A 59,726-nucleotide genomic window follows, 5' to 3' on the forward strand; every position below is an offset into this window, starting at 1 on the left:
AATCCCATCATACCCCCAACACTGTGCTTTAAAGTCCAAAACCCTGAGTCCCTTACTCCAGCCCAGGCACAGCTGAAAAATTCAAGACTGTAATAACTTCCCACTTAACTTATCTACATTCACATCTATCCAGACCTCTTTCCTATTAGTTCAGAGGATGTTCTCCCTCTGCTTGCCTTTTCCACCATCCCTACGCAATTTCTCTAGAACGTTGCTCCATCACTTATCACACTTCTATTGCACTCTGAACCTCCACTGGCTCCTTCTCAATGAAAACATATCCAAGTCACTCCCATTTAAAAATACCTGCCTTGACTTATATCTCCCTCTAGGTGGCATCTAATGTCCTTCCTCTTCCCTCCAGCTCTGGCAAATCGACAGTCCTTGCTGTCTCCACCCCCTCACTTCCCATAAAGCCTCACCCACTGCAATCTGGCTTCTATCCCTACTATTTCTGAAACAGCTCTTGCTAAGGTCACCAATGACGTCCAGACCGCCAAATCCAATGGGTACTTCTCAGACCTTATCTAAGTGAAAGACGCTTAAGCAACTGCAAGTGTTAAGTGGCCACCCACTCCTCACAGCCTTGGCTCCCATGACCCAGCACTCTCTCCGTCTCTGCTCAGTGTTCCCAAGGGTTCCCAACTCGTCCCTCTGCTCTCCTCACTCCTTATATTTTCCCTGGATAATCCTGCTCACTCTTGAGCTTTAAACCATCTTTTTTATGCTGACAGATTCCTAAATCTACATCTTCAACCCAGACATCTTCTCCAGGCTTCAGATTGTAAAATACCTCCACTTGGACATCCCATAGAAACTTGTAAGTTACCCGATTGCTCTTACTTTCTCACCTCATTTCTCTCCCTGGAGCTTCAAACTCACAGTATTTTTCATCAAATCTAAGAGACCATCAATTTAAGAGGCACCAGTGAGGGGGAGGAAATACACACATGTATATATTTATCATGGAATTAAAGAAATATATAAATATCTACTGGATACCTCCACCTAGATGTTCTCAAGAACGTCAAACTTTTTACATCCTAAACTATATTCACTTATTTCCCCCCTAAACCAGTTCTTCCCGTAGTCTTCCAATTAGTGACATCAATATCCACCTAGTCACCCATGTCAAAAACTGACTGTTATTTTGACTTCTTCCTTTCCCTCTGGCATCCCATCAAAATGAAGCTCACCTGATTATACCTGCTAACTACTTATCAAATCTGTTCCCCTATCCTTACTTCTACTTTTACTGCTTTCACCATTTTTATCTGGACTCTGGCAGTAGTCCCCAAACTGATCTCACATACTGTTCCTCTAAACCCATCTTCCCACAGCTGCAAGAGTGAACCACCTAACACAGAAATCTGAGAGTCACGCCCATGCATAAGACCCTTACAGCTTTTTTTTTTAATATTTTTTATTGATTTTAGAGGAAGGAGGAAGGGAGAGGGAGAGATAGAAACATCAATGATGAGAGAGAATCATTGATTGGCTGCATCTTGCACGCCCCCTACTGGGGATCAAGCCTGCAACCCAGGCATGTGCCCTTGGCCAGAATCGAACCTGGGACCCTCCAGTCCACAGACCGACGCTCTATCCATTGAGCCAAACCAGCTAGGGCCCTTACAGAACTCTTAATGAGACGTAATCCTCTCCATGATCTGGCTCTTGCTTATCTACCCAGCCTCCATCTGCTAACAGTCCCAACTCCACGATTTTACTCCAGTAAATTCTCAACTTTTTACAGTCCCACATATACCTGCTAGTTACCTCTCCATACTTCTGGCTGAAGGAATGCCCTCTCTCACCACCTCATCACATTTTTTTATTTTTATTTTTTCAGGAAGCCTTTCCTCTTCTTCTCCCAGAGTAGGCGAGTCCTTAACTTGAGTGTTCTCACAGATTCCCAAATAATACAATAGCTCTTTTTCCTGACTATGCATCTGTGTTGGTGAGCTCAATGAAGGCACAGACTCTATCTTACATATAGTACGCCCATAATACCTTGAATGCAGTAGTTATCAACAAGCACCAATGGAATGAATGAGCTACATAATTCCAGTTATCTAACTCTTAGAGGGAATAACCAACCTAAAGGACAACTTATTTCCTAGCACTATTCTCCAAAAAAAAAAAATGTATCAGGAGGAATTTTAGGTAAGGAATATTAAGATAAAATGTATCCTCAAAAGAAGCATCACTAAAAAATTTAAAGCATTCTTTATGTGTGCTGCATATTTAGAGAGATAGGAAGGTCAGAATAAAAGAAAATTGCTACAGCTAACAGTTATTATTCTGAGGGAAATCAGAACGAAGTGCCTTTTTAAAAATCCATTGAGATACTTTAGTTCTATGAATGTATTATATTCCTAAAAAAGGAATCCCAGGATTTTCTATCTTTTGTTTTTTTTAAGATTTCTGATTTTGAGACAGAGAGGAGGGAGGGAGAGAAAGAGAGAAACATAGTAACATAGTTGTGGGAGTGAAACATAGATTGGCTGCCTCCTGCACACCCACTGATGGATCAAGCCTAAAACCCGGACATATGCCCTGCCCTGACCGGGAGTCGAACCGGCAACCTTTCAGTGCATGGGACAACGCCCAACCAAATGAGCCACACCTGCCAGGACATCCTTTGTGTTTTTTGTGTTGCTTCTTTGTAGATCATGATGCCAGCTGAAGTTGTCAGTACAATGAAACCAAACTGACAGGGTGGATGCAGATTATTTTGGCATTTTTAGATCTCTGAGTTGCACATCAAATCTGGGGCTGACCACACCGCACCTGTTTCATCTGCCTGTGCAGTTCATAATTTTCCCAACTGTGATCATCAGGGCTCTCAAATTCACCAGTGTAACCTTGCCTCATCAACACAGTTAGAAACTGGGCAATGACTTTGGAGCACAACCTAACTAAGAACCTGGTGTTTCCCTCTTTTTGGCATTATTGATGCTCTTGAGAGCATCAGCCAGGACATTCATGTACACCATTACAATGGCGAGGAAAGACAGTGGAAAGGGCAAGGTGACTTGTTAAACCCTGCAAAAACTTGTATACACAGTCTACAAGTCCAGCTGCCTTCAGAAGCAACTGAAGGGGAAAACAGACACTAAGATAGCTAATTATGTTTGCTTTTCAATATGCACACTATATTAATGTTTAAAGGATGAGTTATATGAGTTGGATCACTAGCCCTTGGAAAAATGCAAAAACAGTGATTTTTGTTAAAATTTAAAAATCCAATTTCAACTCTTGCCTTAATTTAGAGCTATCACAACTACAGAGAAGTAGACTGCAGAATTCCTGCAGGGAATTCTCAGAAAATAACTAACTTGATTTGACACTCTAATCTGCTATCTATGCCATAAAGCACGGAGACAGTACAGTGGGCAATACTGGGAAGAAAGGAGAGCAAACCAGGGGAAGAGGTGAAAGGGAAGTGAGATGGACAGAGGACACACCGCAAGTGGGGCTGTCTGAGATACCTTGGTGAAAGTGGTGGAGCCAGAGGCCATCAGAATTTGACGCACACGATTGTGGAAGCGCTGCATTGACTCATCATCCACACGCAGGAAACACTGGGCTGTCCTCTCCTTAGTAACCTAAACCACAAGGTCAGGGTTAATTGTCTCTGGTACTGCCACAGGAGCAAGGACCAACTCTGACCACCACCATGCCCTGCCACCCAACGAGGCTCAGCTGACGGATAATGAAGTTGTGTGGGTATTCCTCACCCCATTTCCCCCGGAGGTACAGGGGTGGCAATGCTCTGTCTAGCCCCCTTCCCAGGCTGTACCTCATTCTGTAGGTTCCAGACCCCATCCTTGTGGGTGAACTCCTCATAGCTGGTGCGGCACTTAGGCAGAATGCGGCACTCAAAGCCACACATGTTGAACAGCAGGTTGGGGTTGTCCTTACTGTACACGGACACGAAGCTGTTCTCCCACTGAACTGTAGTCACTGACCGTGGCAGACGGTTCTTGATGTCCCAGAACACTGCCCGGCCCCTGTCCACAGAAAACATACGGTCACATCAGTCTCCTGGGAAGAAACTTCCCTTCAAAGGCCAGACTGACGGTATCCCAACAGAATACACTCCTCCCACCCAGACCACAACCTCATGCATCCCGTCTAATTGTCTCTGAATCCCTCAGGCTGATGTTCTTCCAGCTCCCACAGCCCCACTTAGACTCACAAGTTGACATCATGCTTCATGAGGCGCATGCGGGCATCTCGGGGCCAGCACTTCTTGTTATTATAGCCAACGATGTTTTCATTGTTGGGGTCAGGGTGCTCTGTCAGGTAACGCTGGATCAGGTCTCGAGCCTCATCTGCTGTAAACCTACACCAGGCAGAGTGCATTGCTGAGGCCCCAATACACTAGGACCACAGGAGACCTACAGCTGGACAAATGGAGTCCACCCCAAACCCCTACCCTACCCACAGGACTTCATTCCTTTTGAAGCCCCAACTCAGCAGAAAGGCAACTAAGGTACAAGAGCCACTTCCAGAGGCTAGGCATATGCCTCAATGCCCTACAAGGATAAGAATCCAGGTAAGCGCTCACCTGAAGAAAATATGGATGCGGTCAATGTATCTGCAGAAGAGACGGATTGGGTGGGCAGCCTCCGTGGCTATGTCCTGGAAACTGAGAAAGTCATTTGGCATCTGAGGGGGCCCAGCCATCTCACTGGCCCGGTGTAATCCCAACACAAGCAAATCCATCACCAGTCCATAGTACTGCACAATGAATGAGGCGAACTGCAGGCCTCGGATGATCCCATATGAATTCGTGTGGTTCATGTCCTAGAAAGAAAGACTTACAACTCTTTAACAACTCTCAACCCATGGCCATGCCCCAGGCTTCTCTAGGGCCCACCCTCTTTTGCCCTCCCCTTAACAGAACCTAACTCAGTGGGCCAGACCCTCACCCCTAAAAATTCATTGTTACCCTGCCCCTAAGACATACCTTATAGTTGATGACGACGTTGTTCTTGGCTGTCATGTAGTCAGCTATATTGTGGTCTACAATGAGTCGCAGCAGCCTATTAAGTAGGGTCAAGTCAATCTTCTCATACATCTTCTCAAAGCGTGACTCCAGCATGACATTGCACTCACCCTCACTTGTCTCCCACACATCCTGCAGGTTATTGATGCCTGAGGAGGAAACAGGTCTCCAGGTTAGAAATTCCCTTTCAAGACTAGTGCCTCCAGTAGCTACCATATTCGCACTAACACTGCTCATTCATCCGGATTGCTAGGACTGCTTTGTTCAGTTTAACATAAGCACTTATTTCCTTGGTACCATGCAGCAAGAGAGTAGATGAATTATGCTGCCCGAATGAGAACTTTTTTCTTTTTCTTTTTTTCCCCAAAAATGTTTTTATTGATTTTAGGCAGAGAAGAGGGAGAGAAACATTAATGTGAGAGAGAAACATCAATCGGTTGCCCCGTACCAGGGACTGAACCCGCAACCTGGGTAATGTACCCGGACCAGGAGTCAAACGGGTGACCATTCAGTGCACGGGACTACGCTCAACCAACTGAGGCACATTGGCCAGGGCCCGAATAAGAATTTTGATGTAAAACTCAATTCACCTCCCTTCCTCAGGGGTGATCCCAGAAAAGTTTACCTTGGCACCACTTATAAACAAGCAGAGGAGGTGGTTCTGTGTCAGCAGGCTTGATCCAGGGTGGGAAGAGGCGGCGCTTGTCAGCTTCATACCACAGGTACTGGTCCAGGTAAGCATCAGTTATCTTCTCCAGTGGTTCCACATCATACACTGGCACCAGGTGGCTATAGAGATCCATGAACTCAATGCCCACCTGTGGGACAGGGAAGCTGGCTCACACCAATCCACCAATCACCTGAGGCATTCTGCCACCCTGAGTGACAGGAATGAATAGCAGAGCCGAAATAAAATTGGGGAGGGGGGATCTCACTCACTTCTTTAAAGGCTCTCTGTGTGAGGAGGTGACGCTTGATGCGGGACAATGCCTCATGGGGGTTGTCGTAGGCTTGTTCGATCAGCCCTAGCTCCTCCCTCTGAGACTGGTTTAACCGAGACTTCACACTGACAAGGCAAAACAACAGGAAAGTAAATGAGAAAACCAAGAGGAAACCAAACCCAGAGAAGACTGAGGCTAAACCTTTCTTTGGACTAAGATAATGCCATTCTCCCTGTCACCTTCCCACAGGAACCTGTCTACTCCACTCCTCACCTGTAGGCTTCCTTGAGCCGCTCTAAGGCCAAGATGAGCAACTTGGTGTCATGTTTATAGGAGAGTGGAGGGAATGGGATGGGTGAGAATCTACGGCTTTCCAACCAATGCACAGTGGTGGTATACACTGCCACCGCCTCCTCTGCTGTGATGTAAGGCCCATCCTGCAAGGTACACATAATGATTAGTCTCCCACTGTAGCCAATCCCTCCTGCCCAAGGCATGGGCCCAACTCTGCCATCCACTCCCTGCCCACCCCCACACCCAGCCCAGCCCACTCTGCCCAACCTTCAGGTAGTTGTGCTGCCGCTCCTGTTCTGCCTTCAAGTAGAGCCGGGTGAGACGGCCCAGGTTCTTTTTGCAAACAGTCTTGTCCACAGTGGCCCCACGACGAATCCGTTCTCGGTTGTAGTGGGCAGTGTTGGTCCACCAGTCAGCCTTGGCCTTCACATATCGAAGGATCATATTCTCTATGGGCGTTGGCAGTCCAGGGACCTGAAAGTGCAAAAGGCACAATGAGAAAGTGATGGGAGCCACACAGCCCCGAGTGCGTCCAGGAGTGGTACTCCCAACCCCAGGAAAGATGTCCATGTCTGCTCACAGTTGTGGAGATACCCACCTTCCAGGGAATGTTGGCCTTCCAGCAGCGCCAGGCCTCACTGAGGTGCTGCAGAATTGTCCGGGCCTTGTTCTGTTTAATCCCCTCAGGCATCATGTCTAGAATGTCATGCATCACAGCTGCCCGAAGCTCAAGGTCAAAATGTGACTCCACTCGCTGCTTTGTTACAGTCTTTGCTACCCCCTTTGAGTGTCGGCCTAGAAGAAGTGATTAAGAGTCACTGTTTTTAATAGGAGTCTCTATCTTCATGCCCCCCTCACTAACCATGGTTACAACAAAATAAACAGAATACTAGGTCAGACTCATTAGAGAATGGGACTTAAGAGGCAATCCAGGAGGGAGTCTCCGTCTCAAACAAGGGCAGGGGACAGAACAGGAACACATATGACCTACCCTTGAAGAGATCATGGGAGAAGTTGGACAAAGAGAAAACCACTCACCTTCAAACTGCCGGGCCAGGAGGTTGCCCAGCCATCGCTCCAGCAGAGGGGTGATGCCACGCATGAAAAACAGCCAGACCCGCCAGCCAGCAGCCCAGAAGCCACAGCCAGGGCCCTTCCCTACAGGGCCCTATGATCACAAGCAGAAGAGTAGAAGTTAGCAATTAATTTAATGACAATAGAAAATTGGGCAGAGATGGGTCAGAAGGAACACATGTATGACAGTGAAGGGGGAAAAAGAAAAGGAAAAACTCTGGGACCTCAACAGCTAAAATGAGGTAAATGAGAAAACTTTAAGGCAGAAACCAGTAACTGGAATTTCCTATTTAGACCTAAAGGTGGACTTGAGGAGGGTATGGTAAGGGGTGGGGGACTGTTGAGATTCACAAGGTGAGGGCAGTAATGACACAGAGCTTTTCTCCAAATAGGTCCCTGGAAAACACCCTGACTAGATACAAAAATTAAAATGGATCTGAGAGTGAGTGTATGGGCAGGGTCCCACCGTGTTGAAGCGGTAATAAATGAGATGCTTCAGGTCCTTGCACATGCGAATCTGCCGCATCAGCTTGTATTTGTACCGGTACATGCCCGTCAGCTGCCCCACATGGGCAAAGATATACTGCAATCCATCTGCCAGCTGCAACACAAATGCCCCATCAGGCTTTAAGCTACAGCCAGCCCACAACCAGCCCAGGCTTCACCCCGCTTCTCACCTGGGGTAGGGGTTGGAGATACTTAGCCTTACCTGGAAGGCATCCACATTGCCCAATCGATACTGCACATGACTGTCTACCACCAACTTAGTTAAACGCAGAACTTCTCGACACAGATGGAAAGCATTCCCAAAACGAGATTTTTTTCTTTCCTGGAGAAGATGCCAAGAACAGAAAAAACATTAATCAGCAAATGGTCCCGACTGGATGTATGCCTCCTATGGGGGCCAGAGCAAACCAGTCCATCCCTCAAGCTCAGGAGACCCTTAAGGTCCAATGCAGACACCTTGGTGGTGAGCGTCTTGACAGGCTTGAGGTTGAAGTTGTAATCCAGGTGCAGATAGTTAAGGTTTTTACGATGAATGAGAAGGTTGAGCATGTTGTAGCCCTGGCGGCAAACCTGTAGCCCCACCTCCACCCAGTCCAGCTTTGTGGACTGAAAGAATTTGGTGGCTTTGAAGGAGCGGAACAGATACCTGGAGTGGGAATAATGAAGAGAGTGTTAGCTTGCTGATTATCTTTGGAACAAAAGAAGTCTGAGCAGGACTCTCAGGCACCTTACCTCTTCTTCTGGGCTTTTGGGGGCCGGTGCTTCAGGGCATTAAGTACATAGTACTTAAGCAGCTTCTGATAAGAGACCCTCACTTTCACAGGCTGCCCAGCAGGACAATGCTCCCGATACCTAGGATAACACCCATCAGGTAAGACTGGCCCAACTCTCTTTCCAGCCACTCTGATAAAGGCTGCATGCCCACCCAGTTGGGAGTTTTCCTCCTATACATCCACCATCATCCTCCCAGGTAGAAGCCTTACCAGTTCTTGACAAGGGGGATGTCCAAGGCCCGGCGGGTGCGACCAGAGCGTAGGTTGAAGGGCCGTGGGGCCCAGAGCAGGGCAATGCCATTGGCTGTATTGTCCGTGTAGAGAGGGGTGTCCTTCAGGAAGGGCTCCACAAAGTCTGGGAGCTCAAACTCCTCATCATCATCTGGTAATGGTTCCTGGCTCTGAAAGAATAACGCCCAAGGGTTCAGTTCTTACTGAACTGAGCAGAGACCTGGGATGGAAGGGAAACTCTCTGGGGCCAAGCAGAGCGGCTACATCTGCCATGGAAACTGGGCTGCCTGACAAGAGAAACCCTAAAGGGCCAGGGCAAAGGAGGCCAAGAGAGCAGAGAACAAGCCAGGGCCAACCAGGAAAGCAACTGTCACTAGTCACAACCCAACTGGCTCACCGACAAAGGCCTCTCAAAGGAGCCTGATACCGTAGAGTAAACACTGCTATCAACTCCTGCTCAAGCTCCAAAAACTGGGCTTGAAGAAGCAGATCTGTTCATGTTAAGAACATGATGGAACACAGATAAACATAAAAAACACTGTATATATAAGAGCCAGTCACAGAAGACTACATAGTTAAAAGAAAATTAAACTTATTGTATAATTCTATTTATATTAAACTAGAGGCCCGTTGCACAAAGATTTGTGCAATAGGCCTTCCTTCCCCTGGCTGCCGGCAGGCACCCGGGACCCAGGCCTTTGCTCTGGCCACTCCCTTCCATCTTCGCTCCAGCCAGAGCCTTCAGTCTTCTCTCCGGCTGGAGTCTTCAGGCTTTGCTCCAGCCAGAGCGCCGCTCCTATAGCTCCCTCTGCCCCCTGCCCTCCCCCTCATAGCAGGCGTCCCACCCCACCTGGCTGCTCCGCACCTGCATGCATGCTGCCCAGAGGCCCAGAGTGGCTGGGGGGCGGGGCCACCACCATCTTTGTTGGGTTAATTTGCATACTCACTCATGATTGGCTGGTGGGCGTTGCAAAGTGATGGTCAATTTGCATGTTTCTCTTTTATTAGTGTAGATATCCAGAGTAGGCAAATATCTATAATAATCCTACCTAATAAAATAGTAATATGCAAATTGACCGCATCTTTGATATGCCCAAGCCACGCCCACCAGCCAATCAGAACGAGTATGCAAATTACCCAACAAAGATGGCGGCTAATTTGCATACGTGGAGGGAGGGAGGAGTGAAGACTGAAGACAACTTAGAAGGAAGAGGGAGGAAAAGCGGAAAGCAAGGTGGCTGCCAGAGGGAAAGCCCGGGTTAGGAGGGGCGGAGCGGGGGGGGGGGGGGGGAGGAGCAGCAGCATGTGGGTGCAGGCGCGGCCTCGGCAGCTTGCAGGATTCTTCCTGCAAATGGGCTACTAGTCTATAATAATAAAGTATAATATGCTAATTAGACTGGACGTCCGTCCTTCCGGACGAAGCCAGGGCTGCGAGGGAAGCCCAGGTCCCAGGTGCCTGCTGGCAGCCAGAGGGAAGCCCAGGTCCTGGGTGCCAGAGGGAAGCCAGTGCTGGCAGCCAGGGGAAGGAAGGCCTACTCTTGCACGAATTTCGTGCATCAGGCCTCTAGTAGAGACATAAAGTAGATTAATAGTAGCCTAGGCACGGAACATTCACTGGAATGGAAAGTGACTGCTGATGGATGGGTACAAGGTTTCTTTTGGGGGTAATGAAAATGTTATAAAAAATCTGCCTGAGTCGATAGTGGTGCAACTGTGAATAAACTAAAAACCACTTAATTGTACACTTAAATGGGTGAATATTGTACACCTTAAATAAGTGAACTGTAGACTTTAAATGGGTGAATTGCATAGTATATGAATTAAATCTCAATAAAAGGACTTAAGGGGGGGAAAAAAGTGGAAACAGACCAGAATGAACTACAGAGTCCCAGAGGATGATAAAGCCCAGATGGATAATCAGAGACCAAAATTATACCAATAACTTAGAGCCAAATACCGAACTCTCAAATTTGCTTATAGCTCAAGACAAACCACTTAACAGGATGGAAAACACATCTCCCGCTGATGAATTTTTATCTAGTAACACCTCAGCCACAGTCAGAAAATTTTACTTGGAAGAGCTGAAGTCAAATGTCCCCTCCTCTCACCTTGACTGAGTGCCTATGAGAAATTGGGTTGATCAAAGGATCAAAGTAGAAAGCTGGCAAATCAGGATCCTCAGTTTTGATGAACACAACATTAGGAGTGTGGTACCTAAAATGAAAAAAGAGTGAGCCAAGGTTTTCCTGCCCTGGCCCAACCTAAATGCCAGCCTACTCCTTTCCTCCACCTGTGTTCCAACTCTCTTACCAGGTGAGGTGGACATGGTGTGGAAGGTTGTTGTACAAGTAAGGGAAAGCAATCTTGTATTCTGTGCGGATAGGCTGCCGGATGATGATCTTATTAATATCATTGAATTCATTCCAGTCTTCATCCCTAAGGTACAAAATCAATGATCAAACTAGCTGGACAGTTTGGAAGCTATAAGACTCGTAAGGATCGAGATTAGAGTTTATTCAACCCAAGATGCCTAAAATTCCTACTCCAACTTACTGTAGGTTGATATCTCGAACAAGAGGTTCAAATTTGGGGCCTCCAGGAATGGCCATATTGAGTGCCTTGGAGGTAAAGAAGGCCTTCAGATCAAACAGATAGAAGTAGTTGTCATCTACCAAGTCTGTCAGGAGCTGATTGGCCAGGCGGTAGAGAGTGGACATCATGGGCAGTGTGAACTGCCAGCGCTGATAAGTAGAGCCATTCACATACCTAGGAAAAAAAGAGACTCATGTCCGGTGGGTATACCAGCTAGCCAAGCCGCACTACCAACTGCTCTCCCAGGACTCTTGGATTTCCAAAATTCTAACAGGAGTGGTAACTCCAACCACACTTACTTCCTGCTGTCCCTCAATGGCTGGTGGTCATAGAACCAGTCCAACACAGGGGCATCCTCCTCAGGGTCCAGTTCTAGCTGAATGGCCTCCAGTGGCTCAACATCTAGAATGTTGTCAGCATAGTCCAAAGGCGGCTCCTCATCATCAAAAGGGGGGAAACGCATCCTCTTGAAATGCCTCCTGTCTCTTTTTTCTCGCCGCATCATAATCCACATTGACCTGAAAGCCAACAATGTCACATGATGGTTTCCACCCACTGCCTCCCGACCACCACCACCAACAACCACATTCCAGCCCTTCTCACCCCCACTGGGAGATGTAGACAGGCTCAATGACCCAGGGAATCTCATTGACAAAGGAAATAGCTCCAGTGATGTGGTACAGCACAGGCACATCTCGAATCTGCTCCCAAGGCATAGGCATGTTCTCCAGGAGTTTGAGGACTGCATGGGGCATGTACTTCAGGGCACTGCAACATTAGGAAGATAGATGATTAGAAGTCAGAAGGTATCACATTCTACAGAAAATCCTACCTTACAGTCCAAACTTCCAATTGCACACAGCCCTCCATGACCAGGAACTCTGCTTTCCCCTCTCCAACTGTGCTCCTCCTCTTCTTAACCTTCAGTCCCACAACACTGGGTTTCAGTCCCTCTAAATCAACAGCTGTCCCTCTAAAGACAGGCTTTAAACTATCTCACATTCTATTCTCTCTGAACTTACCCATAAGTAATATTAAAATACTCACCATACTTTATTGTAACCATTTGTCTCATATCTGTCACACCACTAGACTATAAGCTCCAGAAAGGCCATTACTTCCTGTTCACTACTCTTATTCCTAGCACCTAGAACAGTTCTCAAGAAATAGTTTTGGAGAAGAAAAAAAAAAAAAGTTTTGAAACAAACAAATCTTGTCTTAGTGGTTAATGAATTGGTATTCATAATGAACTGGTTAACATTTTTGTGTCCAAATGGGAAAGGGTTTTGCTAAGGTATTTGTACCTGCACTCTCCCAGCTTGGGGCCATAGAAAAACAAGTGTAAATATCTCAGGAGTTAACTACTCCTGAACCTGAGAATTCTGTTCACTGAGGAGTTACAAACACAGAAGAATGCACAGTGTCCTGCTCTGGGCTTCAACCCTTTCAAAGATAGGGACATGTTATCATAGCACCAACAGGGCAAATTCAAGCTCCAGTCCCAGCCCTGGCCAGGTAGTCAGATGTTTAGGGCATGGTCCCCACATGCCAGCCAAGGTTACGGGTTCAATCCCGGATCAGGGCACATACAAGAATCAACCAATGACTACTTAAGTGCAACAACAAATCGATGTTTCTGTGTGTCTGTCTGTCTGTCTCTCTCTCTCTCTCCCCCTCTCTCTTGCTCAAATCAATCAATAAAAACTTTTTTAAAAGCTCTAGTTCCAGATCAGGAAGTAAAATCAAGGCAATAAAGAGCATACCGGGCCCTAACCGGGTAGCTCGGTTGATCAGAGTCATCCTGACAAGCCAAGGTTTCGGGTTCAATCCCCGCTCACGGCACGTATAAGAAGCAACCAATGACTGCATAAATAAGTGGAGCAACAAATTGGCCTTTCTCTTTCTCTAAAGTCAATAAATAAATTGTAAAATCCTTAAAAGAAAAAAAAAAAAGGAGCATACTGGAAGATCTGGAATCATCACAGGACCCTAATGGTTTTCTCCTTTCTCTTATAACCACCAACATGGGCTGTCCTAAGAAGACTAACGTCCCAAATGATAGAGCAGCTTTCCAGGACTCCTCCTTATGGGGGAGGGACAAAGGAAAGGGGCCAAACTCCAATGAAGTAATTCCAGGATGTTCTTTACCCCAAGTAGACCCTTTTGTCATGGCGAAACTTCCTGTTGGTCATGTCTCCATGGTCTCGAATGATCTTCCTGACGTGCTCTGGGGGCATGTCTTCCTTCTGAGCATCCACAAATCCAAACTTCCGCTTTTCGGCATAGCGCTTGGCCTGTAATTGCTGCCATTTTCGGGCTACAAAGACACCTCAGTTTAAAGGACTGGACACTCTTAGTCTAATCATCCCCATCTCCTGCCCTAGGGTGAGGACCGGTCAGGACGTATAAAAGAGGGGCCAGCATCCAGCAGGTGCCCTCCCTGCTAATTCTCTTGTCATCCTGCTCTTCTTTATTTTGTCCTTCCTCACATTTGCCACTGCCTGACATTTATGTTACAGATTTTTTTAAAAGGGTTTTGTTGTCTATCTCCTCCATCGCAATTTAAACCCTTATAAGGACGGGAGTTCTGCCTGCATCGCTATTGTATCCCCCTTGTTAGTGATCAGTGTCCGAAAATAAAAGACGCTTTTAAAGACCTTGATTAGGTGGGAAAATCGGGGGAGAGGGGGCAGTAAGTGCGCTAACACCTAACGTTTTGACACTTGCAACAACAGAAAAAGGGCTCAAAGCCGCTGCAGGCGCGCACGCGCACACCCACCCCCACGTCTCCGGGCCCCGACACCGCTCCCGCACGCATTCACCTTTCTCCTGCAGCTTTTCCTCCGACATGTAGTCCGGCAGCGGGGCCAGAGGGCCGGGCACCGGGTTACCCGGCCCTCGGTAAGGAAATACCCCGGCCATCCCCGGAGAATCTGGGGGCGCAGAAAGAAAAATAAATAAATAACGAGCAACAGGGCCCGGGCCCACAGAGGCGCAGCAGGAACGCGTCAAGATCCCCGCCTGCAGTCCCTCCTCGCTCGGAGTGGGCGCAGCCCGGCCCAACCCCTCCGGCCGCTCAGCCGACCCCACCACGCCTCCCGCGGCCCCTGAAAGCCCGCCAGACACCCCCCGCCGCAGCCCCTCACACAGACCTCCGCTGGGGGGAAACGCAATGGCGGCCAGCCTACGTCCGCGCCGCGCTCCCAGCGCCGGGAAGTGCGCAACGCAGCTTCGGCAATGGACCCAATCGGCGCCGAAGTGCTCAGACAGATTAGAGAGCACACCAATTAGAGTGGCATGTCTGGCTGGTGGGGGCGGGTCTATGGGCGGGATTATTTGAACGCAAGGGGGTGTGGTCGGAGTAGCCCAAGTCCCGCCTCCCGCTTTTCTGGGTCAGCTTTGGGGACCTCTAGCAGCCCCCGTCGTCTCCTCTGCCACTGGCGTGGGACAGCGAGAGTCCCAGGCTTACAGCATTTTAATAAATTTGTCAAAATCTGCACATTATTCTGTGTCTAGTCTCATAACGTAGACTTGAGGTGCAGTACTAGCCCCCAGTCAGCCAACCCTTTGTTCATGCATGTTTTCATTCATTCAACCATCATTTGTTGAGTACCCACTATGTGTTATTAGGAATATAGCAGGGGGGAAAAATAACCTCACTGAACTCACAGGGTAGCGAGAAGGCAGACCAGGTTCTTAGACGCCGTGTGATGGGAGTTTTGGGGCAGGGCATTTAACCCCGCTTGCGAAGTCAAGGAGGAGTTTCGTCAATAAACCTAGAAAAATCATTGGACATGGGGAGCAACATTGCTGAGTGCCTTCCCCCCCCCCCTCTCTCCGTTCCTCTTTTCTCTCTCTACAATGACTACACTATGGAGTGTATAGTGGACCCCCTATAAATGCTTCTTGAATCCCTCAGGCTCTTTCTGCCTGAATTGCTCTCCACCTCCTGCAATCCTTGTTTCACTTTTCATTCTTGCTACATCCTTTGGTAACAACTTTCAATCTGACCTAACAGATACATTTGTTTGAACTCACACCAAGTTTATTGTGGAGGATGCAAAGGAATTGTAACCAATACAGCCTGTCAATCTAGTTGCGAATTTAGAACTCAAAAGTGAAATAATTAGAGGAAAATGCAAAAGAGGGTCCAGGCAAGTGCTGGCTGGTGTGGACGTTCATATAGTTCAAATAAGGGAGAGGAACACTATCGAAGATTTGATAGAGATGGGTAGATGTGAAAGGTTTGATGTGGTAAAGAAAGAGGAGGGAGCCGTAGAGGTTTGGCTCAGTGGATAGAGCATCGGCCTGCAGTCTGAAGGGTCCTGGGTTTGATTTTAGTCAAGGGCACATGCCTGGGTTGTGGGCTCCATCTCCAGTAGGGGAGTGCAGGAGGCAGTCAATGATTCTCTCTCATCACTGATGTTTCTATCTCTCTCTCCCTCTCCCTTCCTCTCTGGAATCAAACTGTGACCTCCTGGTTCATAGGTCAATGCTCAACCACTGAGCCATACTCGCCGTGCAAAAACTTTTCTTAAGGTTTCTTTACGAATCACAAAGAGTCTGTCTAAGTTAATCTGATGAAGCTCAATTGAGCAGAGAAGTGACCAAACCAAGAACAGTTCTGAACAGGAAATACTAGCTGCCTTTATTATGGACCATTCATTGCAGTCAAACCAATCTGCTCATTGTTTTGTTTTGAATCATTCACTTTTTTAAAAGTTATTTATTTTAGAGAGAGAGAAACATTGATTTGTTGTCCCATTTATTTGTGCATTCATTGGTTGGTTCTTGTATGTGCATTGACTGGGGATCGAACCCACAACCTTGGTATACTGGGACGAGATGCTCTAACCAACTGAGCTACCCAGCCAGGGCTCATGCCCCTTATATAAAATGATGTAGTATTTGCATATAACATATGCATATCCCTCCATTTATTTAAAATCATCTCTAGATTACTTATAATACCTAATACAATGTAAATGCTATGTAAATAGTTGCTATACTGTATTGTTCAGGGAATGACAATAAAAAAATCTGTACATCCCTAACCGGTTTGGCCTAGTGGATAGAGCATCAACCTTCGGACTGAAAGGTCCCAGGTTCGATTCCAGTCAAGGGCATGTACCTTGGTTGCGGGCACATCCCCAGTGGGGAGTGTGCAGGAGGCAGCTGAATTGATGTTTCTCTCTCATCGATGTTTCTAACTCTCTATTCCTCTCCCTCTCCCTTCCTCTCTGTAAAAAATCAATAAAATATATATTTTTAAAAATCTGTACATATTAGTAGAGACGCAACCATCATAGGCCTAGCTTCATAGTATATGTCAGCTACAACATAACACTTTTTTTCCCTAATATTTTTTTATCTGAGGTTGATTGAATCAGTTACAACTGTAATGTTCTTAGTTTTGGTTTTTACAAAGTTATACAGTCTTGTAGAATTTGTTACAAAGATTTGTTACAGGCCTGGCAGGTGTTTCTCAGTGGTTAGAGCGTTGGCCCACATACCGAAGGGTCTCAGGTTCAATTCCTGGTCAAGGGCATGCGGGAGGCAACCAATCGATGTCTCTCTCATATCAATGTTTCTCTCTCTCTCCCGCTCCCTTTTTCCACAATGGAAAAAATATCCTTGGGTGAAGATACACACACACACACACACACACACACATTTGTTACAAAGGCCTGGCCCAGTGTGGCTCAGTGGTTGATTGTCGACCTATGAACCAGGAGCAGGAGGTCAGGGTTCGATTCCTGGTCAGGGAACCTGCCTGGGTTGTGGGCTCGATCCCTAGTAGGGGGTGTGCAGGAGGCAGCCAATCAGTAATTCTCTATCATTTTTGATGTTTCTATCTCATCTCTCCCTTTTCTCTGAAATCAATAAAAATATATTTTAGCCGGAACCGGTTTGGCTCAGTGGATAGAGCGTCAGACTGCGGACTGAAAGGTCCCAGGTTCGATTCTGGTCAAGGGCATGTGCCTTGGTTGCGGGTACGTCCCCAGTAGGGGGTGTGCAGGAGGCAGCTGATCGATGTTTCTCTCTCATCGATGTTTCTAACTCTCTATCCCTCTCCCTTGCTCTCTGTAAAAAATCAATAAAATATATTAAAATATATATGTATTTTTTAAAACAACAAAAAACAAAGAACAGCTGCCTGTGCTCCCTCTGACCATTTCTCTCTTAACCCGCCCCCCCCCCGCACCCAAACAAAAAACAAAAAGCACTTTCACCAATTTTAACAGATTATTTTGGCATTTATTGCCATATCTTCAAGTAATAAGCTTAAATTAGTATTTCTTGACTTTTTACTTTTAGGCATTATCTACTCACTCCCCACAACAGAGAATGGAAATCCAATTTTCCCTCCAGCCTCCCACTACATATATGAACATGAATTTTTAAAATTCATTATATATGTCAAGGAAATGCTACTGCAGCTGCCCTAGGATGTGCCCCCTGTCACCCTCCCCCCCCCCCCCCCCCCCCCCCCGTCTTCTCCATCTCCCCAGACCCCACAGGGTGGAAATACATGGATTCCATGGAGAGCTGGGGTTAGGGAAGGAAGAGCAGGAGCTTGGAGACAATGATGTTTGCGGGAGCTGCTGAGGGGAGCAAGCAGCAGTGTCTTCTCAACCAGAGAAACCGCAGGAATTTGTGGCACCCCAGGTCTTCAGGCTCCACTGTCCTTCTCTAACGTGCCCTGACCTGGGGTTTGGAGCAGAGAGAGCCGCTGTGCCAGTCCCTTAGCCCCCGGGTTTAACAATGCCAACCAGAGCAGTTCAAGGAGGGGGAGTCCTCTCAAGGGCACGAGCAGGCAGGCCAGAGTGAGGGGGCAACGCGTAACCCAAAGAAGTCGTTTATTATCCCTGGAATGTCAGCTACTACCCAAGTCTGTTATTGGGGAGGGTTGGGTGGAGGTGGGCAGAGAGCCCTTTGCAGGGAGCGTCCTATCGCACTAGGATCGAACTCACATTCTTCTACTCCTAAAGCCCGCATGGCTTGCATCCTTAGCTCGGTCTGAGTCGCTTCTGTGTTCAGTTCCTACAGAAGATGTGGCAAGCGAAGGTTGCCTCCCACCAGGCTAAAGGCAGGGGAAGAATGTGCTCTCCACGCTGAGCTAAGTGGTGCGCATGATTGCGGGGAAAGCTGAGGTGGGCCTCTGTCCTAAACAGTGGCTGCATTCCTGAAAAGTGCAGGGATCAATACTCGGTGAATAGAAGTCTGGCTTTCAACCTGAAGCATCCTGGCGTATAAATACCACGTCAGAGGCAATCTGTCTGACTTGATTGATCTTCAGTTGTCAGCTAGCTCCTATCTTCCTACCTCAAGGTTTCTCCACTCCTCAACCTTTCTATAAAGAGGTAAAATTGTGTATAAGAAGGAGCCTGAACCAAATCAAAGACTGAGATTCGAATTCTGGCCGTGCCATAAACTCGCTGGGTGTGCTTGGATAAACCACAATTGTTGTAGGCTTCAGTTTTCTGCAAACTGAACTGTAAGACTGGATAATCTTGGAGGTGGCATATTAATAAAGACTCATTGATAAAAGTGAAAAAACTGCCCTAGCTGGTTTGGCTCAGTGGATAGAGCATTGGCCTGTGGACTCAAGGATTCCAGGTTCGATTCTGATCAAGGGCACATGCCTGGGTTGCAGGCTCAATCCCCGGTAGGGGGCGTGCAGGAGGCAGCCAATCAATGATTCTCATCATTGATGTTTCTCTCTCTCTCTCTCTCTCTCTCTCTCTCTCTCTCTCTCGCTTCCTCTTTGAAATCAATGAAAACATATATATATATATATATATATATGAAAAGAACCTTAAAAAAAAAGTGAAAAAAAAACTCAACTCATATTCACTTGAGCAAATCCAGGAGTTTTTTGGTTTGTGCAATTGAATGGTCCAGGGCAAGTTCTGGCTTCAGGCCGAGCCTGAGCAGAGACTCATATGATGCTAGATAGCTCTGTCTTTTTGAGTCCTTTGTGTGTGTGATGGTGTTGGCTTCGTGTTCAGAGAAGATCTCTTACAGCCTACTGGCTTAGCAATGTTAGCACACGTAGTGCATCTTAGCCAAAGGTTCTGGAAGTCATGGTGCCCAGGCTCCTAGGCTCTGCTTATGTCATAAACTCATTTCAGGAAAAGAGGATATGGTGTTTTGATTGGCTAGGCCTGGGTCACGTGCCCATTGAGGGGCTTGAGGGATGAGTGGTTTTCAAAAGAAAATCTCTACGCTGCTGGGCAGGCAATGTAGCAGATGTTGGTACAGATGGTATAACAGAAAAATATACTGGTGTCTAAAAAAATGTATACATGCCCGGCCAGCGTTGCTCAGTGGTTGAGCATTGACCCATGAACCAGGAGATCACGGTTCAATTCTCAGTCAGGGCACATGCCTGGGTTTTGGGCTCGATTCCCAGTAGGGGGAGTGCAGGAGGCAGCTGATCAATGATTCTCTCTCATCATTGATGTTTTTATCTCTCTTTCTCCCTCTCCCTTCATCTCTGAAATCAATAAAAATATTTTAAAAAATGTATACACACTTTGAATAATTATTAATCCCAATGGGTTAAATCTGAAAAGAAGCATCAATTGAGCTATCAAAAATGTATGACACCGTGTGTGTGTGTGTGTGTGTGTGTGTGTGTGTGTGTGTGTTGAATTCAGGCTATGTCACTAACTGGCTAGGTAACCCTGAATAAGTTACCTTAGTTTACTCATTTAAAAACTGGGATGAGTGAGGGTAAGGGGAAGAGATCAACCAAAGGACTTATATGCATGCATATAAGCCTAATCAATGGACACAGACAACAGTGGATTGGGGGCATGAATGGGAGGTGGGGGGTAATGGGGGAATAAAGACACATATGTAATACCTTAATCAATAAAGAAATTAAAAAAAAACAAAGAGAACGTCCCACTTCAGTCCTTCATAATCAAGACTGGAAAAAATAAATAAATAAATAAATAAATAAATAAAATAAAAACTGGGATGAGCCCTGGCCAGTGTAGCTCAGTTGATTGAGCAGGTTTGCTTTTTTTTTTTTTTTTAGGATTTCTTTTATATAGATATTGGTTTCAGAGAGAAAAGGAGAGGAGATAGAAACATCAATGATGAGAATCATTTATCGGCAGCCTCCTGCACACCCCCTACCGGGGATTGAGCCCGAAACCTGGGCATGTGCCCTTGACCAGAATGGAACCTGGGACCCTTCAGTCCGCAGGCCAATGTTCTATCCACTGAACCAAACCAGCTAGGGCAGGCAGGTTTGCTTTTTGATAGTAGATGATCTTAGAACACTTTAGAGCTTTGTAGGTCATAAAGTTAGTGCCAAGAAATCATCCCACAGTGAAGTTTCCACAATCCAGCATTGCATTATATATCAGGATATCAATGGAGCCAAAAAAAAAAAAAAAGTGACTCAGTGTAACCACACTCACAAAAGACTGATGCAATTATTTGCCTAACAACTTATTTATTTATGATCAGGATAATGTCCCATAAAATATCAATGTTCCCCCATCCAGGAAAGCCCCCTCCCCTTTGCTAGAAAATAAATAATTCATCAGCAAGTAGCTTGGTAGGCATGGAGTCCGTCTTGAGGACCACCTTACTGAGCCATGGTGAGGTCTGACAGAGCACTGTCATGGTGACCCAACTCATTGCACCAAATGCAGCATCTATCAACCTCTGCATTTTCTAGCTTCTCTTTTCCAGGGTCCTAATTGGCCAGGCCTCTCTGATTCCCATCGTCTATATCTGGTCCACACGATCTATAACTGCTCTAGTTGATGAGATGTCACTTAGTCAATTATAATCACAATCCAGTTCTGCCTAAAGTTTCACTGGGTTATGTGTGTGTGATCCCAAATTCTTCAGGTATCCACTGATGTCTAGCCCCACCAGTAGCTAATCTCACCCTTCCTGTATGGGTTTTACTAGTTAACCACAGAAACAGCCGGATTTCCCTGACAGTCTAGTTCTTGGGCACCCTTTAAAGATACTATCAAGTCTTACCAAAGAGGGTGCTCACTTGGAGCATGAATTTATGACATGCTCCTAAAGTTTGTCATATTTCGTGGTTTTCTGTTTTTAAACTGAAGGGCAATGTTTTTGTTAATCAAGGCGCTCCGTTTAGAGTTTTGAAGATACTACTACAGAATTTTACTTTGTTTTTCTACCTCAGCTTCCATACCTGTGCCTCTCCAGTTTTAGTCTGATTACATTGAAACCCTCTGCTCTCCTTTTCTGCTTGTGTCTGCTCCTCAGCCTGTTATTTTTTTCTCCTTTGAGCTTCAGTGTTAACGACTTTCTGATAGGGATCTCTCACAACCCCTCTCTCATATTTCCCCCTTAATCTCTATTATGTATTTTTCTGTCTCCATGTGCGTCCCCTCCTTTCCCTTGCTCCTCCCTGTGGATGTTGATTTAATCCTGCCCCCTACCCGATGTTCTCTCTGTGATTCCCCATCTCTTCGCCTATTCTTTTATCTCAGTGTACATCCCTGATTCTGACTTTTCCCATCTTCCTCCCGGGCTCTGCCTATCAGTCCCTGTCAGTCTGTCTTTGTTCTGCACTGTCGCTGCTTGTCCTTTGTCTTTCTGCCTGTCTCCCAACACCACATATTTCCTGCTTTCTTTTTCTGTCAATAAATCTTTTCATTGACTGCCTCCTCTACCTCCCGCTCTTCTGTGTCTCAGCTCCCCGGGCAAATCCCCCTCATCTCTTTCCCCCTCTCTCTGCTCTCACTCCGCTCATCTCTCAGCCTGCCAGATTACCTCCGTCTCTCCTGAGCCTGGTTGTCCCTCCTTGTCACTCACTCTCACTAAATCACTGCCTAGACTATCTGTGCCTTCCACCCTTGGGGTCCCTTCCTGTCAGCCTTTCTTTATTTTTATTTTTCTCTTTGTTTAGGAGCATTTTACCAAGTCTACGGTTTGGGTTTATCTCAAGCGTCTGTAACAGTCTTTCTCGATATTTCTGCCAAGGATCCTCTGTCCTGCACTCCATTTCCCTTTGCCTCTGTCTCTTCTGTGCAGCGAATCCTCTTTCTTCCTGTCTTTCCCTCAATCTATGTACGTCTTTCTCTACATCCGCTTCGTCTTTCTTTAGCTCAGCTTTTTGGCAGGAATTTTTTTTTTAAATCTCCCTGTGTCTTGCTTTTGCTTATGCATCTTTTCTGGGGGTGATTACAGGTTATCTCTTGTCCATTGTTTAGTAGACTAGCAACCTTAATCTGCTATACACTCCCCGGAACCTGGATATTCTGCCTGAAGAAGGGAGGGGTCTTATGCAATAGAAAAAAAAATGCAGCCATGGAACCCTGGCCAGTTGGTTAAAGTGTCGTCCTGATATGCCAAAGTTTTAGGTTCGATCCCTGGTCAGGGCACATACAAGAAGCAACCACTGAATGCATAGATAAGTGGAACAACAAATTGATCTCTCTCTCTCTCTCTCCATCGAAAAAAAAAATCCATAAATCAAGACAAAAGAAAAAATGCAGCAGAAGTGGCAGGGGAGAAAGGAGAGCTTGCAAATGACTTCATCGCCCTGCAGCCAAAAGGAAGCCTTTCCTAGGCTTCTTCTTCCATGAAGCCCTGGGCCTAGGAAGACCCTACACTGTGCACCCAGAATGGGTGTTCGAGTCCCTACTGCAGCTCTGTCCTAAGGCGAGAGACCTATTGTCACGTGTATTCCCAGCTCTTGACCCAGTGACACGCCACACAGTGTTCTTGAGCTTGATAAATATGTTTTTCTCATTAAAGGTTCAAAACCAAATAAAATAAAATAAAAAGAAGAGAGACCTAGCCCCATGTTCATTCCTCTAAAAATATGTCTTTTTTTTTTTTAAAAGGTCAAGATATTCTAAAAATAAATTTCAAAAAGGCAGATGCTGGACACAGTAGGACTCAGGCTAAGTACAAACACAACAGTGGGGTTTTGAGAACCAGGAATATCAGCAGCAATCTCTATGCCCCAGGTCTTTGGTCTCTTAGCAGCTGGCATGTCTACATAACCACTGGCTGCAGAGAGCACCTGTTGTGTTCTCCTCCCACTGCCAGAATTTGGTCATAGGTGAGATCTCTTCCCTCTGGCCTTACCCCCTCCCTACCAGGTCTCTACTCCCCGTGAGACTTCACCCTCCCTCATCCGTCCCTGTGCTAAAGCAAAGGGATTCTGTTTCCTTTGGCTGTTACGTTCAGTTTCATGGGTCCTGCCACCCTTTATTGGTAGCACTGGCTGTACCTCTTGAGTTAGTTTTCTGGAGAGGACGGTTATCTGATGAGGAAATGCAATGAACAATAGCCCAGATTCCCAACCATTTCTTTTCAGATCCTAGGAGTGGGGGAGGGGTATGAATTTGCTGGAAGAGGAACTGAGATACTGAAAATCCAGTCCAGTCCTCACCCCAATGGGGGGTCTGTGCCTTGAAGACCATCATCTCCTTGTCCCGCAAGACTGGCAGAAGAAGAACCCGAGGCTTCGCCCTAGTCTTTCAGGCCGAGAGGGGAATCATCCTTGGTGGCAGGCTCACCGTCACATGTCCTGGTGACCCTCGCTTCCCTGCGCCCCAGGTTGGATGAATGAGGCCGAGACCGCAGGACATCACTGATCAAAATGCGAACACCCTGTGAGATGCTCAAGGCTCCCACAGTGGCCAGCCCGGTGCCACCAAGGACAACCAGAGCAGGAGGCACCTGGTGGTGGTGCTGGATCAACCACAGACTCATCCACCCCAGTGGTGCCAGGCGGAAGAGGACCAGGGTGGCCAGGGTGGCCCAGCTGGCCACACTGAAGGCCACGGACGGGGCCTGGTGAGAAAGCAGCAGCAACTTTCTCAGGTGCAGGCAGACGGAGTTCAGCTCTAGGAGCAGAGACACCACGGAGAAGCCCACGTAGTGGCCGGACAGAATGGCAGTGCCGAGACAGCTCACTACCTGGGGAGCAAGGGCCAAAGGTTAGAAGACCTCCCACGACCTACCACCCATCATGTCCTAATATCCCAGTCCTCCCAGGCATTTCCTGGCATTCTTTCCCTGAAAACACCCAACTTTATGCTGACCCTATGCCAGGAGCCTGAATGGCTTTGAAACCATCTTTCCCTAGGATGGAAGCAGCCTGGGCCAGAGGCTGCCTTCTCTGGGGCTGCAGCATCTGCATAGTAACACCCCCCCCCCCAACTTCCATCCTGGTCTTTCATGCCCCATCCCCACTCCCAATACGGGGGCTCCCTCCTTCTCAGAAAAGCTCCATGTTTAACGTTTCTGCAATCCACAGGACACCTGTGGGAATGCGAGCCCCTGAGGCAGAGCTCAGACTCCCAGCTGTGCCAGCAGTCAATCCCCGCCCCTCAATTCAGCCCAGGGTTGGGAGGATCAAGCCCAGGGGAGAGAGGGGTGGGTGTCAGACTCTCTGGGGAGTCGTAGGACATAAAGCGGATGAGAGATTGGGGTCTGCAGTTGGTACACCTCCCTTCCTGCCTCGCCTCTCCCTGAGTCTCACCACCAAATGGTGACAGAGAAGCTCCCAGGCCTGGCCCAAAGTCTGGTTCTGCAGCATGTCAACTCCATCGGCCAGGAAGTAACCTATGGGGAAGGGTGGCAGCTGGGGTACAGCCCGGAGAGAACTCTCCAGCCCCTACCTCGTCCAGTTCTTTCGTTCCCCTCAGGAAGGCTGACAGAAGAGCGCCTGCAATCGCCGTCGGCAGCCTGTTCCCCGCCCCGCAGCTGGCCAGCCTTCCCTGCAGACTCACCCACAGATACAGCCACCAGCACCAAGGCCCAGGGCGGGTGGCCGTGAATGGGGTCGGCGGCCATCTGAGGGTACAGCAACAGCCTAGAGGAGATGGGGTGAGCTTGGTGCAGACCGGATTCTCCCGTGGGGCACGCCCGTCCGTCCACCCATCCCAGCCTCAGACGCTCAAGGGTTAGCATCATCCCTTGTAAAGGTGCCGCCAGGTCTTCCACCGTTAGCTTTCCATCCCTCGCCCTCACCCAGGGACCTCCCGAACCTCTAAGCCCCGCACCCGAGCAGCGCCCCGGACCCGGTGAGCAGGCTGTGCACCAGGGAGACACAGATGTTCCGCCACTTCCAACGGTCCGGAGCCGCAGATCCCGGCGCGGGCAGCAGCTGCAGCCCCCAGTGCATCCCCCGGAAGGCTGCGAAGGAGGCGCCGGTCACGAGGAGCCCCGAGGGCGCCATGGCCTGGCGCGCGGGCTAGGTCCGGACCGGTTCCTGGGGCCCCTGCGCCCTCGCCCCCGACGCATCCGACGCCCGCTCCAGCGACGGCGACCCGCGGCCCGGCAGGGCCGGGTTCCTGGGCTCCCGGGCGCGCCCGGCCTCGGGAGTCTGCGGGAACTTTTCCAGGGCTGGTCCACGACCTCTCGGCCGGAGCGTGATTGGAGCAGCCGCGCGGCCACCGCCCCCGGAGCCAAGGCAACCGACCGCGTCCGGCCCCAGCCACCGACTGCGCGTTGGGGGCTCCCGGGATCGGCCGTGCCACGGAGCTCAGGGGACTGACTTCTGGGAAGTCGACCGAGGTCTTCCCCGACTCCCCGAGTCCGGAACTTTTTAGGGCTCCAGAAATAGGTCACTAATCTCACCTGACACTCCCGGGGGCCCCGCCCCACTAACTTTCCCCTACTCTAAACTCTTACCATCTGGTTAGGCCTCCCACCCCGCCCACACGGCCCTGGGGTGAGGGGCCGGGGCAAACCGGCTGCCACTCGCTCAAACCTCGACGCCGCACTGCTCCCACCCCCTCCCCCGTCTCAACTGTGGGGGAGAGGGCACTTCCCTGCCCTGGAGCCAGCCACCCCTTCCACCTCCGGAGGTTTCCAGGTCCACAGCGCATCCCAGCAACCCCACAGTTCCAGGAGCCCTGCCCCTTCCAGAGCGCCTCTCAATAGAACACTTGCAGCTTCCATTTGGGAGGGGGCGGGGCCCACTGGAAACTCCTCCCTCGACCTTTTTAGGGTGCCCTGCAGAGGAGCCTCGTTGTGAGGAAGGGGAGGCCGAGGGAACCACTCGGCACTCTGGTCTTGAGAAGCACCCCTCCCCCGAGGCGGTCCCTGGTGGGTGGATAGAGTATCTCCCAATCCGAGGAGGCCAGGGGAGGTCAGAGTCACCACAAGGTGTGGGCAGAATCAGAGAGAAAACAGAGACGCGTCGTGCTTTCCGCAGCAAGACTGTTAGGATTCCAGAAGCTTTCAGCCTGTAAAGGAAAATCTCCCTCCCAACCCCTATTTCCTGAAGAGTTTGTACTGTTTTCCATCTTACTCCACACCTTGAGCTGGTTGCCAGCCAGAAATTCAGAGCCATTTCCTGTACGTGGAACTGGCCGATTCCAGCTACTGCCAGAGAATGAATTTCTTAAGCTGATTAGGAGGCAGCCGATTGATGATTCTGCTCCCCCATCCCTCTCACAGCCCTCTTTTCCCACCAAACCCCCACTAAACCCAAGGGGCTAGGGACAGCCCTTCATTCTTCCACACCCATCTCTCCAAAAAAAATTTTTTTTTCAAGTTACACTGATTCTTTTAAATTTTGTTATATGAAAGCCGTACACAATTAATGTAGCAAATTTGTAAGTTACAGAAAACAACAACATGAAAATTACAATTACTTTATTCCACCATCCAAATATTAACACTTTGGAGTATAGTGTAGCCTCAATCTCTGTTTCATGTATTGTATCCAAGTATATACTTATATTTTAAAAAACAAAATTGAGATCACATGATATACACTATTTTTATAACCTTTTAATTTTTTGTTGTTAATCCTCACCCGAGAGTCTTTTCTCCATTGATTTTTAGAGAGTGGGAGAGAGGAAGGGAGGGAGAGGAGAGGGATATGGATTGGTTGCCTCCTGCAACCCAGGTATGTGCTCTTGACCAGGAATAGAAGCAGAGACCCATTGGTGCACCGGCTGATGCTCGAACTACTGAGCCACTGACCAGGGCTATAACCTTTTTTAATATTTAAAGAACATTTTTCTTTTCAGCCAAATATTCTTCATGACTCTCAAAAATATATGTTTATTGATTTCATGGCATGTGCCTTTGACTGGAATTGAACCTGGGACCCTTCAGTCCAGAGGCCAACGCCCAATCCACTTAGCCAAACGGGCTAGGGCTCTTTTACATGACTTTTAATGGCTGTGTAGTACTCCACCATCTGGATAGATATTGCAAATTTTCTTTGCAGCAGAAATGAATTCCCAGACAATTGCTTCTCTATTGCAATGCTGGAATGAACATCTTATAACTAATTTTTTTCCCCTTAGGCTAGATTCCCAAATGTAGGATTACTAGGTCAAAGGCCATAGTAATATGTTTGATACATATTACCAAACTTAAATCCAGGAAGGCTGTACCAATTTGTACCCCTTTATGCAATGTATGTGATTATTATTTTAGTACTCCTTTGCCAACAACTGGGTCTTATTTTTTCTGTTATAGCTTGCTATGAGAAAAATGCTTTGGGGGATGGGGTGAAGGAGGTCAATGGGGGGGAAAAAAGGACATCTGTAATACTTTCAACAACAAAAAAGGAAGAAGAAAAATGGTTATAGCTATATTTGCCTCTCTTTAATTAATAATGAAGTACACATTTGTATTCATGGTTTTATCCATTTGCTTTTATTTTATGAATTTCCTGTGTATGTCCTTTCACAGCTGGCTCTTGTTCCTTGAAGCTGCTTATATGTAAATTACAAGGTGGGAGAGAGGTGGAAGTAGGAGGATGAAGCCACAGGACACTTTAATGTGGTCCCACATCTCTGAAGGAGGTGGAAAGATTGAAGATGCCGGGAAGCTTGTCCTTCCTGGAGGCTGGGTGTCCTCCCTCTTCCTGGGGTGCTCCTGGCCTTTATGCCCCCCCTCTGCAGGGTGCCCAGACAGGTCCTGTGCTCTCCAGGCTTTGTCCTTCACTGATCTTCCGCCTGCCTGTGTTCCCAGGATGCTCCTCCTCATCTCTGCTCCATGATAGGTGAGGATGGCAGAGCCACACACCCAGGGCTGGAAGGAAACACTGTGGCCAGTGAAGCGAGGAGGGGAAGAAAGGATGGAAGCAATGTCCAGGGACAGAGTGATCTTTGTTGAGTGGACTCAGTCTACCTACCCCCTTCTACCACAGTCCCACACACATCCGGCTTAAGCTGTGGAAGAGCTGGGTTTAATGGTCTACTCTCCCCTAAATCTTTGAGTTTCTCATAATTGGGTAATAGGACCCAGCTCCTCTTCCCCCAAAATAGAACAAACAGCTTCCTGCAGCCCCTGAAGGCAGCCACCTTCAGGCAGGGATTCTAGGCCAAGGCTGAACCACACCAGAGCCTGAGCCAGAGAGTGAGATTGGATCAGGAACTGGGGATGGCAGGTGTACACTGCCTGATGCCCCAAAGCGGGTTGAGTCCCAGAACTCAGCTCTCCTGGTTGCTGGAGGGGAGAATTTTCTGCCTGCACAGGCCTGAGTTGAGTTTCACACACCATCCTGGAAAGTAAAGTGAGGAGGAAGAGCAGTGGTAGCCATCAGGGGCCGCAGTCCTATTATGGGTGGCAGAGGATGCCTGGGGCCACCCTTGCACGATGAGAAGTCAGTGTAGAGACTGAGCCCCTTCAACCCTCCGAACCCCTATCTCTGGGGTTACCGTCAGGGAGGGGGGAGGGGCAATAGCTTAAGGGAAAAGCTGTTTTATTCCCACCCCAAGCTGAGTCTGCACAGATGGGCTTCTGATTTCCTCAAGCACACTCAACTGGGTGATTTCTCCATCTCACAGGTAGGTGGAGAAGCTGAGACCGGACGTCTAAGGGTGCCACATATAGGTAAGTATCCCTGAATTAGAGTCTGGGCCAGTCTAAGGAAATGCAGGGGAAGGTAAGAGCAGGGGTATGACTACTGAGATGGCAGTTTCAGTATGACCTTCTGGACCGCACCTGGAAAGGCCAGTGGAAAGAATGAGGGATCAGGAAGGAGGGTCAAGAAAGACATCTGGATAAAGAGATAGACAGGGTTTTCTTTGCTCCACTTCCTCCCACTGTCACACAAAGACTAACTTTGGGTGGTCAGAGACATCTACTCCCTAATTCAGTCAGGGTCTCTAAAATTGTTCTCTCCTGCTGCGCCAATCAGGGTGAAGGCTCTCCAACTGAACAAGGTTCCCTTTCCTGAAACATATCATCATCACTCCTGCCGTCCAGACCTTCCCCGCCCCAGTTCTGTCACCTTCCAGATGAGGGGGAAAGCAGCTCCTTCTCCTTCTCCTCCTCGAAGCCAGCGGCAGAGGGCAACAGTTCTTCAACTGGCAGCTTTAGCTGGGTCAGGACATAAAGCTTGCCACTGAAGAACTACTGCGGCTCAGCCAGGTGAGGGTGTGGGAGGTACCGGCTCCTAAAGGCAAAGGGAAGAAAAATGGGAAAGACCTGAGCAAGGGCCATGTCACAGGGACACTGTCCATCCAAGTCCAGTTCCAGCAGACACTCAACCTCCTAAGGAAGGGTTCTTAGCCTGGGCCTGCGGGAGCTCAGTGAGAAGCAAGAGGCAGCTCTACACATATTTCCCTTGCTCCTCTTTCCAGAACTGCAGAAACCCAGGCTCTCACCCCCTTTACCCCAGCCACACATGGGGTGGGGGTGGGGGGCAGCCTACTCAGCACTCGGATAAGTCAGGACCTGGGACCCCGGACACACCCTTCCCTTTTCCAAGGTACTAGGTGAGAAATTGTATCTCAGGTCCAGAAATGAGTTGTGATCAGCCCAACTGACTTCTTCCCAGAGAGCCCAGCTGGAAAAAGTTTTGGGGGCCTGGATCCGGGAAGAGTGAGGAAGGGAGGAGGTCTAGCGTTGGGAAGGTCAGCAGAGGCTCCTGGGACTGTGAGGAGAGGACCAGGGACCAAAGGCTGGAGGGGAGGGAGGTTAGGCAGGGAGGTTGGGCAGCCTCCCCTGGACTCTCAAATGCCAAGCATTCCGCTTGCGCATTCCGGGTACATCTGGTATGAATTCCAGGCTGTCTGCCGGCCCCTCCAAGTCTGAACTTTGTTCCAAGTTCCAAGCCCCGCCCCCACAGTTCCAACGCATGAATCAGCAGGAAAAGCCGGGCCCTGCAGCATGGCCCGGGGAGGGGGTTGGGGGCGTGGCAGGCCTGGGGGCAGTGAGCTGGGGAGGGCGGGTCTGTGCTGACACACTCAGCCCAAGGGCATGCCCATGCCAATGGGAGTGGCCTAGGTGGTCTTGCCTTGAGATTTCTATGCTTAGAGGGTAAAAAAGACTAGGGTAAGGTTGGGAGGTTTTCAAATTACAAAACCCTCTTGGAAAGCATGAATTTTGAGGTATCTTCCTTCTCCCAAGTGACCAGTCCCCAACTCCTTCCCATTCCCGTCTGTCGGAGCCAGCTCTGGTCAGCCCAAAGGACTTAGCGGCTACTGAGAGTTTGTGCCAAGCAGGTGCCCTTGGCTGCAGAGCGGGGTGGGTCCAGGGCACTGACCCTCTGACCAGCTGCTCCATCAACCTTCTGGCACCCTGACAGCTTCCAGCCCAGTCTGACAGCCAGGATGACAGGCCAAAAGAGTTGGAGGCTGGAACTAGGGCCAAGGGAGGTGGGGGCGATAGCCTAGCCCGAGGCCACGGGGAGGGGCCAAGAGTTGGCCGAGAGGTGGGGAGAGAGGGAGCCCAGTGATGACTAACCCAGGCGCCCCACCCAGCCAGCCGGTTTCCCAGGCGGTCGGGGCCAGGCCTGGGCTAGGGCCCCCACAACCGGACAGGCTTGGGGGAGGTGCAGAGGTGACCTTCTCTCGGCCCAAGACGGCTAGTGAGGCTGGGGCGGGGGGGGGGGGGGTAGAGTTTCCAGGCCTTCCTCGTGCCCGCTCCCCCCACCAACCGCGGTGAAACCCTAAACCTTTGGGTTGCATAAGGCCCCGGCACCGCCGCCCCCTACTCCTCTCCCCTCCCCCCTTACATAACATCCCCTGGAGGGAATGAGAGGAGGGGCCGGCCCGCCCAGAGACCCCTTCCCTGCCAGGGTACTTAGCTGGCCCCGACTCAGTGAGTGCGGGTAGGAGCAAAGCACTTCCACCGCCTCCCGCCCGGTCCAAATCCTCTCCGGGCTGAGTGGTCGGTCCCGTATCCTCGGACCAGAGGGCGCGAGGTTAGCCGCCCCCAGCCCTCCCGCCCCTCACCGCCCTCCCGCCCCTCACCTTACTCCCAGCTACTCCGCAAGACCTTCCGCCACGACTCCTGTCTCGGCCTCTTTTTTAAAAAACCTCCAGACACACTACTCCAGCCAGTCCAGGACCCTCTCCCCCGGAGCGCCCCTGCCTCCGCCGCCCCCTCTCCCCTCCCCCGGAAGGGCAGGGTGTGGCCGCCAGAACCGTACTTGCCCCCATTACCCCGTTAGCACGGTTCCCTCCAGTGCGGCCAGGACCCCAGCTCACACCCACCTGGTGCTGGGTGTGTGTGGGGGTGCTGAAGGTTGGGGAGCAAATCAGTGCGTCCGTGCCCCACGGCCGGCGGCGCTCTCTTCCCAGCGCCCAGCACACACCGGCTCCAGTCTCCGATCAGCTGGCGGCGTAGTGACGCACGAGTTGCGATTGCACCGCCCAGGGCCAATCACCGCCTACTGGTGTGCAGCGTGACCACACCCACTCGGGGGCGCCAGCCCTTCGCCCTGATCCCGCCTCTCGGGCTGTCTTAGCTCTGATTGTCAAGGAGGCCACCCCTTTGCCTAAGTAGAGTTGCACTAAGCCACACCCACCAACTCAAGAGCTGGCCAATCGGTGAAAGGTGTGGCTCGGCCCTCCGCTAGGCTACTTGCTTTGAAGAGCCCTACGTCAAACCGGGGTCCGAAAGAGCAGCAGGAAGTAAAGGCGTGTGTGTTTGCTGTGCATTCTGGTCAGTGTAGTTCTCAAGCGGACACCCCCCATTCCCAGAATTCAGAGCGCTCTGTGAGTTGGCATTTTTAAATCATCTCTGAATCCATCCCCGGCGAAATCCTTAAAGGGCTACAGCCCCTCCTTTTTGGAGCCGTGAGTGCTTCTTTTAGACAACCCCAAAATGGATTCGCTGACCTCTGCAGGAGGCTCTCTAAGGAAAAGTGGAGCCGGCGAAGCAGCAGGAGTGGGCAGAACTGAAGGTGGAAATCAGTCCCCAGGGCAGCAGACTCTTCCGCGGATGGGAACTCCTGAGGGCTTTTGGGGTAGGGACGACTGCCCACCTCTCCAAGCCCCAGCTTTCACTGGAGAGATCTAGTCCACCCCTCCTGGGGGTGCGGGTGTGGGGAAGGCTTCCTGATCAGGAGACTTTCCTTGGCGATGTCTGGTCCCAGTCGCAGGGATAGAGCCGCTTCCTAACAAAAGATTCATTCTTTTTCGCGGCTGTGAAGCTGGGGAAGTCCCAGCCGGGCCGAGGACATCGCTCTCATGATCCTCCCAGCCCTCGACCCTCCCCCAAAGGCCCTTAATAAAATGGTTTGCTTACCCCATCCCTTCCCCGTCCCTCCCCACCCCCCAAATAAAAAAGATTCATAGTACAGTCTTCACCTGAGGGTAGATGGAAGACTTCTGGTCAGAAACTAGGGGATGGCCGTGTCAAAGTACAACTGGCCGGCAACCCCATCCTCTGCCTTAATACCCCCATTCAGTACCGCCCTTCAGAAGCTTTGCACTGACTCAGACCTACTTAGGGAAGAGATTTCAGGTAGAGACCAATGAGGAGGCTGTTCCTTCCCTCAGGAGCCAATCAGGGTTTAGAGGGGCGGGGGATGGGCAAAAACTGAAAGGAACCCAGTGACTTGGCAAAAGCTGCTGAACTGCTTATTAAAAGGGGCGAGTCTGGGACCCACCCCATAGCATCACTCCCTCGCCCTTCCCCCTTCCCAACTGAACCCAAAGGCGTAGACAAGGATCCATGACTTTTCCATGGGCTCCAAATTGGGGGTGAGGTTAACTGAGCTGAAAGGATTTGGCTGGAGTGTGAGATAGTTCCTTCTGTATTAAATACGGGCTCTGCCACGTGATTGCTATGGTTTCTAGGAGCACCACAATTCTGAACTTGTGTTCAGAACATTGTGCCTTTAAGGAAACTTTCTGCCTTCCACCCCAGTAACAGCTGACTGTTGGAAAGTGTGACCTCAGGGGACAAATCAGCTGTTACCACATCCTCCTCTTGGCCTGCCCTACTCCATCTGATTATTCTCTCCTCCCCCCACCACGGGTGGGGAGGGAATGAAGGAGACAGAACCCCAAATATGGGGTACCTGCTTGTATGTTCTTCCCTCTTCCCTCTTTCTCACTGTCACCATCTGCCTCCCTCCTTTCTCCCTTCCCCCCTGCTGGTTAGTTCTTCAGAGGTTCTGAGCTGGGAACCAGAGGTATTTCCTGTCGGCACAGTCAGCTCAGACCCACCCTCCCTGGTCTAGTAAGGGAGGCCAGTATTGGGGAGGCCCAGAATGGAGGCTGGATGGGTGTGGAGGGGGAGGGGGGGGTCCAGGAATGGGTACTGGGGAAAGTCCAGTGAAGCTTCGGACTTAGCCTAGAGGAGGAGAACGGTTGTGGAAAGCAAGCCTCGTGGGTGTCAGAACCCTGCTCCCCGGGCCGGCCGGCCGGCTGCCCTGTGCTCCCTGCTCCAGTTGCCCTATTCCTCCCCAGACCGGGACCTGCTAAGTGAACCGCCCTGGCCTTGCTTCTAACTCCACTTCTGTTTTTAGATGCCGCCTGGGCTGCTTCAGTTTTTACCCTCTTACCCTCTACAGCCAGGGAGCTAATGTGGCGCTTCCCCGGGGCTGCAGGTGGAACAGTACTGGCCCCAGGAACCAGCGGCTTTGGCTGGGAAGCCCCGCAGGAAGACCTAAGTAAATATTTTGCCCCAGCTCTGAGCTGGGAATCAGGGTCACTCCAGGACAAGCTTAGTGTGAAGTCCCAGGAATGACTTGGCAAGGTTGGGAGAAACTGATCAGGGCCTTGGCCAAGCTTGGAAGGAAGAGAAAGCTCACCAGCTGACCCATTCCCATTATCCTTAGCATAGAAGTCGAATCCCCTTTCCACCCAAAGGCCCTGTGGTAGGCTAGTCTCTCTTTTGTTCTGCTAAGTCTCCATCCCCTCACCCTCCCACCCTAGGGCAAAAGCACAGGCTTTCAGTCCAGGGTTTCTCAATCTCAGCACTATTGACATTTTGAATTGAATAATTTCTTGCTGTGGGGCTGTACTGTGGGGGCCAGCATCCCTGCCCCACTAGATGCCATTAGCAACACAACTTGACCCTTCCCCATGACAACCAACAGTCTCTTTAGACATTACCAAGTAGTCCCTGGGATTCCGAATTGCCCCCAGTTGAGAACCATTGATTTAGACAAACTTGGATTCAAATTCTAGCTCTTACCAGCCCTGAGCTTGATGAATATACTTAACATATCTGAGCCTCAATGTCCTCATCTACAAAATTGAATGAATAATAAATTCATATTGTAGGGATTAAAGAAGGAAATACCTAGCACAGTACCAGGCTCACTGGCCCACAGTTGGTGCGTTAAACATTAGCTTCCTTCACTTTTCTCCCTGCCGGATCAGCAAAGGCTAACCTCACCGGGCATGGGCTGACTGCCGGGGCAGCTGCAGCTTGCCTTCCTGACTATCCAAGCCATGACCTCCAGGACACTCAATATTGAGGTTGGCAAAGGGGGCTGGCTAATTTGGTCCTAGATTCTCCAAAGTCCAAAGGTGCTTGGGTTGGGATTCAAGGACAATTTGGGAATAGATCTGTTACAAAGCATTATATCTCAAGATGTGGCCTGCAGATTGCTTGCATCAGAATTACCTGGGGTGCTGTTAAAAATTCAGATTCCTGCCCTAGTCGGTTAAGCATATGCCCGGGTTTTGGGCTTGATCCCCAGTAGGGGACGTGCAGGAGACAGCCAATCAATGGTTCTCTCTCATCATGGATGTTTCTATTTCTTTCTCCCTCTCTGAAATCAATACAAAAATATTTTTTTAAAATTCAGATTCCAGCCCTGGCCAGTGTTTCTCAGTGGTTAGAGTCCGCACAACAAAGGGTCTCGAGTTTGATTGCTGATCAAGGGCACATACCTGGGTTGCAGGTTGTGACCCGGTCAGAGCACATGTGGGAGAAACCAGTAGATATGTCTCTCATGTGGATGTTTCTCCCTCACTCCTTCCCTTCCACTCTCTCTGAAAAGCAATGGAAAAAATATCCTTAGGTGAGGATTAACAAAAAATAAAAACAAAAATTCAGATTCCTGGATTTCATCCCAGGCTACTGAATCAGAAGTACATAATAAAGTTTGAAAACCACTGTTTTAGGGCTCAGATTGGGGAAGGTGTCAATGCCCCAGAAATCTTAGTGCACCCAGTGCTCACCATTGCAAGGACTTTCTTGTTAAAGAGAAAGGAAGAATTCTGATTGGATTTCCTCTCTTGGAAATACTTGTTCATTGGCAGCCAAGGTTGATCTGGCCCTGAATGATTCATTAATCCTAACCAGTTCATTAATTCTCTTCTTTGCTCTCACTGTTTTGCAGATTTAGGCTATTACTAGAACAGTAAGATTCATTTTAGAATCTAAGCTACCCATAAGTGTTTTAAATATTCCTTTCTATATTCTGGCATTGAAAAGACATAACTTAAGTGAAAATTTAAAGGAAAACCTTATGGAATGATAAAAAATAAAAAGGAATTCGTAGGTAAGGTTAGTTACACCCAAGGTCATTGTTGCATTGCAAGCCAAAACCACTAGAGGGCAGGGCACACACAGACTTGCAGAAAGAAAAAGTAGTGCCTGTTCAGTCTAGGTAAACTGAGACCAGAGTAAAGACCAGATGGACCTAAGTTTATTGGTACTAAGAAGCAAGTACTACCTCCTGACCATCAAAACCCATCCTCTAGTCTCAAGTTCACAGACCAAAGTTGGGGATGAGAGATTGACAGGAACACCTAATTTCCCAGCTGGAAAAAATAATAGTGCAATGGCCAAGGAGTACATTGGTTTTAGATAGGCCTGGATTTGAATCCTGGCTCTACCACTTCTTAGCTATGTGACCCTGGGCAAGTTACCCAAGGTAGTCATTTTCCTAATCCTAATGAGGATTAAACAAAACAAGGTATGTGAAGTGTTTAGCATGGTGCCTGGATCCTAATCAGTGGTTTTAAGTTATGACCAAGGTCCTATGACCAAGCACTTCAAGGGTTCCAGCTGCCCCTTCAAGAAAGAAGACACAGCAGCCCTGGCTCAGCTGGTTGTAGTGTTGACCTGCACACCAAAAAGGTTTTGGGTTTGATTGCCGGTCAAGGCACATACCTAGTTTTTGGGTTCAATCTCTGGTAGGGAAGCAGCCAATTAATGTTTCCCTCTCATATCCATGTTTATTTCTCTCAATTAAAATGTATCCTCGGGTGAGGATTAAAAAGAGAGAGAGAGAGAGATGGAATCAGATTATAGCAGAGCCATTCCTGTCTCCTCTCTAATTTGGACTTCAGTTTTTCTTAAGTGACCTTAAGGAACCGCCTACACCTCTACACCAACTACTACAGTCACCTTCTAGGGGTGAGGCTCAAAACACAGCCAGTGGTTTCACTGCAGACAATGGCCTTTCTGTCCTGCAAACGAGTCAGAACCAAGACCCCCTGGAGGAGTCATGTAGTAGTGGTGCCAGTAATCTGGTTTTCACTTACTATCCTGTGCTGCACCTCCCCCCACTGTGGTATCTGCAAGGCTCTGCCCCAGCAAGCAAGCTCCTTGGCAGGGCAGAAGCTGATCTCAAACAGGAAGTCTTAGGGAACAGTTCCTCCCAAGAACTCCAGGCCTCTGAGCCTGGGCCACTTCTCTCCCGAAGGTCGCCCGGAATTAAAAAAAAAAAAAAAAGTGGGGTGAGGGGGGCTGGAAGAGGGCTGCCAGTTGGGAGGACTCCAGGGCAGAAAGTCTGTGCACCAGCTTCTGAGGCTCCATTCTGCCACTTGGACAAACCTCTGTGACGGCTCTTGGTTAAAACCTGTAAAATATAAACAGTAATAACCGCCATCCTCCCTAGGTTCTGTGAGGCCAAATGGAATGTTACTGATCACATGTTTTGGAAAATTAAAAGTTCCTTCTTTTGGAAGCCAGTATGGAGGCGATGAAGGGACTTGATATCAGAAGTCGTCAGAAGTCCCTTAACTGTAAAACCGGGAGGGGCGATCCGTCCCCTAAGGGCTGTATCTCTGGAAAAAGCCCTCCCTCCGATCTACGATCTGTGTTCGGGATGGTGCAGAAGGAAGCAGCGAGGGGAGGGCCGTTCAGCATCCCGCTCCGCTGCACTGTTGGGGCCGATGGGGGCCCCTTTCAGCTCCAGAGGAAGCAAAGCCGCCACCCGCTCCGAGCAGAGCGCTGGGCCGCAGGGGGACGAGGCCCGCGGGGCGTTGGCGCGGGTTGTAGGCGGGGTCCCGCCCGCCCCTTCGAGCCACGTGCGGTTGTTTCCGAGCCGGGGCGATCACGTGAGCCGCATCAGCTGACCCGTCACGGAGGAGCCCGGTGCTGGCACCGCTCTGCGTCCTCCCTTGCGCGCCCGGAGCGCTGGACCCTGCGGAGGGGTAAGAGCGCCCCCGCCCTCCTCTCCTCGGTCCCGGGCCCACCCCAGCCGCCTCCGCCCCAGCCCCGGTCCCTCGTCCATCCCTACTCCGCCCATCTGGCACCCCGGAAGCTGTCGCGAGGAGGGCCGTGGCCTCAACCCCGCGTGGTCCCCAGGCGGCTGGGAGGGGATGGCCCTGGGGATCTGGGGACGGGAAGTCTCTCTTACCTCCGGGGCCGAGGGCTGGTCCCCGCCCCCAAACCCTGACATGGAGGAGCTGCTGCAGAGCGTGGAGAGGGACCTGAACATCGATGCCCGTCAGCTGGCTCCCGCCCCTGGGGGCAAACACGTGGTGGCCCTGGTGCCCGCGCGCTGGCTGGCCAGCCTCCGCGAGCGCCGTTTGCCCCCGGGGCCCTGCCCCCGGGCAGAAGGCCTGAGCGAAGCGGAAGTCAGGACTCTCCTGCAAAGATCAGTGCAGAGGCTGCCCCCAGGCTGGACGCGAGTAGAGGTGCATGGGCTACGGAAACGGAGGCTGTCCTACCCGCTGGCTGGTGGCCTGTCCTTTGAGGAGGGTTCCTGCAGCCCCGAGACCCTCAATCGCTTCATGCAGGATGTGGCTGCCCAGAATTATCGCAACCTGTGGCGCCATGCATATCATACCTATGGGCAGCCCTATAGTCATAGCCCTGCCCCCTCCACTGTCCCTGCTCTGGACTCGGTAAGACAAGCTCTGCAGAGGGTCTATGGTTGCTCCTTCCTGCCAGTGGGTGAAACTACCCAATGCCCGGCCTATGCCAGAGATGGCCCCTGTCCCCCTCGGGGCAGCCCGGCCTGTCCCAGTCTTTTGAGAGCTGAGGCCCTGCTGGAGTCGCCGGAGATGCTGTATGTGGTGCATCCGTATGTGCAGTTCACCCTGCACGATGTGGTCACCTTCAGCCCTGCCAAGCTGACCAACAGCCAAGCCAAGGTGCTCTTCATTCTCTTTCGTGTGCTGAGGGCCATGGATGCCTGTCACCGCCAGGGACTGGCCTGTGGGGCCCTCTCTCTGCATGACATTGCTGTGGATGAGAAACTCTGCAGCGAGCTCCGGCTGGACCTGAGTGCTTATGAGAGGCTGGAGGAGGCTGAGAGTGAGGAGGCCCCTGTAGCAAGGGACAGGGCAGGCACTGATTGTGGAGGGGAGCGAGGAGGGGGACCTGGGTGTCCCTCCTGCCAGAAGGAACTTCGGTGCCTTGTGCTAGACTGGGTCCATGGCCGCATCAGCAACTTCCACTACCTCATGCAGCTGAATCGATTGGCGGGTCGGCGGCAGGGGGATCCCAACTACCACCCAGTGTTGCCCTGGGTGGTGGACTTCACCACCTCCCACGGGCGCTTCCGAGACCTGCGCAAGTCCAAGTTCCGCCTCAACAAGGGGGATAAGCAGCTGGACTTCACCTATGAGATGACGAGGCAGGCGTTTGTAGCGGGTGGTGCAGGTGGCGGGGAGCCACCCCACGTTCCTCATCACATCTCAGACGTGCTCTCTGACATCACATACTATGTGTACAAGGCTCGGCGCACGCCGCGGTCGGTGCTTTGTGGACATGTACGGGCTCAATGGGAGCCCAATGAGTACCCTGCCAGCATGGAGCGTATGCAGAACTGGACACCGGACGAGTGTATCCCCGAGTTTTACACCGATCCCTCTATCTTCTGCTCCATTCACCCTGACATGCCTGACCTGGATGTGCCAGCCTGGTGTGGCTCCAGCCAGGAGTTTGTGGCTGCCCACCGGCTGCTGCTGGAGAGCCGTGAGGTGTCCCGGGACCTGCACCACTGGATCGACCTCACCTTTGGCTACAAACTCCAGGGCAAGGAAGCTGTAAAGGAGAAGAATGTGTGTCTGCACCTGGTGGATGCCCACACGCACCTGACCAACTATGGTGTGGTGCAGCTCTTTGATCAGCCACACCCCCAGCGCCTGGCTGGGGCTCCTGCCCTTGCCCCTGAGCCGCCACTCATCCCTAGGCTGTTGTTCCAGACCATCCAAGAGAGCACTGGCCGGGAGGACTTCCCAGGGCAGCTTGCAAATGGAGTGGGCAGGCTGGTTTTGGAGGCTACTCCCTGTGAGGCTGGCTGGGCCAGAGACAGACCTGTGGCAGGGGAAGACGACTTGGAGCAGGCCACGGAAGCTCTCGATTCCATCTCCCTTGCTGGGAAAGCAGGTGACCAGCTGGTTCCCTCCTCTTCCTCTGGCCAAGCTCCCCCAGGCCTCCTGTCTTTTTCAGTGGCCTCAGCCTCTCGACCCGGCCGCAGGAGCAGAGCTGTTGGGACGGACCCCGGGGAAGGCGAGGAAGGGAAGATTCTTCTTCCGGAGGGCTTCCATCCCGTGCAGGCGCTGGAGGAGCTAGAGAAACTAGGCAACTTCCTGACCAAAGGTCTGGGGGGCCAGTTGGAGGTGCCTGAGCAGCCCCGGGTGCAGCCACCTGTGCAGCTGCGGGACCTCTTCCGTCGGGACATGCAGGCGCTGGGTGTCCTGTTGGCCGAGATGGTGTTTGCCACCAGGATCCGATCACTGCAGCCCGAGGCGCCTTTGTGGGTACGCTTTGAGGCTGCTCGGGGGCTCTGCACACGCCATCCCAAGGAGATCCCCGTGTCTCTGCAGCCCATGCTGGACATGCTCCTGCAACTGAGTGGACCTGAAGGCCCGGCCATAGCAGGGGATGGCACGCTGGGCCCACTGTTTGAGTACAGACCTGTCTCCCAGGGACTGCCCCCACCCTCCCCGGCCCAGCTCCTCAGCCCCTTCAGCTCCGTGGTTCCCTTCCCTCCATACTTCCCTGCATTGCACAAGTTCATCCTTCTGTACCAGGAGAGGCGCGTGGAGGACGAGGCTCAGGGGCGGGAACTGGTCTTTGCTCTGTGGCAGCAACTGGGTGCAGTGCTGAGTGACATCACCCCTGAGGGCCTGGAGATCCTGCTGCCCTTCGTGCTGTCACTCATGTCCGAGGAGCACACGGCTGTGTATACAGCCTGGTACCTATTTGAACCTGTTGCCAAGGCACTGGGCCCCAAAAATGCTAATAAGTACCTACTGAAGCCTCTCATCGGTGCCTACGAGAGCCCCTGCCGGCTCCACGGCCGCTTCTACCTATACACGGACTGCTTCGTGGCCCAGCTGATCGTGCGGCTGGGCCTGCAGGCCTTTCTTGTCCACCTACTGCCCCATGTCCTGCAGGTGCTGGCCGGTGTGGAGGCCTCCCAGGAAGAGAGCAAGGGCCTGGCGGGGGCTGCCGAGGATGAGGAAAGCGGGCTCCCGGGGGCCAGGCCCAGCTCCTGTGCCTTTGGGGAGGAGATTCCGATGGATGGGGAGCCTGCTGCTTCGTCAGGTCTGGGGCTCCCAGATTATACGTCTGGCGTCAGCTTCCACGACCAGGCGGACCTCTCGGAGACAGAGGACTTCCAAGCGGGGCTGTATGTGTCTGGGTCCCCACAGTCCCAGGAGGCTGAGGCTGTGAGCCTGGGCCAGCTGAGTGACAAGAGCAGCACCAGTGAGACCTCCCTGGGCGAGGAGCCGGCTGCAGATGAAGGGGGAGCCCCTGTGGACAAGAGCAGCCTCAGGTCAGGTGACAGCAGTCAGGACTTAAAGCAAAGTGAAGGCTCCGAGGAGGAGGAGGAGGAGGAAGAGGAAGGCTGTGTGGTGTTGGAGGAGGGGGAGGAGGAGGGGGAGCAAGATGAAGTCACCGGGGCATCTGAGCTCACTCTCTCCAACACCGTGCTGTCCATGGATACGGATGTGGCTGCTGGTGGTGGGGCAGATGGGGCGGAAGAAGAGGAGCCGCTGACTGAGCGGTCGGAGGGCCAAGAACAGAAGATCCTTCTTGGTGAGTACTGGGGCCTGAGTGTGTAGGTCAGTTCCCTGGTTTGCACTCAACATTTGTAGAGCATGTATTCTGTGCCAAGCAGTGGATCGAGCAGGTCTACACACAGCATAGATGTGGGCCTGTCCTCCTGGAGCTCACACCCAGCAGAGGAGATGCCACGTTAAAGACAGTCTTAAGCCCAAGTTAGGGTAGCGCTATAAAGAATACAGCTGGGTGCTACGAGGGAATATAAAATGGGGCTTAGATCTAGTTTTCAGGGGTCAGAGAAGACTTTCTGAAAGTAGGGCCAGTTGGGGTTCAATGAGTAGGAAGTAGCTAGGGAAAAATATCAGGGTCTGCTGTGGGAAGAGCATTCCATGCAGAGGGAATAGCATGTGGAGAGCTCAGAGGCTGTCACGGTTCTATTAAAAATCAGTGAAAGGCCCGCGTGATTCAACTGAGGGAGTGGAGGGCAGAGGAGGGAGCAGAGATCCGACAGGGAGGTAGCCAGGGTGTCACTAGTGAACTGGAGAAGAGTCACCGAAAGGATAACCTGGAGCAGCCCTCAGGCCAGAGTCCCGTCGGCCACCTCTGCCCTGCAGTGGTGGTATGGGGTGACCAGGCTCAGGCCGGGCTTCTTGGCAGATTTGTAGCCAGAGATGGCTAGGTGGGTGCCATGGGGTGGAGCGGTGAGCCACCATTATCTGGCGAGCTCAGGGTCTGCTCCTCCCTGCAGATACTGCCTGCAAGATGGTCCGCTGGCTGTCCGCCAAGCTTGGCCCCACGGTGGCCTCCCGCCACGTGGCCCGCAACCTGCTCCGCCTACTGACATCGTGTTACGTTGGTAAGACCCGTGGTCAGTGCTGGAGATGAAACGTCCCCCAGGCCCTCTGTCCATCTCCAGCCCCCTCTAGGCGATCCTCCCCACTCCCACTGCAGACCACCTCCTGGGTCCTGGGTCCCATTCTGTAAGCTTTCTTCCTTAGGGCATGGGGCAGACCCCAGGCTAGAGTGAGTGGGAGCGGCTACCACAGACCTTGGAAGGCCGACTGCCCTCCTGCCCTCTGCCAGCACTCAAACCTCTGGCCTTTCCTTGGCAGGGTCCACTCGGCAGCAGTTCGCGGTGAGCAGTGGTGAGAGCCCCCCGCTGGGTGCCGGCAACATCTACCAGAAGAGACCGGTCTTGGGCGATATAGTGTCGGGGCCTGTGCTCAGCTGCCTCCTCCACATCGCCCATCTGTATGGGGAGCCCGTCCTCACCTACCAGTACCTGCCCTACATCAGCTACCTGGTCAGTGTCCGATTTGGCAGGCTGGGGGCTAAGGGGCTGAGGAGCCCGAGGGCTGACCTGGGATCTTTGGGGGGTCTCCGGGGATCTGTGGGGCAGCCTGGCCCTCATCGACTCTGTGTCCCTAGGTGGCCCCAGGTAGCTCCTCAAGCCCCAGTCGACTGAACAGCCGTAAGGAGGCTGGGCTGCTGGCAGCGGTGACTCTGACCCAGAAGATCATTGTGTACCTCTCAGACACCACCCTCATGGACATCCTGCCCCGTATCAGCCACGAGGTCTTGCTGCCCGTGCTCAGCTTCCTTACTTCCCTCGTCACAGGGTAGGCCCCTGCCCCATCCTGTGGGAAGAGCAGCCCAGCTGAGGGGGCAAAGGGGGTGGGGACTTGGAAGCTTGGGAGAGAGTCACTGGTTCTGATCCCAGCTGTGTGACCCTGAGCAAGCCACACCTTTCTATGCCTCAGTTTCCTCTTCTGGCTTGGACCAGTTGGTCTTGTAGCACCTTTCACTTCCAGCTTTTGATAGATTCTGGGCAAGTCCCACCGTGTGGGGAGCTGGAGCTTAATAAGCTCTTTCCAGGTTCCCAAGTGGAGCCCAGGCCCGGACTGTCCTGTGTCTGAAAACCATCAGCCTCATCGCCCTCATCTGCCTTCGCATCGGACAGGAGATGGTCCAGCAGCACCTGAGCGAGCCCGTGGCCACCTTCTTTCAAGTCTTCTCTCAGCTGCATGAGCTGCGGCACCAGGTGGGCAGACCTACCTGGCTGGGGTGAGCTGGGCAGGGGCCGTGGACTCGGCTGACTCCCTGGGCTTCCTTCCCCCAGGATCTGGATCCCGTGGGCCACAGTGAGGGCCAGCTGCCAGAGGTGGCCTTCTCTGACGGGCAGCAGCGGCTGGTGGACCCCGCCCTGCTGGATGAGCTGCAGAAGGTGTTCACCTTGGAGATGGCGTACACCATCTACGTGCCTTTCTCCTGCCTGTTGGGTACTGCCCCTCCCCTTTCCTCACACAGCCTCTGTGGCTGTCTTTTTCCCTGAGAGGCCCTCATGCTCCCTTGCCCTCAGAGTCAGTAGTGGGTGTTAAGCATTTTTCTGGGCCAGAGCAAAGGAATTTGGCCTCAGACTTCAAGTCTCAATGTGACATGATAACAGGGACTGAGCGTTAGCCAGCAAGGAGGCACAGGAGTGGCCTAGCATCTCCCCGGGGATGGTGGGGGAATCCGGCTGACGCCTTGATGACTCTGGGCGCTGCCTGAGAGGAATGAGCAGCCCACCGTTTACTTAGGTTCCCGCCCGGTACAGCCCGGACACTCCTGAGTGCCAACAGGTGTCATCTCCCTGAATAGGATGAATAGCCCTGCGGTCAGATACGTTGTCATCCCTCCACTAAAATCTAAGCTCTGGGCGGGAGAGCATGACCTGTCCTGTTTGTTCTTCTATTTCTGTGCCCAGCACGTAGAGAAGATGCTCACGTGTACGTAGTGAACGAATGAGTCCACATTTTCCTGGGGAGCAAATTGAGGCTCAGAAATGAAGATTCACTTGCTCAGCCAGCACCTGCCCTGTCCTCTGTGGTTCCCAAGCCCTCGGCTGGGTGGTGGCAGCCACCTGTTCTCTTCTCTAACCTTAGGACCACTTGCACTTCCATCCAGGTGACATCATCCAGAAAATCATTCCTAACCACGAGCTGGTGGGGGAGCTGGCGGGGCTGTATTTGGAGAGCATCAGCCCGAGCAGCCGCAGCCCTGCCAGCGTGGAGCCCACGGTGCCCAGCGCCGGCCTTGAGTCAGACCCCCAAGGTGGGAGCTGCTCCCAGGATGACGGCCACTCGGGGACCTTTGGGAGCGTCCTAGTCGGGAACCGCATCCAGATCCCTGACGACTCGCAGCCGGAGAGCTCCGGCCCGCTGGGCTTCATCTCCGGGATGGGCAGTGGGGGCCTCGACAGCGAAAGCGAAGACAACGCACTGAAGCGGGAGCTGCCGCGGAGTGCCCACGGGCTGAGCGGGAACTGGCTGGCGTACTGGCAGTACGAGATCGGCGTGAGCCAGCAGGATGCCCACTTCCACTTCCACCAGATCCGCCTGCAGAGCTTCCCGGGCCACTCGGGGGCTGTCAAGTGCGTGGCCCCCCTGAGCAGTGAGGACTTCTTCCTGAGCGGCAGCAAGGACCGCACTGTGCGCCTCTGGCCGCTCTACAACTACGGGGACGGCACCAGCGAGACGGCCCCACGCCTCGTCTATGCCCAGCACCGCAAGAGCGTCTTCTTCGTGGGCCAGCTGGAGGCCCCGCAGTACGTGGTGAGCTGTGATGGGGCTGTGCACATCTTCGACCCCTTCACAGGTGAGCGGGCCCAGGTGAGGTCTGTTCTGTTGGCTGTCCCTCTGTCCTCTGGGAGGCCTCTGGAATGGGGCCCTAGGGTGGAGTGGTTGGAGTGTGGTGGTGTGTGTTTTGGGTGACCCAATGAAGCCACACAGAGGAGCAGTTAGGACTTAGGATCCGTTAGATTGCAGTTTGAATCGGCCCCGGCCACTTACTTGCTGAGTGGTCTTTACTGCTGGGAGCATCCGTTTTTCTGTCTGTGAAATGGGAATCAGAACAAATGGTTTAGCTTAACCTAGGGGTTTGGCTTAAAATGTAGCATTAGTACATGTTTGGTAAACGGTGGCTCGATTATATTTTGGCATCAATGGAGGGAGAAATAAAGTTAAAAGGGGGGTTGGAGTAGCACTGAGGTCGACAGAGGGAGGTAGCGTTCAGTCATTGCCGTGGGGATGGGAGTCTGGGCTGGCCATGAAAGCAGGAAGGCGGGAAGGTCAAGAAGCATCTAGTATTTTCTGGGATCCCTGGGGATATGGGAGGCAGGCATGGGGTTGGTCGGGAAGATAGGCTCTTCCATCAGCTGCTGGAACCCCAGATCCACTGCACGCTTCCTTTCCAGGGAAGACCCTTCGCATGGTGGAGCCGTCGGACAGCCGGGTCCCACTGACGGCTGTGGCTGTCATGCCTGCTCCCCACAGCAGCGTCACCATGGCCAGCTCTGACTCGACCCTGCGCTTTGTGGACTGCAGGAAGCCTGGCCTGCAGGTCAGGGATGTCCAGTTGCCTGAGCCCGGGCCTGGGTGACTTCTGGCGGCAGGGAGAGATCCCCAGGGGAGAAGGCCAGGGCGTAGTTTCTCTTTGGAGACAGATCACCTACAGCAGCAAACCCTGGGGGGTGGGACTCTGAAGGGGGAGCTCTCCCCTTGATTGGGGGGACAGCGGCTCAGGCTGCCCAGTTGTGTGGGCTTAGGGCTGAGCAGGACCTCCGGGAGAGCGGCTTGGAGCAGGCAGAGCCGGCACTGGCACCTCAGCTTGTCTCCCTCTGCCTGCAGCATGAGTTCCGCCTGGGCGGCGGGCTGAACCCTGGGCTGGTCCGCTCCCTGGCTGTGAGTCCCAGTGGCCGCAGCGTCGTGGCCGGCTTCTCCTCGGGCTTTATGGTGCTCCTGGACACCCGCACAGGCCTGGTTCTGCGTGGCTGGCCTGCCCACGAAGGGGACATCCTGCAGATCAAGGTGACAGACCAGGGCCCCTTCCCCACCTCACTGCCCCGGGTCCCCACTCTGTGTAGGGCCCACCCAGGAGAGGCTCAAGCTGATCTTCCTGATACCTGCCCAAGGCCAGGTGTAAGGGAGCATCAGGAGCCAGCTTCCCTGCGGGGCCTTGGCAGGAGGCAGGCCACGGGGGCGGGCACTGCGGGCCGAGCTGACCCTGCTGCTCCCTGGAGATGTTCTAATGAGTAACCCTTGTCCATATTTGTCTTGCTTGGAGGATCAGGGGTCGGGTCCTGTCCGTGACCCAATTCAGGTTAAATAAAGCTCAGCTGGGAGGCTGTTTACTGCCCCCAGACCACTGAGCAGAGTCCATGCCCCCGCTGGGCTGCTCTGGTGGGGGCAGGGGCAGACCGGGCATGGGGATCCTGCCCCCATCCCATTCTCGATCACGAACCTCAGGGAGGCACGTTGTGTGTGTGTGTTGGGGGGGGGTGTGGGGGGGCAGGCGGGGAGGCACAGGGCTATAGTGGGAGGATTTTTCCTGGCAGCTGGGATTCCCTCCCCATCCTAAGTGGAGGCCAGGCCAGGGCACATGCACTGACGCTGCTGGGGACCAGCTGCCCGGGCTCCCTTCAGACCCTCCTACCCCCTGCCCCAGGGCACCCTGGGCTGCAGATGCCTCTAAATTCTGACTTTCTAATCCTGACTTTCCAGGAGGGCTCTGGGGTCAGCCTGGTGTTAATCCTGGCTCTGTGACCTTGGTATGATGAGTTAACTTTCCTGAGCCTCCGTTTTTCTCTGTAAAATGGGAGCAATGACAGCATTTACCGCATAGAGTTGTTACAGAGATTAAATGTGGTAATGCGGCATGCCTAACACAATGCCTAAGCATAGTAAGTGCTCAAACTATAGTGGTGACTAGGCTAACGATGCTGTAATGTATTCATATTAATTAACATGAACATACTGTGGGAAGATGGCAGGCTGTCAGCCGCTCAGAACATCCTGTCTTCCTGGGAGAGATGGTGGGAGGAAGTGGGAAGACCCTGGAGCTTGGTGGGCCCACGGGGGCCCCAGGCCCGGCTGAGGCTCTCCTCTCCCTGAGCAGGCCGTGGAGGGCAGCGTCCTGGTCAGCTCCTCCTCCGACCATTCCTTGACTGTCTGGAAGGAGCTGGAGCAGAAGCCCACCCACCACTACAAGTCAGCATCTGACCCTATCCACACCTTCGACCTGTACGGCAGCGAGGTGATCACCGGCACCGTGGCCAACAAGATTGGTGTCTGCTCCCTGCTTGAGCCGCCCTCCCAGGCCACCACCAAGCTCAGCTCAGAGAACTTCCGTGGCACACTCACCAGCCTGGCCTTGCTGCCCACCAAGCGCCATCTCCTGTTGGGCTCGGACAATGGGGTCATCCGCCTCCTGGCATAGGCTGATGTGGGAGCTGGCCAGGCCTGGGTAGGCAGATATCCTCCGGGAGTCCACCCCCTCACCCTTGTTTCCCCCTCCATGCAAGCCTCTGGCCCCGTGCCCAGTGTAGCCCTGTGGCCTGCCAGCTAGGGCAGAGTGGGAGTCCGGGCTCCTGAACCCCCAGAGCCACCAGGGTTGTCAGGGGTCTCAGTCATGACTTGGGGAGACTGCTCCTGGCCAGCAGGAAGCAAGAGAAGGAGCTGGGAAAGCATCGCTGCCCCTCTTCACCCCAGCTCTGCCCTCTGCGTCCACATGGGGACGGGGGTGCTCAGGAAGAGGAAGCGAGACCGGCCCTGCCCACCTACTTTCCAGCCAAGGCCCCCCACTTCCTGCTGGGCTCTCTGGCCCTACCCCCCCAGCACAGAGAAGCTGCCCCAGTCCAGCACCCCATGGTGCTTGGGCTCCAGCCTCTCTGGTCCAGGAATGAAGGGCCTTGGGCTGGGGTTTAAGTGTCCACGCAGCCAGGCCCTGCCCAGCGTGGGACCCGTAGGACAAGATAGAGGTCAGGACCAGGGCAAAGAAGATGGATTGGGCCAGCTGGTGCCTGCCAGGAGTGGCCCCAAGCCTCACCTGCTTACCCCTAAACCACAGACAGTGTTTGTGCCTTGAACTGAGGAGGCAGCCTCTGAGCCCAGAACCCCTGCGAGGGGGTGAGATGGGGGTCCAAGACCCTGAAAGAAGGACCAAGAAGAATTTCATCTGTGCATCTCAGGTCTCTCCCAGGGAACAAGAAGATCCTGGGGTCCCCGGGTCCTCCGTTGTGGAGCAGAGATGAGGTCTGGGACTGGGCCCCTGCTGCCTCCTCACTATTCGCAATAGATGTAAATATGACCAATAAATCCTTTGGAAGCGCCTTGGAACTGAGTGAGGCTTTTCTTGACGGTGGTGTCAGGTGGGGAAAAGTTGAGATCCCACCGCTTGCAGGTCAGTGAGGAGAGGGCGAGGAGTAGGGCAGAAGGTGGGAGGCAGGAGTAGGGCAGAAGGTGGGAGGCAGGAGTAGGGCAGAAGGTGGCCATTGTTCTTTTTTATTTTATTTTATTTTTTAAAACATTTATAAGATTTAGCCTTTTAAAAATATATATATATATTTTATAAAGTATTTTTTTAAAAATATTTTTTATTGATTTTTTACAGAGAGGAAGGGAGAGGGATAGAGAGCTAGAAACATCGATGAGAGAGAAACATCAATCAGCTGCCTCCTGCACACCCCCCACCGGGGATGTGCCCGCAACCAATGTACATGCCCTTGACCGGAATCGAACCTGGGACCCTTCAGTCCGCAGACCGACTCTCTATCCACTGAGCCAAACCAGTTTCGACTGGCCATTGTTCTTCAGGTGGCACAGGGAATAGGGCTTCTGCTTCCTGCAGCCCCACGCCAGGTTCCAGAGCCCTCCCCCTTGGGCAGGTAAGCAGGCCTTGCTCCTAGTGAGGTAGGGTGCTGAGAGAGGCTGCATCCCTCAGCATCTCGTTCCATCCCCTGCCTTCTGACCCAGGCTGAAGGCAGCCAATCAGAATCCTGGGCATGTAAGAGTAGGAATGGGCATCCTATCCTGGGTTCCCTCCATATGCTCCTGCAGCTTCCCCCTCTCTCCCCTTGGGATGGGAGGCAGTTGTGGGGAGAGGAAAGGAAGTGGGGACCTGGATGGAACAGCCCAGCTCTGTGTCCTCGGGCAGGTTACATAGCCTCTCTGAGCCTGACGAAAGCAGGGGAGATCCTCCACCTAATGGGGTCTCTGGAAGGCTCCTGTCCTTCCTGGATCTGCTCTCTGGATGAGGATAGCCTCCTCCACCGTCTCCTGAACCTCTTTTCTCCGGGCTCAGGTGGGACCCAAATCCGTGTGGTTCCAGGTGGCTGTCTCAGGACTAGATGCCCTGGTGGGAAAGGGGCTTCCGGCCCCAATATCAATGTTTAATCGGATATGCAGGTCAATATTTACCCGAGGAGAAAGCAATCTGCACAGGGGTTGGCTGAGAGCAAAGGTCCTGGTGGGAGGGGAGGGCTCGGCGGGGCTGGCTGGAGCCGGAGCAGAGCGTGGGGAGCGCCCAAGTATCCCAGAGGGACATCGCGTGCAGCAGAGAGGAGCCTAGAGGTAGGAGGGGAGTGCTAACGGCCTGCTCCTCAGGCAGGAGAGGAGGTAGGAGCTGCCCACTTGGTGAGGGGGTCTGGGCTGAATTTATTCAGGAGCCTGTTGTTTCCCAGGCTCCTGGGGTGATGAAAGGTGGGGGGTTCAGGGGAAGGCTCTCTGGGACTTGAAAAACTGGAGGTCATTTCTTGCCAGGAAGATTCAAAAGTCCAGGTTGGGGATCAGACCCTCTGCCAAGGGCCCTGGGTGTGATGGGGTGGAGCCAGGGGTGGTAGAAGGATCCTCCAGAAGGACGGGCCCTGAGATGGGGGTGGGGTGTGTGAGACCCGCTCTGAGGCTAGATCTGCACTTCCCGGAGGCAGCCTGGGGCAGTGTTTCCCAAAAGTCCAAAGGTGGCTCTGGCCAGAGTCATTCATTGGGTTCTGCTGCTGGGTCAACAAGGCGGCTCTTGGGGCCACCCCACCACCCCTGCTGAGACCGCAGGGCCTCCCGGGCCTGCCACCCTTGTGGGCAAGGCCTAACCAGACCAGCCAGAAAAGGTGGGCCAGCTGGATAGGCGATGTGGGGAGGGAGCCCCAGGACAAGGCAGGGCTCCCAGAAGAGGGGCCTTGGCTAGGCGGCCAGCAGCCATTGCCGAGAGCCAGGCCTTGTACTCCGGGCTCACAAACACTGTCTTATTTCGTCCTCACAATCCCCGGGGGAGGAGGCAGGGACCTGTGCCCCCGTTTTACAAGATGAGAGGCCCCGAGGGGTAAGGGAGATGTGCAGGGTCCTCTGGCAAGAGTCCGTCTGGATTCACACCCAGGTCTGACTCACAATGCCAGGCCTTGGAGGAGGAGGGCTTTCTTCGCTTTGATATGGTTTCCCCCCATGAACCAAAACCCCCCTCAGAGCTGAGAGCCACTGCTGGTGTATTTTGGGGATTGTGTGCTGTAGCTGGCCTTGTCCTCAGCGATGATGGCTTGGGACGCTGCCGGCCAGGGATCGTGTGGGTGGGATTCCATGGTGGGTATAGGGGCTTGGCTCAGGTAGCCAGTCAGATCATTGGTGACAGTGTGTGTGTGTGGGGGGCAAGTTGGCAACCAAGCTTCCTGCCCCTCACAGGAACATGGCACTGCTCCGGGGTCTCCTGGTACTCAGCTTGTCCTGCCTGCAAGGGCCCTGCTCAGTGGTGAGTCTGGGCAGGAGTCTGGGTCTGGGTAGGGAAGGGAGGTAGGTATGGAGGCCATAGGTCTGAGGGGGCAGAGAAGGGCAGGAGGGTCTGGCTCTGAGGGGGTTCCCCCTCCTCTCCTCACCTCTTTTTCAACAGTTCTCTCCAGCCAGCGCCGTGGAGCCCATGAGCCAGCAGGTACTGGGAAGAGGGGCTGAGAGGCCGCACCTGCGGCTCATGCAGGGTAGGGGACCTGTGGGAAGGATCCCTCTCCATTTGCTCCCTCCTTTCTTCAGATAGTGACCGGGCCAAGCCAGGAGAAGCTGTCCCCACTTAGCTTCCTCAAGTTGGTCAACCAGGTACAACCAGGTGGGGCTGGGAAAAAGTGGGCGGGCCCGAGGGAGGGGGGAACAATCAGCAGGGGTGAGGGAACTGGGGGCGTGGCCTTGAGGCGGAGGGCTGAAGAGAGAGGGTGCGGGACCAGAGGAAAGCATCCAGACCCCAGAATGTATCAGGCAGGCCTGGGACCAGGCCCTCCTGCCCAGAGGCCCAGGGGCTGGGAAGCAGATCTTCAACACAGAACCGGAGTGACCCTTGGCCTCCACTGACCCCCGATATATCCCTGCAGGAGCCTGATGGCCAGACTGACCTGAAGAAGGCGTCAGGAGACTGCAGTGAGGCCCCAACCCCGGAGCAGACCCGCAGGCTGGCCAAGGCCATGATGGCCTTCACCACAGACCTGTTCTCCCAGGTGGCCCAAAGTTCCACCCACCCCAACCTCATCCTGTCGCCTCTGAGTGTGGCTCTGGCCCTGTCTCACCTGGCACTAGGTACTGTGGCAGCACCTGTCCAGACCAGCAGAGCTAGGAGGCCAGTAGGACCTCACTACTTCAGAATGACTCCTCCATCGGAGTCACTCACTTTGACGTTTGGTCAAAATGCAGACCCCTGGGCCCACCTCAAGTCTCTGTGAATCAGATTCCCAGGAATTGGGCCCAAGGATCTGCTTCTGGTGACTTTTAGGCAAGAGTTTGATAGCTACAATGTCTCCATTGGACTGGAGGGTCTCGTTGTGGGGAACTGAGGCTCAGAGAGGAGTGAGAATTTCCATGAGGCGTGGTCACCCAGACTAGCAGCAGCAGACATGAAAGTAGAACTGGGGGGTCCTGTGACTCAGACCAGTTCGGTGGACACGAGGAGAGTGTGTGGTCCCAGGGGCGTGCTCACCGTGGGTACTCAAGAGGGACTGGGGGTGGGGGACGGGGCAGGGCTGGTGTGAAAGAGCCCCAGCCTGGCCACAGCGATGCGGTCCCCTCCAGGTGCTCAGAACCAAACGCTGCAGAGGTTGCAGCAGGTGCTGCATGCAGACTCTGGGTCCTGCCTCCCCCACCTGCTGAGCCGCCTCTGCCAGGACCTGGGCCCTGGGGCATTCCGAATGGCTGCTAGAATGTACCTGCAGAAAGGTAGGTGCAGGTGGCAGGGAGCTCCCTAGCTAGTGCTGGGGGGTGGGCAGGGTGAGGGAGATGGGGTGAGGGAGATGGGCTTGGCTTCAGCCGGTTGGATCATTGTCTGTGGAGCCTGAGCTCTGGGAACAACATGTGGTCCCTTCTGCGTAGGATTTCCCATCAAAGAGGACTTCCTGAAACAATCGGAACACCTCTTTGGCGCAAAGCCCATTAACCTGATTGGAAGGAAGGGGGATGACTTGGCAAACATCAACAAATGGGTGAAGGAGACCACGGAGGGGAAGATTGAGGATTTCCTCTCGGAGATGGCAGATGACACAGTGCTGCTCCTCCTCAACGTCATCCATTTCCAGGGTGCGCGGCTCCTCTTCTCAGGCTCCCACCTGGCAGCTCCTCCCCCCGCCCCCCCTGCAGGCTGAGCCGGCTGTGCGGCCCCCATTCTTCCTCCTCAGGGCGGAGCCTCCGGCTGTGGCTTGGGAGAGGGTGGGAGACAGGTAGTGGTGTGGCAGGGAGGGGGCCCAGGAACTGGATGGGGCTGTTGTGGAGAGAGTACCCTAGAACAGGCGTCCTCAAACTACAGCCCTCGGGCCACATGCGGGTGTTTTTGCCGTTTTGTTTTTTTACTTCAAAATAAGATATGTGCAGTGTGCATAGGAATTTGTTCATAGTTTTTTTTTTTAAACTATAGTCCGGCCCTCCAACGGTCTGAGGGACAGTGAACTGGCCCCTGTTTAAAAAGTTTGAGGACCGCTGCCCTAGAAGGAAACCCGGTCTGAAAAGACCCAGGGGGAGGTTCCTGGGAGCATGGCAGGGTATGGGGGAAATGCATGTCCAGATTTTTAAAACTCTATAGAAAAGAGATCTCAGATCCACTGGGCATCAACTGGCCCAGCACCCTCTGGGGTCTTGGCCCCCACCTTTGGTCCCTGGAATGGGTTCTGGGTGGGACGGGGAAGAGGCTGGTGGTCTAGAACCCACCCCGGTCCAGTCTCTGTGGCCCTGCCCTCTGCTGGATGCAGGTTTCTGGAAGAGCAAGTTCGACCCGAGCCTCACCCAGAGAGGAACTTTCCACCTGGACGGGCAGTTCACGGTGCCCGTGGACATGATGCAGGCCCGCATGTACCCGCTGCGCTGGACCTTGCTGGAGCAGCCCTCGATACAGGTCGCCCTTGATTGGCCAGGCTGGGCCTGCATGCTGGGGGCGGGGAAGGGAGCGGCAGGCTCTGGGGCAGGCACAGGGGTGGGGAGGTGTGCCCTCACCTTCCTGGTAGTTATGTCCCTGGGGCGCGTGGCTGTGAAAGGGCTCACTATGCCCCCGCCGAGGGGGACTGAGGCTCCAGGCTCTTTGGGGTTCATTCATTCAACAAAACCATACTGGGCATTTGCTCTGTGCAGATACTGTGCTAGGCCTTGGGCACTTGGTGGGACACAAGGGGAGCCCAGGTCCCTGTCCTCAGGTGGGAAGACACGAAGTACACAAGTACACAAACACCAACAGGATACTTTCAGGTCGTGATAGGTGCTACGAGGGAAAACACCTTTAAAGGGGACCTAAGGGTGATATGTTAGATAGAGTGGCCAGAAAGCATTTTTTGAGGAGAGGGCATTGAGCTGAGACCCAGGTGATCTCTAGTTCCGAGGGCTTTAGGACAAGGACCCATGGGGTGTGGGGCACCCCAGCAGCCATGGAGCCACTTGGGGCCTTAGCACCCCCAAGCCTGGGAGATGCGACCTGAGCTCTCACGCAGTGTTTCTTAGAAGGGAGGATCTGATTGGGATGCACCTGTCAGCATCCTGACAGGACATTCTGATTGGATAGAGTGCGATGCCAGGCTATCTCAGGGGAGGACGCCCTTGCTTCTAGTCTACATGTGGTCCCCTTGGCTTAGGCACTGAGCCCGGGGGCCCGTGGCTGAGAGGGGAGTGTTGGGTAGTGTCACAAGGCCAGCAGGACACAGGCCACATCTGCTTCTGCAGCCCTCCGGTGGGGGCCTGTGGACGAGGCCGGCCCTTGGAGCAGCGTCCCGGCTTCTGTCCAGTTCACCCTGAAAGGAGGATGGTCTGGTTTACCACCCCACCAGATTTCTTCCTGCTGCTCCTTCCCTCTAGGCTCTGTCCTCCCCACACTTCCTTCCCCCGTTGTCTCCATTCCTCCTGCTCCCTGACCTTGCTGTTCGCAGGCACTCGGCAGGCAGGCCAGGCAGCCAAATGCTGGGGTCCTGCCACCCATCTGGGCCTGCTAAGAGCCTTGGAGTCCAAGCTGCAAGAGACCATCGAGACCGGGGGTTTTCGTCTTTCTTTAGCTACGGAAACCCGTTCACATGAAATCCTTCCCCAGGTCACAGGGCTGGGCAGAGTCACTGCTGAAGTGAGAGTGGTGGAGAGAGGACCACCCTTTGTAGCAACTGCTCTGCAGAACCTGGGGCAGTTTGAAATCCAGCAACCCAAGTGCACTGTATACATGGAGACACTGAGAGGGGAACACAGGGGTTCTTCACCCCAAGTCACAGGGCTAGCAGGTAGTGGCGGGTGAAGAGCTAGACCGACACCATTAACAAGCGTTATCCCTTTTGGTCACACGTCAACCTGCAGTGTGGGTAGGTAGTGTTACCCCTCTTCACGGGGGAGGAATTGGAGGCTCGGGGAGGCTGAGCTCATGCCTAAGCAGGATGGACTGGAACCCCGGTCCATCGGTCTCAGAAGCACACCCTGGCCCAGACCCACCTAGGTCTGGGTGTTTTCTGGTCCTCACGTTGTCTCCTTCCTTTGTCTGTAGGTGGCTCACTTCCCCTTTAAGAACAACATGAGCTTTGTGGTCATTGTGCCCACCTACTTTGAGTGGAATGTGTCCCAGGTGCTGGCCAACCTGAGCTGGGACACCCTGCATCAGCCCTTGCTTTGGGAGAGGCCCACCAAGGTCCAGCTGCCTAAGCTGCACCTGAAATACCAGCTGGACCTTGTGGCCACCCTCAGCCAGCTGGGTAAGGAGGGGCCTGGGACCGCCACCTCGGCCAGGTTGGGCAGGGTGGAGGAGGAGGAAGCCCCAGCTGGCAGGGGGTCGCGGACAAAGCTAGCCTTGTGTTCTGGCCTTTTTCGAGGCTTAAGGAGGCGAGAGGGTTTGATGTGAGTCCTGGGACTCTGTCTGTCCTAGGACGTGCTGGGTGGTCAGGGAATGAGGACCTGCTCTGCCCGACTGTATTGCAGAGAATCCCAGGTGGAGAGCCTGGGTGGTAGGAGAGCCCCCCAGGTCCAAAGAGCTCAGTCTAATGGAGTGGGCAGGTGAGGAAACAGCACTTAGAATTCAGCATGAGTAATAGAACAGAGGGCTTCTCTCCAGCTCACTCAGAACATTGAAAAGGCACCTGCCTGGACTTTGGAGCTGGGGATCAGGGAGGGCTTCCTGGAGGAAGTGACCTTTAAGCTGATACTTGAAGGTTAAGTGGGAATTAACCAGGCATCTGTGGGTCCAAGGTGTTTCCTGGCCAGCATGCCAGACACCCTCCCGGGCAGGTGCAGAGAGCCCTATGGGGCGGAAGGCACCTCTGACCAGCTACCTCTTACCCTGGGCAGGCCTGCAGGATCTGTTTCAGAACCCAGACCTCAGTGGGATCTCGGACGAGCGCTTGGTGGTGTCCAGCGTACAGCATCAGTCCACTCTGGAGCTCAGTGAGGCCGGCGTGGAGGCGGCCGCGGCAACCAGCTTGGCCATGTCCCGCATGTCCCTCTCCACCTTCAGCGTGAACCGCCCCTTCCTCTTCTTCATTCTCGAAGATACCACGAGCCTGCCCCTCTTTGTGGGCAGCGTGAGGAACCCCAACCCCGGAGCGCAGCGGGAGCACAAGGAGCAGCAGGATTCCCCTGACAGCAGGGACTTCCTCCAGGACCTGAAGGCCTTCGTCCGCGGCGACAAGCCCTTCGGCCCTGACTTGAAACTGGAGCCCCTCTCCGAGGAGGATTACCCCCAATTTAATAGCCCCAAGTGAGGGGCTGTGGGCTCCAGCATCCTGAGTCCCCGCCTGGGCCAGCCTCTCAATTCATGTGACTCTTTCCAAACAGCTTTGTGGGGTGAGGGGTGGGGGCCTGGGCGGGCAGTCCGGGGAGGAGAGGCGCCATTCTTTCTATCTCCTCTTGGGGAGTTTGGGGGCGGGTGGGGTTGGGGGAGGGGCAGCGGTGGACCCACTTTTGTCAGCAAGGTAGGTGGGTTATTCCTTAGTCACCTTTGTTTACCCGAGGGTGGAGAGGAGGGACTGGATGCCCTGGCTGGGAGAGGAGAGATGGGCCCTGGGGTGGCTCAGGGGCAGAGCACTGTCCTGGGGTTAGACCCTGTGGTCAGCCTTGTCCTGCTCTGCATCTGCCATCACCTGCCCAAGGCCCATCAGCCTCCCCCACTGCCCCGTCACCTCAGCCTCCCCACTGGTCCTTAGTGATGCCCACACTGCCCGGACTCCCTTTCCTTCCTCTCTCCTCTTCCTCCTCTGCCCGGGGTCTCAGGGGCTGAGGGGGGGGGGGTGGCATTAGCTCCTTAGGGCTCTTTTGTAAAGTTTTTGTAGTGATTTTTATGCTACCTGAATAAAGAATGAATGGGCTGCTTTGATGTCACGGTTCTGGGCATGGGTGGGGGCAGGGGGGCTGGAGGGAGGAGGGGAGGAGGCCACAGGGAGACTGGACTGAGCCTCAGCAGCCCTCTCTGTGCCACGTTTGGTCTCTGGCTGCTCGCCAGCCCTTCTCCACTGTGCAGTCCCCTCTGCCCTCTCCGGGGGGCCACCTCCACTCGGCGCCGCCCGGCTCTGCTCTCAGCCTGCTCCTCTCCACAGGCCTCAGGCAGCCCGCAACAAGGGCTGCTCAGAATAGCACCAGCCTCCTGTTTGGGGAGAAGAACTGGCAATTAGGGAGCTTGAGGAGTTTCTAATTACACGCTGGCCCCTCTGCCAGGAGCTGGCGCCCGCCAGCCGGGGGGCGGCTCCAGCTGGAGGCTGTCAGCGCCCGCCCGAGGATTTGGGGGAAGTGGTTGGGGGCACCTTGGCACAGGGCAGGGGTAGCACGGGTGTCCACGTGGGTGGGCCCTTGTCTGCGAGTGTAGGGTGTCCATGTGGCAGCAGCACCTGCAGCCCTGAAGGGCAGTGATTATAATCAAGGGATGGAATCCTGCTCCTCACACACTAGCAGGTGGGGGGACAGGTAATGAATAAACAAGTGGGATATCTGGAATGTCGGAGAGTGATTAGCGCTGTGATGAGGAAGAAAGCTGGGAGTGAGACTTGAAGGGATGAGGGGGGCACCGTGGAAATTGGGGGAAGACCGTGGCACCCCTCAATTAGTAGCCTTCCACAGTGTCTTGGCAGAGGAATAGCGAGTGCAGAGTTCCCGAGGTGGGAGCGCAGTTGGAAGGTTCCAGATGAGCAGGAGGTCCGTGGGCTGGAGTGGAGGGAGGGAGAAGGTTTGAATCTAGTCATCACCCTGAGGGTCACTGCCATGGCCTCCTAGGTCCTCCCACAGCTGCTCTGGCTGCTTTAATTGCATCCTTACCAAATGCCACGCCTCCTGTGTGCCCAGCAGCCCACCCAGCTCTGGGGGTGCGGAAGCAGACAAGATCCCTGCTCCTGCAGCCTGAAGCTGGTGGTAGAGCAGTCTTCACAACAAACATGCGAACGTTTTGTGTTGAAATATAGTACGCAAAGTACACAAGTCATAACTGTACATAAGCTTAATGAATTTGTTTATGAACCAAATGCCCCTGTTGCAACCAGCACCCAGATCAAGTATTCAGCCTCCTGATTTCTTATTTTTTTAAAAATATGTTTTTATTGATTTCAGAGAGGAAGGGAGAGGGAGAGAGAGACACATCAATGATGAGAGAGAACCATTGATCGGCTGACTCCTACAAGCCCCACACTGGGGACTGAGTGCACAACCTGGGCAGGTGCCCTGACTAGGAATCGAAGCGTGACCTCCTGGTTCATAGGTTGGCACTCAACCACTGAGCCACGCTGGCCGGGCCCTCCTGACTTCTAATAGCATATTTGTCTTCCCTGGTTTTGGATTTTACATAAATGAATCCTACAGCCCACGCTCTCTGTCTTGCTTCTTTCATTCAACCTCATGTTTGTGTTCATCTGTGTTGTTGTGGATGGCAAGAATTCATTCGCTGTGGAAGGCTTTTCATCGAGGGGTGGCCACGGTCTGCGTTAAGCTCTAGAAGCTCATTTGGCTGCTACGTGGAGGACAGATTATAGGGGGGTGGATGCAGGAGGAGGGAGATGGGTCAGCAGGCAAGAGACATAGATGGTTTGGCCCAGGGTGCTGGCTGTGGAGGAAAGTGGTCAGAACTCAGACATGTTTTGCAGGTAAGTGTTATAGAATCTGTGGACAGACTGTGTGGGAGACGAATGAAGTAAAAGGCCAAAGCGGTGGGGTTCATCGTTCAAGTTCCTGGAGTTTTGTCTTGAGAAAATGGCTTTTTTTGGTTGTTACTAATCCTCACATGAGAATATTTTCCTATTGATTTTAGAGTGGAAGGAAGTTGGCTGGGGGGGTGGGGTGGGGGGAGAAGATAGAGAGAAACTTCGATTGATTGCTTCCCGAATGCATCCTGAATGGGGTGGGGATCGAACCTGCAACCCAGGTACATGCCCTTGACAAACCTGCGACCCTTCGGGGCGTGGGCCAACACTCTAGCCAGAGAAACACGGCCAGGACCAAGCCTCACACTTTTATAAAGGCTGTGGAATGACCCTTCAGGAGCGGGGCTACCTGCAGGAGCACAGCCCTTGAAGAACACCGGGGGTCGGGGGCTCTTTTTTAGTAGGAGAGGGAAGCACTCCTGTCACGGTCATTGGAGGAAAGAGAAGTAATTGGGACATACGAAAAGGTATAATGAATTGCATAATGCCACTGCTCAGCTTGAAAAATATTCTCAGTATAGCGA

The 59,726-nt window shown here is 52.8% G+C and overlaps 4 protein-coding genes and 1 long non-coding RNA gene across 11 annotated transcripts in view; 2 read left to right on the top strand and 3 right to left on the bottom strand.

Moving 5' to 3' along the window:
• Positions 1 to 14,654, bottom strand: part of PRPF8 (pre-mRNA processing factor 8) — a 27,516-nt gene extending 12,862 nt beyond the window's left edge. Inside the window, exons 1-24 of the mRNA XM_079797513.1 lie at positions 14,579 to 14,654; positions 14,249 to 14,359; positions 13,575 to 13,743; positions 12,030 to 12,194; positions 11,726 to 11,944; positions 11,388 to 11,600; positions 11,145 to 11,270; positions 10,943 to 11,048; positions 8,814 to 9,004; positions 8,563 to 8,682; positions 8,287 to 8,476; positions 8,033 to 8,152; positions 7,790 to 7,924; positions 7,288 to 7,417; positions 6,848 to 7,044; positions 6,517 to 6,723; positions 6,229 to 6,392; positions 5,954 to 6,080; positions 5,640 to 5,832; positions 4,976 to 5,163; positions 4,574 to 4,812; positions 4,202 to 4,348; positions 3,803 to 4,013; positions 3,492 to 3,608 (exon numbers count right to left, since the gene is read on the bottom strand). Of these exons, the coding sequence (XP_079653639.1) occupies positions 3,492 to 3,608; positions 3,803 to 4,013; positions 4,202 to 4,348; positions 4,574 to 4,812; positions 4,976 to 5,163; positions 5,640 to 5,832; positions 5,954 to 6,080; positions 6,229 to 6,392; positions 6,517 to 6,723; positions 6,848 to 7,044; positions 7,288 to 7,417; positions 7,790 to 7,924; positions 8,033 to 8,152; positions 8,287 to 8,476; positions 8,563 to 8,682; positions 8,814 to 9,004; positions 10,943 to 11,048; positions 11,145 to 11,270; positions 11,388 to 11,600; positions 11,726 to 11,944; positions 12,030 to 12,194; positions 13,575 to 13,743; positions 14,249 to 14,348 (3,774 nt within the window). The 5' untranslated portion in view covers positions 14,349 to 14,359; positions 14,579 to 14,654. The remainder of the gene's footprint in view (positions 1 to 3,491; positions 3,609 to 3,802; positions 4,014 to 4,201; positions 4,349 to 4,573; positions 4,813 to 4,975; positions 5,164 to 5,639; positions 5,833 to 5,953; positions 6,081 to 6,228; positions 6,393 to 6,516; positions 6,724 to 6,847; positions 7,045 to 7,287; positions 7,418 to 7,789; positions 7,925 to 8,032; positions 8,153 to 8,286; positions 8,477 to 8,562; positions 8,683 to 8,813; positions 9,005 to 10,942; positions 11,049 to 11,144; positions 11,271 to 11,387; positions 11,601 to 11,725; positions 11,945 to 12,029; positions 12,195 to 13,574; positions 13,744 to 14,248; positions 14,360 to 14,578) is intronic.
• Positions 14,655 to 23,596: 8,942 nt separating this feature from the next.
• On the bottom strand, positions 23,597 to 25,626 carry TLCD2 (TLC domain containing 2; the record flags this gene model as incomplete). Its single annotated transcript, XM_079799156.1, has 4 exons — positions 23,597 to 24,362; positions 24,928 to 25,010; positions 25,178 to 25,260; positions 25,451 to 25,626. 4 exons carry the CDS (start codon positions 25,624 to 25,626, stop codon positions 23,913 to 23,915), a joined length of 792 nt encoding a protein of 263 aa, XP_079655282.1. The 3' UTR covers positions 23,597 to 23,912.
• Positions 25,627 to 28,044: 2,418 nt separating this feature from the next.
• LOC307115090 lies at positions 28,045 to 33,050 on the bottom strand. Of its 3 annotated transcripts, XR_013815069.1 has the most exons (4): positions 32,957 to 33,050; positions 31,859 to 32,763; positions 29,650 to 29,814; positions 28,045 to 29,360 (listed from the first exon to the last, which is right to left on the bottom strand). It is a non-coding gene; the product is annotated as an uncharacterized lncRNA (long non-coding RNA). The 3 variants fall into 3 exon arrangements; XR_013815070.1 differs by lacking the exon at positions 32,957 to 33,050 and having other exon boundaries at positions 31,808 to 32,946; XR_013815071.1 differs by lacking the exon at positions 32,957 to 33,050 and having other exon boundaries at positions 31,859 to 32,939.
• A 4,727-nt stretch (positions 33,051 to 37,777) lies between these two features.
• Positions 37,778 to 48,947, top strand: WDR81 (WD repeat domain 81). 3 transcript variants are annotated; one of them, XM_079798621.1, is made up of 11 exons: positions 37,796 to 37,993; positions 41,192 to 41,837; positions 42,553 to 42,660; positions 42,917 to 43,107; positions 43,233 to 43,423; positions 43,680 to 43,845; positions 43,924 to 44,083; positions 44,751 to 45,440; positions 46,039 to 46,184; positions 46,472 to 46,651; positions 47,739 to 48,947. In XM_079798621.1, the coding sequence occupies exons 2-11, from the start codon at positions 41,315 to 41,317 to the stop codon at positions 48,057 to 48,059; spliced, it is 2,676 nt and encodes an 891-aa protein (XP_079654747.1). In that variant the 5' UTR covers positions 37,796 to 37,993; positions 41,192 to 41,314; the 3' UTR covers positions 48,060 to 48,947. The 3 variants fall into 3 exon arrangements, 2 of the variants coding, with proteins under 2 accessions (XP_079654746.1, XP_079654747.1); XM_079798620.1 differs by having other exon boundaries at positions 37,783 to 41,837; XR_013815107.1 differs by lacking the exon at positions 47,739 to 48,947 and having other exon boundaries at positions 37,778 to 41,837; positions 44,751 to 45,454; positions 46,472 to 46,604.
• Positions 48,948 to 50,087: 1,140 nt separating this feature from the next.
• Positions 50,088 to 56,892, top strand: SERPINF2 (serpin family F member 2). Of its 3 annotated transcripts, none has more exons than XM_079798709.1 (10): positions 50,088 to 50,191; positions 51,290 to 51,356; positions 51,495 to 51,533; positions 51,632 to 51,694; positions 51,964 to 52,165; positions 52,655 to 52,798; positions 52,952 to 53,155; positions 53,821 to 53,963; positions 55,578 to 55,782; positions 56,372 to 56,892. In XM_079798709.1, exons 2-10 carry the CDS (start codon positions 51,294 to 51,296, stop codon positions 56,782 to 56,784), a joined length of 1,476 nt encoding a protein of 491 aa, XP_079654835.1. In that variant the 5' UTR covers positions 50,088 to 50,191; positions 51,290 to 51,293; the 3' UTR covers positions 56,785 to 56,892. The 3 variants fall into 3 exon arrangements, with proteins under 3 accessions (XP_079654835.1, XP_079654834.1, XP_079654836.1); XM_079798708.1 differs by having other exon boundaries at positions 50,103 to 50,236; positions 56,372 to 56,891; XM_079798710.1 differs by lacking the exon at positions 50,088 to 50,191 and adding an exon at positions 50,624 to 50,724.
• The last annotated feature ends 2,834 nt before the right edge of the window (positions 56,893 to 59,726 follow it).

The sequence above is a fragment of the Cnephaeus nilssonii genome, assembly GCF_951640355.1.
Source record: "Cnephaeus nilssonii genome assembly, chromosome: 19".
In the NCBI taxonomy this organism is placed as follows: Eukaryota; Metazoa; Chordata; class Mammalia; order Chiroptera; family Vespertilionidae; genus Cnephaeus; species Cnephaeus nilssonii.

Bases quoted from the DNA above. Each gene is read 5' to 3' on its own strand.
- WDR81 (XM_079798620.1), top strand. From the start codon at position 38,162: ATGGCCCTGGGGATCTGGGGACGGGAAGTCTCTCTTACCTCCGGGGCC. The intron at 43,846-43,923 runs GTGGGCAGACCT...TCCTTCCCCCAG, and splicing joins TGCATGAGCTGCGGCACCAG to GATCTGGATCCCGTGGGCCA. The intron at 44,084-44,750 runs GTACTGCCCCTC...ACTTCCATCCAG, and splicing joins GCCTTTCTCCTGCCTGTTGG to GTGACATCATCCAGAAAATC.
- SERPINF2 (XM_079798709.1), top strand. From the start codon at position 51,294: ATGGCACTGCTCCGGGGTCTCCTGGTACTCAGCTTGTCCTGCCTGCAA. The intron at 53,156-53,820 runs GTGCGCGGCTCC...TGCTGGATGCAG, and splicing joins CAACGTCATCCATTTCCAGG to GTTTCTGGAAGAGCAAGTTC. The intron at 53,964-55,577 runs GTCGCCCTTGAT...CTTTGTCTGTAG, and splicing joins TGGAGCAGCCCTCGATACAG to GTGGCTCACTTCCCCTTTAA.